Genomic DNA, 72,089 nt, shown 5'->3' with positions numbered 1-72,089 from the left:
AGATCCAATTTCCTTAAAAGGATCTAGATTTTTATAGTCATGTGGGACTGTAAACCACAATGTTACTATCATTGTTCATACCGCCGTATAGAAATCACTGATGTACAAAGTGTGAAGAATAAAGAAGTGATTCTAGTAAAGTAATATTCAAGTTCTATATTGCTTGAGGACAAGAAATGCTCAAGTGTGGGAATATTTGATAATACTAAAAACGAACATATATTTCATAGCATTATCCTTCAAGAAAGACAAGCTTTTAGTTGCTATTGTTCTATTTACAAGTGATATTCGTTTAAATAATAAAAGGTGAAGACAAAAGACAGATTCGACGATTTAAAGACGCAAACGACCAAAACGCTAAAAAGTACAAAGTACAATCGAAGTGGTTCAATTTATTGACGAGAAACGTCTAAAAGTTACAAAAGTACGAGCCGCAAAACGAAAAGTACAAGATATTAAATTGTACGCAAGGACGTTCGAAAATCCAGAACCGGGACATGAACCAACTATCAACGCGTAACTCAACAGAGCTAAAATTACAAGTCAACGATGCACAAGAATATAATATAATATATAATTAATTATATAAAATTATATATATTATATTATATATATTAAATAATCGAGCAGCCCACATTTTAAAAGTAATGTGAGCTGGTACAGTTGGCCATTCGTTCGCATGGCCAGGAAGAAGGAAATTCATGCGATCGCATGAAGGCCTGTAGCTGGCCAAGTCCTATAAATTGCAATGATTTCGGACGAGTTTTACACAATATAATTCAATCTCTCTCACTCTCAATATATATTTATATTTTAATTTTAATTTTAATTTTAATTTTAAGTTAATAATAATAAGGTTGTAGTGGCGAATGTTTTAAGTTTGTAAGTCGAAATTCTGTCCGTGTAACACTACACGATTAATACTCATTGTAAGTTATGTTCAACCTTTTTAAATTAATGTCTTGTAGCTAAGTTATTATTATGCTTATTTAAATCGAAGTAATCGTGATGTTGGGCTAAATATTAAAGATTGGGTAATTGGGCTTTATACCATAATTGGGGTTTGGACAAAAGACCGACACTTGTGGAAATTGGACTATGGACTATTAATGGGCTTTATATTTTTTTAACTAAATGATAGTTCGTTAATTTAATATAGAGATTTACCATTTGATGTATCTATAAATAACCATATACACTCGATCGGACACGATGGGAGGGATATTTATAAATACTAATAATCGTTCATTTAACCGGACACGGGAATGGATTAATAGTCAATGGACTCATTAAAACAGGGGTGGATTACATACAAGGACACTTGGTGTAGTCAGTGTTGTAAATCTCCCGAGATCTCTCCGAGATCTCCTCCGAGATCTCGTTTTTAAAAGGCAACCGAGACGAGATGTTCATCTCCCGAGATTTCTCGGTCAACGGGGTCAAACTTAGTCAAAGTCACGATTTCTCGAATTTTCTTGCTAATTTGTAAGATTTTCTTGTAAAATTCGTAATTTCTAAGATTTTCTCGCTCATTTCTCGAATATTTTTGTAAAATCTCATAAAAACGTATATAAATATACATATATTTATGTTTTTATGTATATTTTTATTAAAATAACTATAAAGTCAACGTAAGTCAACGTCCGAGATCTCCCCGAGATTATTCCGAGATGCCGAGATCTCCCTAAAAAGTCCAAACGGGATCTCCCCGAGATCCGAATTCTCCAACCTTGGGTGTAGTTGATAATAAAGTATTAAAACCGTGGATTACACACAGTCGATAACCTGGTGTAATCATTAACAATGTATTAAAACCTTATTACAGTTTAAGTCCCCAATTAGTTAGAATATTTGACTTCGGGTATAAGGATAATTTGACGAGGACACTCGCACTTTATATTTATGACTGATGGACTGTTATGGACAAAAACCGTATGGACATATTGAATAATCCAGGACAAAAGACAATTAACCCATGGTAATAAATTAAAATCAACACGTCAAACATCATGATTACAGAAGTTTAAATAAGCATAATTCCTTTATTTTATATCTTATCGCACTTTTAATTATCGTACTTTTTAATTATCGCAATTTCAATTATCGTACTTTTTATTATCACAATTTTATTTACTGTCATTTTATTTATCGCACTTTAAATTATCGCACTTTTATTATCGTTATTTACTTTACGCTTTAAATTAAGTTATTTTTATATTTAATATTTTACATTAGGTTTTAATTGTGACTTAAGACATAAAATCGACAAACCGGTAATTAAATGGTAAAAATCCCCTTTTATAATAATAATAATATTACTTATATATATATATATATATATATATATATATATATATATATATATATATATATATATATATATATATACAAATATAGAGTTTAAAAATATAGCGTTAAACTTGGCTAGCTCCCTGCAGAACGAACCGGACTTACTAAAAACTACACTACTGTACGATTAGGTACACTGCCTATAGTGTTGTAGCAAGGTTTAGGTATATCCACTTTATAAATAAATAAATAACTTGGGTAAAATTGTATCGTATTTAATAGTATTTCGTAGTAAAAATATAACTATTTCATATACACCTTGCATAACATCAAGTACCATAAGGGCACGTGACTCTTGATCCTCGGGTGCTATTGGAATTTGAAAGTATCCAGAGAAACCGTCAAGAAAACAATAGTAACTATTCCCAGCTAACCTTTCCAACATTTGATCAATGAAAGGTAAGGGAAAGTGATCTTTTCTGGTGGCGTCATCTAATTTTCTATAATCAATACAAACTCGCCATCCTGTTACAGTCCTAGTAGGAATAAGCTCATCTTTTTCATTTGTGATGACAGTCATGCCACCCTTCTTAGGTACGCATTGAACTGGGCTTACCCATGGACTATCAGAGATTGGATAAATTAAACCTGCATCGAGCAGTTTAATAATTTCTTTCTTAACAACATCTTGCATATTAGGATTTAGTCTTCGTTGGCGTTGCACATATGTTTTATGACCTTCTTCCATAAGGATTTTATGTGTGTAATACGAAGGACTTATTCCTTTAATGTCATGAATCTTCCATGCAATAGCTGGTTTATGAGCTTTTAGCACAGAAATGAGTCGAGATTTTTCATTTTCAGTAAGAGAAGATGATATTATTACAGGTAATTTAGATTCACCATGTAAATAAGCGTATTCCAAATGGTTTGGAAGTGGATTTAACTCTATATCGGTGGTTCTTTTATCGATGATTTGTATCGATATCTGTCTTCCTCTTTTAGCATTTGAAGTTCTTCTGTTGTTGGTTCGTATTCATTAGCCATGAGTGCGGCTAACATTTCAGCTTCATCAATTGGTTCAGTTCCTTCTCCTAAAGAACATTCTCCTGTTCCTTGTAATTCTGGAAATTCTTATAACAATTCTGCATGTGAATCTATGGTTTGAATATAATAACATGTATCATCTGCAGATTGCGGTTGTTGCATGGCTCTATCAACGGAAAAGGTAACACTTTCATCCTCTATACTTAGGGTCAGTTTCTTACCGAACACGTCTATTATTGCTTTAGTTGTGTTTGAGAATGGTCTTCCTAATATGAGAGGAACTCGAGAATCTTCTTCCATGTCCAGAATAACAAAATCTACTGGAAATACTAAAGTACCAACTTTAACTAGCATGTTCTCCATTATCCCTCTAGGATATTTTACTGATCGATCGGCTAGTTGAATGCTTATTCGTGTTGGTTTCAATTCTACGAGGTCTAGTTTAGCGTATAGTGAATACGGCATTAAATTTATACTAGCACCTAAGTCTGCCAATGCTTCTATTGAATTAAGACTACCCAGAAAACATGGAATTGTGAAACTTCCTGGATCTGAGAGTTTTTCTGGTAGTTTATTCAACAACACTGCAGAACAATTAGCATTCATTGTAACAGCTGAGAGTTATTCCATTTTCTTTCTATTTGTGATTAGATCTTTTAGGAATTTAGCATATCTTGACATTCCTGAAATCACATCAATGAAAGGAAGATTTACATTTATTTGTTTAAACATATCCAAGAATTTAGATTGCTCGGCTTCAAGTCTTTCTTTTCTCATTTTACTCGGGTAAGGAAGCGGTGGTTGGTATGGTTTAACATAAGGTTTTGCCTTAACTGTGTTATCTTCATTAACCTTTTCAATTACCGATTCTGTTTCCTTCTCTTGATTAGGCTGTGATGCATGTGTAGTAGGAATAGCGTCATCAGAAATTACAGGTATTTCAGGCGGTTTGAGTGTAATACCACTTCTTGTGGTAATGGCTTTAGCTATTTCATTTCGGGGGTTAGCATTTGTATCGCTAGGTAGACTCCCCGGTTTTCTTTCTCCAATTAACCTGGCTAGGTTACTTACTTTTTGTTCCAGATTTTGGATAGAAGCTTGTTGATTTCTAATTGCTTGAGCATTTTGTTCATTCGTTTGTTTCTGAGATGTGAAAAATTGCGTTTGAGATTCAACTAGCTTTGACATCATATCTTCTAAATTTGGCTTTTTATCATCGGTTTGTGGTGGTTTATTTGGAAAAATAAGTCTTTGCTGGTTGTAAGTATAATTAGATACTTGTTGATTGCTAGGACCTTGTTGGTTGTTGTATGGAACATTTCGGTTATAATTCTGATTTTGCTTGTAGTTTAGTCTTGGCGGTTGATAATTATTTTGATAATTATTTCCAGGCCTTTGGTTCATATATGAAACATTCTCTCTTTGTTCCATTGTTTGTTCAATACTGAGACAAACTTTTGTCAAATGTGGTCCTCCACACTGCTCACAACTAATTCGTATTGCGTGAATATCTTTGTTCATCTTTTCCATTCGTCTCTCGAAAGCATCTAACTTTGCAAAAATGGAATCAAAGTCATGGCTAGAATCGGCTCTAGCCGCTTTAGATGATCTAACGATGTCTTTTTCTTAATGCCACTCATGTGAGTAGGAGGCTGTGTTATCAATAATTTTGTAAGCTTCAGTTGCGGTTTTCTTCATAATGGAACCACCAGCTGCTATGTCGATGTCTTTTCGTGTAGTAATGTCGCATCCTTGGTATAATATTTGTACTATTTGATAAGTGTCTAAACCATGTTGAGGACATCCTCTCAACAACTTTCCGAATCTTGTCCACGCCTCATATAAAGTTTCATTTGGCTTCTGTGTGAACGTAACAATTTCTCCTTGAAGTCTTACGGCTTTAGATGCCGGAAAGAATCTTTTAAGAAATTTCTCAACTAAAACATCTCATGTATCAATCGCCCCTATAGGTAACAATTTTAACCAATCTTTGGATTCTCCCTTTAAAGTCCAGGGAAATAACATGAGATAGATCTGTTCATCCTCAACTTCTCTGATTTTAAATAGAGTACATATCCTATTAAAGGTTCGAAGATGTTCGTTTGGATCTTCTTTTGGTGTACCACTAAATTGGCATTGATTAGTTTCCATGTGTAGGATTTGTCCTTTGATTTCATAATCTGGCGCATTAACGTCTGGTTGAGTAATTGCATGACCTTGGCCAGTGCGTGTAGCTCTCATTCGATCTTCCATACTTAGAGGTTCTTGATATTCCATGATTGAATTTGTTGAATCTGAATCACTAGAGGATTCTGATTTAATTGTTTCTTCCTTGACAATCTCTGGTTGAGTAATTTGTGGTTCAGGAGGAATGATTAGTGGTTCAGGATCTCTGAATTGTCCTTGAATATCCTCTGGATTCTCAATTGTGAGGTCGGGTTCAAAAAATGGATTTTCGGAAATTTGAATTGGAGTACTTGGTCGACTAGATGATGATTCTAAAGAAAAATCAACGGCGACAATATTGGCTAGATGTCTTGATCGAGTTACAGGTGGTGAACGTATGAAAGGTGGTGAACGTTTTGCTCGGTGCATTCACTGAATATCCTATTAGTTATAAAGATAAAAATTATATAAGTTATCAAATTAATAGAATTTTATGATTTTGCCCACGTTTCAAATAGCCAATAGATGCAGCAGGTAGCCAGGACCCTTTAAATCGGAAGCCCACAACTCGCCACTAACAAATCTAACTATTACTACGAATCAGAAAATTTTGGATGTCTATCAATTTAACCACTTAAAATAATTTTCATTTTTTTTGTCAGGATTTAAAGAAAATAAAGAAAATTGTGTGTCCTAAAAACTAGAGCGTCGAAATGAGAAAGAAAAAGAGTGCGTCGAAAAATAAAGGGTCGAAAAATAATAATAAGAAAGTAAAGCGTCGAAACTTAAAAGTCTAGAAACTAAATATTAAAAGTTGAGTCTAATGGTATTAAAGCTTAAAAGGAATTCTATATCCAAAACGGCAATAACTTAATTAGGCACTAAAATCTATTTAAAACTAAAGCGATAAGTGACGTCGTAAAATTCTAAAGCGCCTAAATCTTAATCTAAAGAAAATGCACATAAGGGATTTTACGGCAAAGCTTAAGAATCTAGAAATATAAAATTACTACGGAAAAATACTAAGTTTAAACTTAATTACGAACGAAAATTATAAACTACGTATTAAATAAAAGATACAAAAAAATGATAAAATTACTTATTTTTATAAAAATATTATTTTTATATTGTTATTTTATAAAAGTACTAATTTTATATAATTAATAATAATATTAACACTTAATATTACCAAATATAAATTAAAACTAAACTTAAAAACTAATTAATTAAATAAAACCCTAATTAGGTTAATAATAAAAATAATAATTAATTTAAACCTTAACCGTATTAATTGCTGTACGAGGATGGCCTGTCAAAGCTTCTCATGCGGTCGCATGAGTTTTATGCACCTGGGCCATGCGATCACATGGATATGAATACCAGGCCTGTTTGTTGGGCTGCTACAGTGATCGGCCTGATTTCTATTTTAATTATATTTTTTTCTGATTTTTAATTTATAAAAATAAAATAATTTAAATAAAACTTATAAATTAAAAAAATAATTTACTTATTAGTTTTTATAATTTTTAACAATAAAAATATAAACTTTTTTTTAATTTAACTAAACTTTAAAAATATAGATATATATTTTTTCTTTTTCTTATTTTTATATTTTTGTTTTTAATATTTAAAACTTATGTAAATATATTTTTACAAAAATAGCTTAAAACTAAATTTTTTTATTATAGCGTTTTATTACGTCTCCGGTAGCGGCGCCAAAAATACTTGATGTGTGCGAGGTGTAGTACGAAAGAGATTTTATTTTACTACGAAATACTATTAAATACGCTAAAATTTTACACAAATTATTTATTTATTTATTGAATGGATATACCTAAACCTTGCTACAACACTTATAGACAGTGTACCTAATCGTAGAGTAGTGTAGTTTTTAGTAAGTCCGGTTCGTTCCACAGGGAGTCAGCTAAGTTTAACGCTATATTTATTTTAAACTACATTTGTATAAATATATATACACATAAGTAGTAGTAGTAGTATTATTATTATTTTTATTATTATTATTATTATAAAGGGGGTTTTTACCGTTTAGTGACCGTTTTGTCGATTTTATGTCTTAAGTCACAATTAAAACCTAATGTAAAATATTAAATATAAATATAACTTAATTTAAAGCATAAAGTAAAGGACGATAAATAAAAGTGCGATAAATAAAAGTACTATAATTAAAAGTGCAGTAATTTGAAGTACGATAAATAAAATGACGATAAATAAAAGTGCGATGAGTTATAAATTAAGAGAATTATGCTTATTTAAACTTCCGTAATCATGATGTTTGACGTGTTGATTTTAATTTATTACCATGGGTTAATTGTCCTTTGTCCTGGATTATTCGATACGTCCATATGGTTTTTGTCCATAATAGTCCATCGGTCATAAATATAAAGTGCGAGTGTCCTCGTCAAATTACCCTTATACCCGAAGTCAAATATTCTATATAATTGGGGACTTAAACTATAATAAGGTCTTAATACTTTGTTAATGATTACACCAGGTTATCGACTGCGTGTAACCCAAGGTTTTAATACGTTGTTAACAATTACACTAAGTATCCTTGTATGTAATCTACCCCTGTTTTAATGAGTCCATTGACTATTAATCCATCCCCGTATCCGGTTAAATGAACGATTATTAGTATTTATAAATATCCCACCCATCGTATCCGATCGAGTGTATGTGGTTATTTATAGATACATAAAATTGTAAATCTCTATATTAAATTAACGAACTATCATTCAGTTAAACAAATATAAAGCCCATTAATAGCCCATAGTCCAATTTCCACAAGTGTCGGTCTTTTGTCCAAACCCCAATTATGGTCCAAAGCCCAATAACCCAGTCTTTATAGTTAGTCCAACATTACGATTACTTCGGCTTAAATAAACATAATAATAACTTAGCTACGAGACATTAGTTTAAAAAGGTTGAACATAACTTACAATGAGTATTAATCGCGTAGTGTTACACGGACAGAATTTCGACTTATAAACTTAAAACATTCGCCACTATAACCTTATTATTATTAACTTAATATTAAAATTATAATTATAAAATAAATATAAATATATTTGAGAGAGTGATCAGAGAGATGTATGATGAAGGTGTATCAAACTCGTCCGAAAAATGTTGAATTTATAGATGTGGCCAGACTTTAAGGCTCATGCGATCGCATGGGCTTCCTTTGCATCTGCCATGCCATAGCATGGACAGGCTGTCCAGACTCAATCATTTATTAAAAACGTGGGCTGCTCGATTTATTTAATATATAATATATTATATATAATTTTATATAATTATATATATATATATATATATATATATATATATATATATTATATTATATTCTTGTGCATAGTTGACTTGTAATTTTAGGTCCTTTGAGTCACGCGTTGATAGTTGGCTCAGGTCCCGGTTCCGGATTTTCGAACGTCCTTTCGTACGATTTAATATCTTGTACTTTGCGTTTCGCGGATCGTACTCTTGTAACTTTTAGACGTTTCTCAGCAATAATTTGAACCACTTGGATTGTACTTTGTACTTTTTAGCTTTTTGGTCGTTTGCGTCTTCAAATTGTCGAATCTGTCTTTTGTCTTCACCTTTTATTATTTAAACGATAATCACTTGGAAATAGAACAATTGCAACTAAAAGCTTGTCTTTCTTGAAGGATAATGCTATGAAATATGTGTTCGTTTTAAGCATTATCAGTCAATATCACCCGAAAGTTACTTTTATCCTTTCTTAGAAACCAGAAACTGCATAAAAATGGAAAACCATATTACTCACGTTTCTATGCAAAAGTCGTGCGTAAAAGAATGAGAAGGACCAATCATCTTAACAACTGAAGGAGCCCCAGTAATCATGTTGCACATGATCAAAATAATCATTACTTTTTGACTATTTCAATGCCTCCCGACAAATGATCCGAACTCTCACCCGAGTAAGTTCATCGGTCTAGTTACTCTTATAAGCAGATGTAAACCAGTTTACATGTTTTAAAACTTCATCTTATTCAGTATTCTTTGTCTACGCATGCCTTAACATGGTTTGATTGACTTGAATCCAATTCAGTCCATACATAGCAACAAGGTTCTTAACCAAGTTCTATGGTCAATTTTTAAAAACTCGCTTAAGGAATGACATAGTTAACTTCCATCAAGAAGATAACGAGTCACTATGCTTAGCTTAAAATAGGTTTAATATGATGCTTAGAAAGTGTCCAAATCATTCGTTAAATTGGACAGATAAAATCTGTACGCTTTACAATGGTTTGTTTAAAGAAGATAAGTCCATTCTCAACATGGCCTCGCAAGGAAATTTCATGTCACGAACAAGAAATGAAGCATGAGATCTTCTAGAAACAATTGAAACTCATCACGAAGACTAGAGAACTAAAGATGCTAAGGAAGACAACGCTTCAAATTGACTGTAAAGGTACTAGAATCCAGGTTAGAAGAACTTAACCTTGCACTTCAATATTTTTCAACCCCTAGAGATCAAGAACCACCAATACCAAAACCCGGTCTAAGGTATCCTTACCCTAGATGGGCCATTAAACCAAAAAATAACTTAGATAATAATATAATCTTTTCGTTACACAAACCCCATCCGTACCCTCGGATAGTTTTAGTAGATTTTATGACCAAACATAACATTATAAATCTTCAAGTCATAGAATGCCAAATTAAATTTGACATTCTAATAAAAACTTTTGATGAACTGATAATGATTTTTAAGCTTAATCTGGATAAGTTAACAGCTAAACTTGAAACCGAGTATCCAGAGTTTGACGCCCCAGTTATAACTAGAGGCGGAAAAGAAACAACTGTTAATATTGCCAACCAAACAAAACAAAATACTTTTAGACCAAATGTTTCTGATACAGAACCCGTGTAAATTTACCTCACAGTTAATCCACCGAATTTTGTACTGCCTGTAGTTCTGGAAATCATTTTACGAGCTCGAATCCTTTTTCAGGTCAGCTTAGGAAAGAAAAGCAAGAATTACAATTCACAAAATACTGAGATATTATCAAGAACTTACAATTGAATGTACATCTAGTTGATGACTTGGTCAAAATGCCAAAGTTCGCTAAAATATTTAAAGATTTACGTTCGAACAAAACTATGTTAAGGGAGATAGTTAACCTACCTCTACATGAAGAATGCTCTTTAATTTTTCAAAATGGTATTCTCCCTAAGCTAGGAGATACAAGAAGGTTTACTGTACCTTGCTACTTGCAAGACGTCTAAAAATCAGCAATGCTTTGGTCGATTTGGGAGCCAGCGTAATCTTAATGCCCTACTAACTTTTCAAAAACTTAGGATTAAAAGATCTAAAACCTACAAGAATTACTATCTAAATCGTGGACGAATCATTTAATATCCCTCGTGAAATTGCTGAAGATGTCCTAATCAAGTGGATAACTTTGCATTCCCTGTTGATTTTGTCATCATGGATATTAAGGAGGACACCAAAGGGCCACTCATCCTTGGTAGACCTTTCCTGAATACTCTCAAGGTTGTGATCTATGTTCATGAAAAATCTTTAAAACTTTTAGTTGGAGCTGAGGAAGTTACAGTCAATATCGATCAACTCATGAACTAACATTGAGAAGAAGATCTCGGTCTAGTGGACTCTTTTCAAGACACATTTGATGAACATATGGAAGAAACGATGGCCATATGCAGCCAGAACCCATTTTCTACAGAATCACCTCATGTGCATTCTAAGGATAATCTCGACACATACTCTACCATGGTTTACCCAGATCAACATCTTCCTCAAATTCCCAAAAAAAAATACCCTGAAGGCACGATATATGCATAACACCACTAGGACAAGGCATTCTACTACCTTTGTTAAGGAGAAGACCGCATGAAGAAAATGATTTCATCCCGTTTTTTTAAGAACTGCAATTATCTGAGGATTGCGAGATTCAGGAAAATGGAATAAAACCATCTTTTGAAATGAAAGAAGAAGTTTCAGAAGATTAGTTTATTAGAGGACAATTTCAATAATGAAGGAAATGATAGCATCAGTCACCGCACTTCGAGCAGAAGAAGAATCATATTTTCAAAGTGAATACGACTTGTTAGATGAATAAGGAGATAGCAAAAATGAAGCCGTCAAAATTCGCAAGAACTAGAACTCAAGGAGCTCCCCAAACACCTAGAGTATGCATTCTCAGAAGGAGAAAGTAACTGCCGGTAATCATCTCTAAAGAACTCACTCCATATGAGAAGGGGGAACTAATTAAGGTGTTAATGTCACATAAGAAAGCAATTTCCTGGAAGATCTCTAATATTAAAGGGATCAGTCCAAACTATTGCACTTATAAGATCTTCATGGTAGATAACTTATAATTGTTAGTTCAGAGATAAAGAATGGTGAATCCCAAGATTCAAGAAGTTGTCAAGAAAGAAGTTACCAAACTTCTAGATGCCGGTCTAATCTATCCAACTTCCGACTCACAATGAGTCGCCCTGTACAAATAGTACATACAAAAGTGGGATGACCGTTTTCACCAAAGATAATAATGAACTGATACCAACTCGGGAAGTCACCGATTGGAGGGTATGTATATACTATCTTAAATTGAACGATGCAACCCAGAAAGATCATTTTCCTCTCCCATTCATTTATCAAATGTTAGAAAGATTGTAAGGAAACGAATTCTACTATTTCCTCGAAGGTTTTTCTAACTATTCTCAAATTCCTCTCGATACAAAGGACCAAGAGAAAACTACATTCAATTGTCTTTATGGAACATTCGCCTACAGACATATGCCAATTGTGTCACGCACCAGCTACATTTCAGTGGTGTATGGTAGTGATTTTCCACGACATGATCGAATGTTATATGAAGGTCTTCATGGATGAATTCTCGCTCTTTGGAGGTACCTTTGCTTCGTGCCTTTCTAATCTTGAAAAGATGCTCACCCGATGTGAGAAATCAAACCTACTTTTAAACTTGGAAAAATGTCACTTCATAATCAAAGAAGGTATAGTTTTAGGGCATAGGATTACCAAAAATGGAATAGAAATCGAAAAAGCTAAAGTAGAAAACATAGCAAATCTTCCGCCACTGTCATACCCCCCCCCCCCCCCCCCCCGCCTAACCCTTTATGACGTGGCATGACTTCATGGTCTCAGTCCAGTCTTCTATCAGACTGTGCGGAAGCTAGCAACTAACTGGAGAATAAACATGCTAAAGTGTCAACACACAAATTGGCGAGTTCATAGGTTTTATACAACATATATAGTTTACAAAAGTTTTACATTCTCAAACAGTTTGAAATAGTTTAAAACAGTAACGTAAATCTTTAGTTTTCGAGTCCATAAATAGTTCGATAATAAAACAGATCAGAAGGTCTCAAGTTCATAAATAGTTTAGAAGTAAAATGATCTCAAGCTTTCAAGTACGAAAATAAGTTCGTAGTTCGTAACATATCAAGTTAATAACCAGTTCCAAAGTTTATAAGATTTCATAGTTATCAAGATCATAAACGGTTTTCATATGGTTTTTATGGATCTCAAGATTTCAGTTCAAAGCAGTTTCAAAGCGTATATGTTTCTTGAGCACTCGGTAATAACGCTTAACACCACATGTAGTATCCTACATGATTTTCCTTTACCCTATATTAGACTATACACTATGTTAAATGTATTTTGTGTCGAAGTAACTTGCACCATAGTTAAAGGTAAGGTGAGGTTGTCAAACCTAACAGATCCGCTCTAGTGTTTCGAGCTTACAAGTCGCTATAATTAATACTACCGAGTTAAGGGCTTTTTAGCATAAAACTCACATATAACAAACTTCGAAATACATAAAGGGTTATTTAATAATAAGAATATTTATAAAACAAACTTTAAAAATAAAGTGTAATAAAACAGTAAGCATGTATTCTCACCCCAAATATAGTTATAAAATAAGTAGAAAAAGGTGTTGATGCATTTTCTGTAAGTCCCTAGACATCTAGCTTACGTTTGTGATTAGTACTTCAGTTTATGGGCTACCATGATCGCTCGTTATTATCCTATATGTGTTTATATGTGGTTACTGGTACTGCATGTATGTGATAAGGATGTCTGACATTATTAGACTCTGTCAGACGTACGAGTGAAGTCTTACTCGTACGACTGACAAGCTCATACGCACGGTTGAGCTGAGCTGAGTCATAAATCTAATCAGAGTATACATACACGAGTGAGTGATCACCCGCACGGCTGAGACAGATCACTCGTACGAGTGACAGCTGACTCGCGCGGGTGACTCAACAGCAGGGGTATTTAAGTGTTATGTTCTTCATTTTAGGTCAAGCCTCTCATTACACACATATCACTCAGATCTGGTAGCCTTATCCGATTCTCTCTCAACCCAAATCACTCTAGAGGTGAATAATAGCTCTAGGCATTAATCTAATCACATAATCCTTGTTGTGGTTTGACTAATTTAATCCTAAAAAGCTTCACATATTCACTAGAATGGTTTGATTCACTAATTCTGCCTTTGTGTGAATTAAACCAGTTGATTCACTAGAATGGTTTGATTCACTAATTCTTAGTGTGACGCCCCCGCGGTAAATAATGCGCCTATCCGGATAATCCAATATACTCTAAGATCTGTCGTACCAACTAGATTGAAGATTGTCAACACATTGGTAGAAGCCAAAGGCTGACAGGGTTATTCAAAATGCCGTGAGAACCATCCTGTTCAATTTGAATGAAGTACACGGAAAGAGATAACGGAAAGTTACACGTAATGAATTTACAACCTAATAAAAACGCACAATCATAAGTGATGAAAGAATCAAGGATCAATGAACTTAGCGTAATCTCAAAAATCACTGTTTTATAGTGTTCAAGAAATTAATGCCAACATGATTGTCGAAGTGTCCGGAATGAATATGTTCATGTTTAATGAGGATTGATATCAGTAATTGCATGATAATAGACATAGACTGGATAATTAGGAATGAACAACAGAAGTTGATTCAATATGTCAGTTCTGATCCATTTTTAAATTGTTAATCATCTTGCTCACAAAAAGAATGTGGATTTATATGTTTGTTTATCTGTTTATTAAATAGCTTGCATTAAAAACTGTAAAACAACAAAAAGATGTTGGTTTTGCATGTTATTGCACTTCATGGTAGAATGTCTTTAATTTGCATATTTTTAGTTGCATGACATCATATTTCAGAAAATTTATAAAGATTTCTTTCGTTCTTTTGTTTTCTGATTATCCTTTGAATGTACAATAACATCTGAAAGAACCTTGTCAAGATCAAGATATTTTTGGCCACCAAATCCACAAGATAGAAATTTGTAGAGCTAGTGATTATTTGAAGGTTTTTAATGATTTAAGGTATTAGTGAACTTAAGATGACATTACACTGTAGGACTTACTCATGAGAAACAGAATGTTTAGAGTAATAACCTCGTTCTGGTTAGGATTTTTGATCAACCTACGTATTAATGATCATTTCTTGATGGATTAGTGATTTTTGACTCAAATTAAAAGTGCTAGTTAGCTCTAAGATTGCCAAATGAGTCAAAATCCTAAGTTTGTGAAAATTTGAATTTTTGAAATTGCCTAAGTGGCTCACTCGCATGACTGATGTGTGAACCGTACGAGTGACCACACGTGTGAGGTTAACCGTATGGATGACCCTGTTCTAGAATTTTCCTAAGACATCTGGGTTACACGCACGAGTGACTGTGAGATGCGCGGTTTTTGATCATGAGAGTATAAATAGGGAGGTGACGAACACAGTGTTCACTTTCACACTCAAACTCACTTTTGCTCTCAAAATTCGATCATCGCCATTCATGATTTCCACCATAGGTCTTGCTAGGCTACATTAACCGATCACAGCTCCACTTACCTGGTATGATTTCGTCAATTTTTGAGTGTTTAATTCGGGTTTATGTGTATCGAAACCCGAGGGGTGTAAAAGTCGAATTTTATGCAATTGAAGCTTGTTTTGATTGATATCTGCTATTGTTTTGTGTTAATCGGAACCTAATGTTGCTATTGTGATATAAATCGGCCCCTAAAACGATTAATCATGTAATCTCATCGATTTAAATATAGCATTTAATATTGATTTCATCAGACATGCATGAGTGACATCACTCGCACGCGTGAGACATGACTCGCACGAGTCAGTACGCGGTTGATGATCAACCATGTGATCCTTTGAGCTCACTCATTCGATTTGATTTGGTTGCTCACTTGCTTGACTGAGCTGACACGTGTGATTAACCGCACGAGTCACCACACGGTTGACTCACTCTCTTATAAATGTTGCCTCACCCGTGTACCTTGTCTGAAACCATATTACTGCTCAAACGTGTCAACAGTGGCACGAGTGAATACGTTACTCGCACGGTTGATAACTCAGCCACACGTGTGACAATCTCACTCGCACGGTTTGTCCTGTTTAATGAGTTTATGACACTTTGATGCAAATGCTTTGATGATTCATGATAATTGATTTATATCTCTAACATTTCTGTTAATGTTTCAGTTTGTTAAGATATCACAAATGGCTGAACAACAAGTCAATGTTCCAGTTGTTAATCTAGAAGGACAGGGGGAGCAACAAACAAATCCTCAAGTGAATCCCGTTAACCCACCTGCTCAACCAGAAATTATCCTCGAGAAGGGAGAGCTTAACAATCAAGTCGCTCTCTATGACACTACTCTCGAGAGGGGTGATCATTTTACAGAGATTGTAGCTTTCCTTCAGCGTTCAAGGATATATACAGTTATTTCTACTCCATGCACGGCATACACAGCCATCAGAGAGAATTTTGGAGAAATGCTATACTTGATGTATCGGAAGATGAGACTAAGATAGTCAGTACTGTTCAAGGGCATGAGATCATTGTTTCTAAGACTGTGATAAGAAGGATTTTGGGCTTCAATGACGAGAATTGCTCCCATATGACAATCGATCGTGAGGGAATTCATGGATGCTTTAAAAGATGTGCTTATTTTGGTTATATTGCTGGCAAATCTGAACTGATGAAGACGCTTCTACCTCCACAGTTTCGATATCTTGCTAATGTGATCATGCATTGTTTGAGTGGACGTAAAGCTGGTTTCGATAAGCTGAACGAGAAAGTGCAAAGTATGTTTGTGGCACTTGTTCTAAAAGCTCCGTATGATTTCTCGGTATTCGTCTTCTATTACTTTAAAGCGAATCTTTTCAGTTCTACTCAGAGATATCATATTTATGCCCGTTTTCTTCAAATGATTATTAATGATGCTGCACCTGATCTACCGAAGCTTTAAGAGGATATTATTCACCTTAAGCCAATGAATCCGATAACTTTCCGAAGAATGGAGGAAACAAGAAATGAGGGTTTGAAACCTGATTTTAACAGAAAGCTTGTATGCCATCTGATTAAGGAGAATTATCAATATCCGGCTGGTAACGCGTGGAGAAATGATGATTCAGACTCTAACTACGAAGTTACAGATGAGGAAGGTGGAGATGATAATCAGAGAGCTACTGGTGAAGCTCAAAGAGGAGGTAATGTTAATGATGAAGTTATTGAAGGTGATGATGAAGCGACGGAGGAAGACGTTAGTTTGATTCAGAGGAAGAGCAAAGGGAAGGAAGCGATGACTTCTGAACAACCCAAGAAGAAGGAGAAGAGAACTAAACACAATTATGACTCATCTCAAAGGTCATCTCATGGAGGTTCGAAACAACAAGCTCAGAGACAACCATCCAGTTTCATGAAGGATGCAAGAGCCGCTGTTACCTCACCGAGACCTGCCACCACAACACCTCAGGTCACATCATCCGAATTCAAGACACAGCAAAATCTACTGTTGTCTTTGATCACGAAAATAACCAATCTAGAGAATTAAGCCATTGAGGAGAAAAAGATCAGTGAAGCTAAGATTGAGTCGTTGGTGGAGGAAAACAAGAGGTTATCAAATAGATTGGACCATCAGAAGGGTAGAACGGAGAAGTTGAAGAAGAAGGTGTTGGCGATTAAGAGTGAGAATAAGGAGAAATTGAAGGAGATGAACAATAAGATCGAACAGCTTACCTCTGGTAAAACAAAGTTGATTAAGGAAAGAGTAGAAGAATATTCCTCTGATTTGGGTGGTGACGACGAAAAAGACGATGAAGAAGATGCTGAAACTGGAGGACCCTCTTTTGAGATTCCGTTAGTGATACCTATTCGAAGCTTTAATGAATATGGTGAGGCCTTTACTGCTGAATATTATATGAATTATTCAAATGTTTTTAATGATGCAGAAAAGGGGGACGTTCCACCAAGTGATTCTCCGATGGAACAGCTTGCTGCTCTGGCATACGATAGTGAAAATGATATAGAGGATGCAGAGATAGTTGAAGCTGAGAACAAGGCTCCACAAGAAGAGTCATTTGCCAGTATCCCTCCTGAATCAATCCAAAATATCAACTTAAGTGATTTTGATAATTTGTTTGCGGATGAGAAGTGTGAAGATTCTGTTGGTAAAGATAATGTGAAAGAAGATGTGATAGTTGAATCTGAAGATGAATTGGTAACAGAATCTGATGAAGAAGAAGAAGAAGAAGTTGAGATTGTTATGCCTTCACTTAAGCCATACTCAAATCCGTCACTCAACACTTTAAGTGACTTTTTCAATTTGAGTAGTGAGGTGAAAACAAAGAGATTGAATGATTTAGAAGAAGCAAGGAAGGTATACAAGGAGAAAATCAAGGAAGTTGATGAGTTAATGGAAAGGAATAAGAAAATCCGATATGAGAAACTGCTCGTTGAGAAAAAAAGAAAAGAGACTGAGCTGAAGAAGAAGAAACTCCTAGCCGAGCAAGCTAAAGCCGAGGTATGGAATGAGATTAATGAATGGTTCAAACATGATAGGGTTAAAGTTAACAGAAACGTTGAAGAAGACAAGATTCATCAGAGTTGGTGGAAACAGAACGTCGTTAACCCTGATCAGATGAATAAGCCAGAACTCGAGCCGAAGTTTGTTAGTTTCTATAAAAGGGGAAAGAGAACCAAGAAGTATTCCAAGGGTAAAATTTTAAACTAGGGTTACTTCAAGGAGATCAATTGTTTTGCGATCAAGAGGGAATGAGGAGTTGATTACATGGCACGTCCTAGTCACTTCAAAACTCTACCTTACTTCGAGATCATGCAACTTGCTAAGCTGAAGATGTTGAACGGTGAAGATAGTGACCTTTCCAAGTGGTTTCAGAGAAAACTCAGATATGAGTATAAGACAGGGAAATGGGATATCTTTAAGTCAACAGCCGCCAGGTTTTCCATGCACCCGACAAAGAGAAATTCTAAAGGTGGGCCTGTACGGGTTGTTAAGTTTCATCCAGCTAAGTACATGAAGCAATCACCATTGATGCCCTTACCCAAGGATATATGCAAAAACTTCAGATGGTGGTTCTATGACGAATTGTCGGAAGAAGCAGTGATTTTGACTGTAATTGAAAAGGAAGATGGAAGAATATAGTTCCACAACGTGAGGATTCTAGATCCTATGTGGCTGAGGAACTTATCGAGATTTGATGTGGAGACCCTTCACCGCCATCACATTACGTTTAGAGATGATCGAAAGGAGGAAGCTATGAGATATCAACGTGTGATCGATGTATACTATGCATACCTTAACAAAGAAAGTGATGATCAAAGCTCAAACCAAGTTCAAGCCAGCTGATCTATGTCAGATACTGTATTGTTAGTTTGTATTTTGTTTTTGATGATGTATTTATGCGAGAGAGAGAATCTGGGTATGTATTTGATGTTAAACTAATGTTACTATTGGACTTATTTGTATTTCATGAATGTTTACTTTATTGTAATCGATGTTCTAGGTCCTAGGGGGAGTTATTGATTCATTTTCCGTAAGTCCCTAGACATCTAGCTTACGTTTGTGATTAGTACTTCAGTTTATGGGCTACCATGATCGCTCGGTATTATCCTATATGTGTTTATATGTGGTTACAGGTACTGCAGAAATGCTATAAGGATGTATGACATTATTAGACTCTGTCAGACGTACGAGTGAAGTCTCACTCGTACGGCTGACAAGCTCATACGCACGTTTGAGCTGAGCTGAGTCACAAATCTAATCTGAGTATACATGTACGGGTGAGTGATCACCCGCACGGCTGAGACAGATCACTCGTACGAGTGAAAGCTGACTTGTGAGGTTGACCCAATAGCAGGGATATTTAAGTGTTATGTTCTTCATTTTAGGTCAAGCCTCTCATTACACACACATCACTCAGATCTGCTAGCCTTATCTGATTCTCTCTCAACCCAAATCACTCCAGAGGCGAATAATAGCTCTAGGCATTAATCTAATCAAATAATCCTTGTTGTGGTTTGACTAATTTAATCCTAAAAAGCTTCACATATTCACTTGAATGGTTTGATTCACTAATTCCGCCTTTGTGTGAATTAAACATGTTGATTTCGAAGTTCCTAGTCATGTTTCATCAAAAGGGGCTATGAAACTCACTTATAACAAAGTTTATAAAATAATAAAGCGTAGTAATACATAAAGCATGATTCTCAGCCCAAAAGTGTTGAAAAGGAAACTATGAAACTCACAAGTGAAGCAATGCGGTGCGAGGTTATACCATATTTAATATAGTGTTTTAGTTAAGTTTATATTCAGTTTCGATAAGTTTTACATGTTCGTTTGGTTCTCAGTTTCATTTGTTACTTTGATTCATTGTTAAGTGTTAACAGCTTTAAAACAGTTTTACCATTGTTAAGTGTTTCTCCCAAAATACACATCTAATTAAGATGAGATTACCACCTATGGAAAGGTTATTGTGTCTAGTTTTCAAAAATGTAAGTTTGGCTCTCAGATTCAAAATAAAATTTGGTAAAAATTGTATTCTCTTACAGGTGCTATAAACTGTCTAGATTTACATCATAAGCTTCCATTCATTTTAAAAATAGAAAGTCACCTTTGTTTGACTTAGGACTTTTATAGAGTATTTATAAGACACAAATGAACACAAGTTTTAAGGGGTTTAACTCCAGGTCTTTAATAACTTAGTGTTTAGAGATGATGTTTTAGACCAAATCTGACTACAACAGAATCATAGGTTAACTTTGAACAAACTTTTCTCCATGAATACTACATGGATTTTGGTTATTCAAATAGGGAATTACTCCTCTATGTGTGCCAGTTTAAGAACACAGAGATATATTTTCAGATTCATAGTAGTTTTTGACTTATACAAAACAATTGAGACATAGGTCAGATTCAAAGAAATCTAGACATGTAGTGAGTAAATAAAAATGAAAAATACCTTTTTCTTTAGAGAAAATTATGAAAACTTTACAGGAAGCTTAGAACATATATATGGACATATGGTTAATTTTTTAAGTTCAAATTCAAAGTTAAAATATGTTTTTAGTTCGTGACTCCAAAACAGTTATCTGGGACAGATTTGGATTAAGTGTTGTTTATCATGTTTGACCCACTTTTACATGTGTTTAAGTTACCAAAACTTAATCATTTATTAGTTTTATGTATTATAAGATAATTTTAAGTTATTTACCTTCAAATGATGATAACTTTCTGGGAAAATAAGATGGAGGTGATGAAGATTAGAGAGAAATTTGCAAGTGATATGAATGTGTGTATGTGTGTCGATTTTATGGTGATCAAATGAGGGACCTTATTGAGATTTTGTAGAGGAAATATGCAAATTTTATTGAGCTTTTATCAAGCTTATTAGAGAAGCTTGCATGAGATGATGATGATGGGTTGGAGGTGGCAAGAGGAGGAAGAAAGGAGAGATGACTCATGCATTCTTCATTAATGGCCATGCAATTCTTAATGATGGTGTTTATGCATGGGAAGGCAATCAAGATATTTTGCATGGTCTTTGTGATTGTTGTGAGTGCATGGTTTTATGATGATGATGATGATGGCGATTTGGTGATGATGGTGGATATTTTGGTTAGTTTTTGCCTACAAGTTTACATGTACTAGTGCAAGTACCTAAGGTGTGGTTTTGAGGTATTAATTGTATGGTTAAGGCTTTGAAAGTATGCTTGTGTTAGGTCTTAATCAAGATAGACTAATGTTGGCTAGATGGAAGAAATGGTTAAGTACAAGTTAATTAAGTCTAGGTGTAAGAGTGATCAAGTGTAGAAATATTTTAACTTATGATCTAATGTCAAAGTAAATTAGTTATAAGTCTTTTAATCTAAGTATTCAATTAATAAGTTTACTTATTATTAATTATATATAAGGGTATAGATTACAAGTCTATTATGGTAATAAGCTAAGGTTTCAGGACATTGTGAATGGTTGTGATAACTTATGATTTTTCAAGTCCTAATTATGAGATCGTAGACAAGCGTTAACATGAAAATACTTTCAAAAGTCATGTGAATTAAGCTGAAATTTCTATATCAGAAAAGTTAGGTTAGATAACCTAGTTGGAAAAGTCCGGGATGTGACAGCCACCTACTACAGTGAAAGCCGTACGGAGTTTCCTCAGACACGCCGGATTCCCTGACGCTTCATCAAGGAATTTTCAAGGGTTACCAGACGTATAACCCACCTCATTGGGATGTGACAGTCTCCACACGTTAAAAAAATTTTGTCCCGAAATTTGGGTAGTAATTGACTCGAGTGTTGAAATGGTGAGAGAGTTTTGGTTCTTTATACATACTCTTTAAGAAAAGAATGACTCTAAAATCTTAATGATCTATCAATAACCTTTGATTTGGATATTTCTATGGATTCTCTGGTGAATTAGGGTTGTCCTCTTGACAATTTCTTATAATGAATGATTAGGTTTGAAGAGATACTTCTTCTAGTTCAGTATTCGAAAGATATCAGGAGTGCCTTTAATTTCATATGGAAGTCATCAATGACGAGTTATTGGATTTTCTCATCCCAGTGTTCATTAATGATGAGAATCTAATCACGATTGAGGGGGAATGATGAATCCTAATAAGGTTTCGATACCTAAAATCAGTACTCTAGAAACTTCCTCAATCTTTATCGATTTCTTAATACTCTATTTTAGATCCTATCACAGATCAGATATACGCGGATCCTATCAAGATTTCTGTGTGAATTATCGTAGTATAATCACGTTGACTAGGCGTCATTATACTGTAACAATTCATACTTTCATATTTTCCTGAACTGATGGTGTAAATTTTCGTATAAGTTATTACAATATAATTCCGTTAGTCAAACGTCATTATATTATAATAATTTACACATTCATTTCACCGTCCCTTCTTAACCGATGATATTCATGTCCTATATTCAATTCCCTTATAGCCCGAAGACAAGAATGTCTTTCTTATCTTACTCGTATTTTATGAGTTGGAATGAGTTTAGTTATCAGGCTTTCCACTAGAACGATACTCTGAGTAAATCACTTAATTTGCGTGGCTGGTCACGCGATTCGTAATTTGTCACAAGGTTCTCTGATTAGTGATTTCTCAACTTGCTTCCCTCATGAGTTGATTTTTCGCACATATATTATAGCGGAATACCCCTTCCTTGGGTACTATTGAGTTTTGGATATTGAATTATGTTCAGTCTTGTGTCACGATCCTTTTTGGGTTACTAACATTCTATCTTTTGCAAGAGAGATTCATACATCCTTCTTGATGCATGTGATCCCCACATTGCTATAGGCCTAGTTAATGGTAAATTGCTGAAGATAGATAAGGTCATGCGTGATTGTACTTTGAACATATCTGATAGTTTGTTTAAAGTTAACCTGACGTCCGTTGAGTTAGAAAGTTTTAATGTCATTATTGGAATGGATTGGTTGTCGAGAAATTGAGCGGACATGGTCAATGCGGAGAAATTAATTCATATACCTCTCGAGAATGGTGAGATGTTGGTGGTCACCGGCAAAAAGGTGCTGACTATGAGGAATGATCCACTTTTATTCAAATAGTGTCATGACCACTCGTAGTATTTGATAGTTTAGGGATGAAATCCATGGTAATTCTCTCACATTGCCATTCTAGGATCTCGTTTTGCTACAATAATCCATACGGTGTCTGATACTCAGCCTTGACTTATGAATAAGTCAAGCACTTTCTTCTTTAAGTGGCGACCTCAGCCTTCCTACTTGGACACTAATAAAATTCATTTAGATTATGGTACATCTTACCTGACCTTGTATGGATTGAATATCTCGTCTTGTGCGTTTCGTTTAATACAAGCTTTCCTTGGATGATTTCGAATCTCGCATTCGTATTTGTATAGAAGTTAAAACAAGCGTCTTTGCATTAATGCACAACTTAAGTCTTATCATGGAGTGTCACAGCAAATCACGAAGTCTTCGTTGCCTTCTGAAAGTGATATTGTAGGTGCAGTGGTTAACTTAGGTTTTGGCAATTAGAATGCTGACTCATTCTAGAGACCATCCAAATTTCTTGCCCTTGTAAGTCAAAGTGGTCAATGTTCGTGCTATCTTGAAGAAAATCTAAGTAAACCTTCTGAAATATTTAGCAATACCCAAACATTGACGAACATGAGTTGAGTTTTTAGGCCCTTCTTGATTCTTAATGTCCTCAATATTTGTACGATCAACATGGATACCTTCTCTATTAACCATGCGATCCAAAAATTGAATTAAATCAAGCCAAAAACCACACTTCAAAAATTTTGCGCACAATTGCTCCTTCTCTAGTTGCTACACAATTATTCTCAAATATTGGTTGTACTCGTCCTTAGCTTTGGAGTAGATCAAAATATCATCAATGAACACAATGAGGAATTTGTCCAAATATGGTTCGCACACCTGGTTCATAAGGTTTATGAACACTATAGGCGTGGTTAAACTAAATGGCATTCCTAGAGTTTTGTAATGACCGTATATAGTCATGAATGCAAATCTCGATTATGTCATCCTCTTTTATCCTCAATTGGTGAGATTTCGATCTCGGATAATCTTGGAGTGTAAGCTTGATCTTGGGATCTCGGTACGTGTCTCATAGAAAATTATGCGGGTTATAAGGGAAAGAAATAGAATGAGGTGATAGTTTCCTGAGCCTTGGGCGACATTGGTGTAGTGTTTCTCTATCTTGGATTAGGGTTTTCCCTCTTGCCATCTTCAACTGTCGAGGGTGCTACAATTGCGGTTTCTAAATCCTTGGCGTTCATGTGCCGACAGAAAATGATAGGTGGAGGTGGAAGATAAGCGTCGCAAGATGTGATATGAAGTGAATCTTGGTCATCCGAACCATCTTTCGCGATGAATATATCTGATGACGTTTAATAGGGTGACTAAGGTAGATTCCACATGATAGGACTTTCTTTAGTCAAGTGTTGGATGAGAGAGGATGTGGCTTCTTTAATCAGTACTTATCGGATTCCTCCTCCGAGGAACAATACTTGTTAATTTATGATTTGAGATCCTTGCTTCAATATGTATCTCGTGTTTGATTACATGGAATAGTATATTATTGATGGAATCCGGTTGAGTGGTAGTAATGGTTAGATGGGGTTGTTTTTCCAAAGAGTTGTTCATAACTATGAATAAATCAAACTATTATTCAATAGTGGGTAATTTATCATAGCACTCTTTATACGATCTTAAACTTTGATTGACAAGATATGCGGATATCTATTGACAGCCTCCAAAATTTTTAGATGTCTTCTATGACAAATGGTGCTTCCTATAACCATGTGAGTAGCATGGTGATGTTGCAAGCGGGGAATGGGATTAATCTATATTGCGCTGGAAGGTTCATTTACCTCATAACGGGGGTTGATGTCCTTAGATTTCCATTAATCAAGGATGTCACTCATATCAATTCCACTTACGTGCATCTGATTGACAATGATCGATGGAAAGTATTGGATTAGGGTTGAGTCATAATGGATATGAATTTTCATCCTTGGAATACTAATAGTTTAAAATACTGAATGTATAAGTATCACAGGTGGTCGGTGAATACTTGTCCTTGCGGACTGATAACAGGTGTTGGGGAGGTAGGGTAATCGATAAACAATAGTGGAGTATAAGTAGTAGATGAGGATAAATATGAATCCTCGGGATCTCTCTCCGAGTCTACTTCAATGGACTCCTTCTGATAAGACAACTGACTACACTAGAATCGAGCGAAGTGTCGGATTGTACGATAATGAGCGAGTCGACATACTTGTCGTCAACATCCATAGAAATGATTGGTACGAAAGAGGTCATCTAAGATTTATCAGTTTCTTAAGGTCGGTATCAATATCTTAATATCAGATAATGTGAATTAATAGTTCGAATAGGAACGTAAACTAATCCTGCCATAGTCTAGACTCATTAATGTATCCTAACAAATCTGTCAGACTCACTAATGCAGATCCTAGATCCCTATGACATGGGCTCTGACACCATTCTGTCATACCCCCGCCTGACCCTTTATGACATGGCATGACTTCATGGTCTCAGTCCAGTCTTCTATCAGACTGCGCGGAAGCTAGCAACTAACCTGAGAATAAACGTGCTAAAGTGTCAACCCATAGATTAGCGAGTTCATAGGTTTTATAAAACATATGTAGTTTACAAAAGTTTAACAGTCTCAAACAGTTTGAAATAGTTTAAAACAGTAACGTAAATCTTTAGTTTTCGAGTCCATAAATAGTTCGATAGTAAAACATATCACAAGGTCTCAAGTTCATAAATAGTTTAGAAGTAAAATGATCTCATGCTTTCAAGTACGAAAATAAGTTCGTAGTTCGTAACATATCAAGTTTATAAACAGTTCCACGGTTTATAAGATTTCATAGTTATCAATGAAAGGACACGTCCTAATCCACCTGGACAAAGTCATCAATATTTGGTCCCATTGCGATGATCGACTCCAAGTCATGTCCTTAAAATGAGCAAATGCACAGCGGAAGACTTGATTCGTACCTGAGAATAAACATGCTTTAAAGTGTCAACCAAAAGGTTGGTGAGTTCATAGGTTTATCATAACAATCATTTCAATATTTTAATAGACCACAAGATTTCATAATCATAAACATAATACACTCGCAAGTGTATGTAAAGCATTCTAAGTGGTTGAGCACTTGGTAACCATACTTAACATTTAATCAACGTCGCATATTCCCTTTATTATAAAATCTCACTACACCGTACCAAGTGTCGTCTACAAAACGAAGTACTGTGCAACCGTTGAATACTGGTCGTCCAGTCCGGTTGGAGTTGTCAGGCCCGATAGATCTATCAACAGGATTCGCGTTTACAATACCTATGTAAATAGTAGTTACCAAGCTACAGGGAAGTATGCCAGTGGTACAACTCAACGTAGAATATATTTTGAAGTACTTGTGTCTATTTCGTAAACATTTATAAAAAGCAACGCATGTATTCTCAGCCCAAAAATATATATATTGCAAAAGCAATTAAAAAGGGAGCAAATGAAACTCACCATACTGTATTTTGTAGTAAAAATACATATGACGCCATTGAATAAGTATAGAGTTGGTCTCGGATTCAAGATCCTATATCATTTATATATATCAATACATATACTTGTAATCGAACAATTATATATATTATTAGTGATTTAGTTGTTATTTTAAATCATGTGTTTCATTGATAACTTAATTCATTATATTTACTTTATATACCTTAAATAAATATATACTATAAAAATATTACCATAGTTGTATTAAATATAGTTTTCTTATACTTGTTAAATATATATATATATATATATATATATATATATATATATATATATATATATATATATATATATATATTTTATAACACTTGCTTGTTTTGGTAAAATGATAATATAATTTAAAATTATATTTTGCTATAGTAATAATATTAATAATAATACTAATAATATTTGTAGTAGTAGTAATAATAATAATAATAATAATAATAATAATAATAATAATAATAATAATAATAATAATAATAATAAAAATAATAATAATAATAATAATAATATAGTGAAAATAATAAATAGAGTAAAATTACTACCTCAAAGAAGTAGTCCTTAAAAATAATACCCAAGTACGGTTTGACCTCGTGACGTCCTGCTAACCAGACATCGCCCCTAACCAATCCTCTGATCTATCATTTATGTTTTAATTTCTACACTGATTTTTCTATAATTCGTTTCAGTTTTCCTTTTTCATCTTCATCACAAACAACGTTATCATCATCAACCGGTTTATTAGTATTTACCATCGTTAATTATTATTATCTTCCCATTAAATTAACGCAGCCCTCTTGTTCTTTGATTAATCTCGGCCCAAACTAAATCAAGTAGTCCATTATTAATTTGTGTCCCAACACATTAATTATTTGGAGCCTAATGCAGCGAATTTTTAATAAACCGAAAATATAATTGGCTTGCTTGGTCTTTCACATAATTCTCGACAGAAAAAGGATACAATACCACGTCATTTTTTTCCCGTTATTTGTATAATAATATCTGGATGACCTACTCCCACTTAGTAATGCTAAAGCAACACGAGCACTTATATTGTTTTTTTTTTTTTTTTGAAAGAGGACATGAGTTAATGGGGGAGGTGGGGTTGTATAATTTATATGTGTCGGTTAACAAAAATATAAGTAGCATGTCAAGGTTACTCCTCATCATTCTTTGTTATTTAATAGAAACCGAACCGGAAGAACAACTGCAGCAGGAATATTTGAAGGGTGTTTGGGATGGTGGTTAAAAGGTGACGATGTTGGTTTGGTTTTTGAACCGAAACAGGAACACCATTGTAACGGGTTTTTGTGATTCCATTGGTGACGGAATAATGGTGGTGAGTGGCCGATTAGATGGTGGCCCAAGGTTAAAATTTTAGAGAGAGATGGAGAAACGAGGGAGTGAGAGATGGTGTCTATGGTGATGATTAAGGCAGCGGTGGTGATGAAGATTGTAGGTGTATGGTGTTTGTTTGTTGGTGCATCATGGCTGCAAAACAGGACCACAACCACAACAACTTCATGGTGGTGGGTGACGGATTAAGGTGAGCGAATATTTGCAAAGTGGTTAGTGGTGGTTATACACGAAGGTGGTGGCAGTTGTCAACCGAAAACAGTAGCAACAAAAAAGTGATAGTTGGTGTTGGGTTTTGTGGTGATGAGCGAAGATAGAAAGAGAATAGCATTAGCATCGTTCGGTTTTTAGTAGAAGGTTTATGATGATGTTTGGTGATGTGGTTGTAGGTGGTGTGGATATATAGTAACATATCCGTAATAGTAAACGGGTGTTGGTTTGGGTTCTGGTGAAAAACATAGGCAATTAGAATTTGAAACGAGTTGCCGGTTGATAGTTATATGGAGGTGACAATCAATGATGGATTTATGAAGAAAGAGAAACCGAAAGTAGCAAGACAATAGGTTCGGTTGTGGTTTGTGTAATCGAAAGTGGTTATCGATGGTTCTTGATTTTGGGTAATGGGTTATGAATATCAAGGGAGAGTTTATGTTGTGAATATTATCTTCCTCTGTAGGTGTCACATGTTTTCTTTATCTATATAAAATGTTAGTTGGGTAAGGAAGTCAAAAAGGAAACAGAGACATGAAAGCAAACAAAAGATAGTGGATTTTGTTTAGCTACTTTCATAATGCGTACCAGATGTATATAGTTACAAATTCAATTACGGATCATATCAATATCAATATATAGAGTAATATAATCATAATTTGTAATCATGTGGAAAAGAAGGAATAGGACAGCAGTCGGATCAATTAACTTGTTTGGTGTCGACTTATATAATAGTAATAAAAAACAAAATAATATGATATTTATTATATAAAAGAATCGTGTAGCGAATGATTGAATAAGGTGAAGAAACAAAACATCCTAGTCCCGGGGTATGTTATAAGTCATCAGTCCTCTAATATATGTATGTGTATATTCTCGTGTAGAAGAAAAATCAATTGTTAGAGACTATCATTGGAGCCCCACACTCTTGACTAGCCAACACCTTTATTGTTTACAATAAAACTTGTGAATATTCCTTGTACATAATCTACCGACATAATTGATATTGGATATTTCTGATGGCCCAACATGTAGGGATAAATGGTTTGAGATCATAATTCCAATTGTAATCCAATTAACAATGATCCAGTAGCTATTTAACATAACCAGTTGAATTGATATATATATATATATATATATATATATATATATATATATATATATATATATATATATATATATATATATATATTCTTATTTACAAATAATTGTTCGTGACTCGTCGGGAATAATCGAAAGTCAGTTGCATATATGAAACAGTTCAAAAATTTTGAGACTCAGTCTATCAGACTTTGCTTATCGTGTCAAAGATATAATATCGTATCGGGAGTTTGGTTCAAAATTAGTCGAAATTTTCCGGGTCGTGACAGTACCTACCCGTTAAGAAAATTTCGTCCCGAAATTTGAGTGAGGTGGTCATGGCTAACAATAAAAGTGTTTTCATGACGAATATGAGTTGATAAATAGAGTTTTATCATCATTGAGTAACATGGATAAAACAATTCGATTACTTGAAGCGTATGAATGAAGCTATCGCAAAAGAGTGAATATGAGGAAAATACAGGTTCGTCTTAATTTTTGACGTAGTCACAGTTGATTCTCGAAATTTAAGGAATTTAAAAAAATCTTCTATTCAGAAATAAAATAAAATAGCACGATTTATTAGCAAACCGTTGTAATTTTGGAAGAACAAGAATATCACGGAAATATTTTTCGGATATGTTTAGAGGTTAAATAGAATGAAATAGTTGTGTAACATGGCACATGATGAGGGTGTGATCTGTGAACCTTTATCACGTTCCATTAGAAACTCAGCATGACTTACTGTAATATAACCACGTTGGCCAAGCACATTATATTATACTAACTCATGCTTCAATTCCCTACACTTCTCCAGAATTCATTCGTATTTATACTTAGATTTTATAGAAGTTTCCAATATAATGGAATACAGATAGCACAAAGAGGTATATAATTTCGGACAAGAATATTTATGAAAATATCTTCAGAAGTATCGAAGATATTTATGATGATATTTTGGAATTTCTAAGTTCGAAGGTTGATGAAGAAATTTTTTTCGCAAGATCAGGACTTAGGAGCAAGATATTCTCTAAAGATTTCGGCGGATCCAGAATTACCTGGATTCTTTGAATATAAGGTTTGGTCCTTGTATTTGTCCTTGGTCTCCTTCATGGTGTGCTCAATCCGATTTTTAGTACTAAATTTTCTATCGAGCGTTCTTAACACTTCCTTCTTTATCATCAACTTTTGACCATTAAGACCATCTACAACATACTGCTTCGTCAGCATTTTCAAAGTTAACGGATCTGGGTCATCGGTTTTCAAACCAAGGTTGTTTCAGGAGAATTGTGTTTTTAAGTGATTAAACGCTGATGGTAATATGATGGAATATAAAAGGTTCCCCGGTAACAATAAAAGAGCACGCAGATATATCAAGATTATATTAAAGTTGTTTCGAACGAAAAGTTGAAGTTGTCTTGATGGAGCTGTGACAAAATTGGCTATTTTGAAAAAGAACTGCAAAGTTATTTTGGGTAATAATAACATTAAAGGAATTAGCACAGCTACGTGTTAAACGTTTACTCAGTTTTAAAGATGCATAACTATATGCATCAATCTTTTCCGCCGTAGATGATTTGTGGTTGGTTCATCCTCTAGATTGAGGTGTTTTCAAGAATTTATGAAGGATTTGAACGCAGATTGTAATCGTCAAGATACAAGTGAGGTTTAAGATGAAATCAAGTGGCAAACTTGAAGAATTGTTTAGTTTCATATGTTATAATCAATATTTTAATTCATTTTAATTATCCAATGTTATTTGTCCACAGTCGATAGTCCACATTTAATAGTCCAATAATTCATATATAGTTTAATATATAATATTCAAATTAATTAATACGTATCGTGACCCGTGTACATGTCTCAGACTCGATCATAACTCAAATTATATATATTATTGTAGAATCAACCTCAACCCTGTATAGAGAACTCGACCATTACTGCATATAGAGTGTCTATGGTTATTCCAAATAATTTATATAAATGCATCGATATGATATGTCAAAACCTTGTATACATGTCCCGATATTTAAAGTGCGTAAAAAATAAATAACAGAAATTTAAATGACGATAAATAAAATTGCGAGAATGTAAATTGCGATAATTAAAATGCAATAAATAAAATGTAATCAGTTAGCTAGGAACAGTTAGCGTGGATTCTTAATAGAATTTTTCATAGTTAATTTATTTGTTTCTAACAAATTTTATTTTGTCCAATGTTTTCTTCATTATGCCACTTGTTGGATTCTGGTAATTCAAAATCCAAATATGAAATTGAATGAAAATGGTTATTCTGCGGTGAACGGATACGTATATCGGTGAATGTAAGTAGGATAGTGAACGACTGTTGAATCAGCTTTGAAGAATGTACAGTGTAACTTATTAATGTGAAATCTGAATATTCCTCAGGTATTACCTACCCGTTAAAATATTTTCACCATTAACAGTTGGTACAAAAGAATTTTTAATTACAATCTTTATGGAAATATACTTACATATATATTTCCTCAGATGTAATCATGAATTTAATGAGTTAATATGATATTAAACTCATTTGATTTACCGTCAGAACTAGAATACATAATCTCTAAAACATTAGAGATTACATAATCGTCATGTAGAATAAAGGTAATTGATATAGAACGATATGTAGAACAAAGATAGTCGGTGTGGAACGATACGTAGAACGAAAATTATGCTCGAGGTACAGAATGAGATGTTGAGGCTTGTGTTGTTGATGGTACAGCTATTGATACTGGTGGTACTGTTAGTGCTGGTGATGTTGTTGAAGCTGGTAAGTTTTGCACCATATTCTCCAAAGCTACTACTCGAGCACGAAGTTCGTTGACTTCTTCTACTAACCCTGGCTGGTTATCAGTGTGAGGTGGAGGTTGGATATCTTCTCTAGTTCCGTTAATGGTAGCCTCCAGATGAAAAATTCTCGTAAAGAGAGTATAAACAGTGTTGCGAACAGGTTCACCGGTGAGCGGGTCGAGTACTCCGATATTAGGCGGTAGATTCGGCTCATGATATGGAGTACCTTCTTCCCTTCTCCATAGGGTGAGTATGTCACGAACCCACAACTATTTTCTCCAATAATCACGGTAGTTGATCGGGTGTTGCGCTCCAGTCACGCTGTCTTCGGAGCTGGAGGAACTTGGTCTATTCGAAGAGGCCATCTTACGCGATCGCAGAAAGTTATGAAATGATTCTTGATATGAATTGAGGGCTGAATATTGGATGATATCCTAATTACATAAACTATTTGTATATAGTACATAAGATTTTGTAGATTACGGAGGGAATTAAGTAAACGTGTCAGACAAGATTTAATGTGATGGGATGTGAATTTGTCTGTACACCGTCTATGCAATAATTGCAATAAGACGCGTCGAGACTGAAAATGACAAGTAGATATTTTTCAACAAATGGTGGTAAGCAAACACTTTTAACATGCAGACCAGGTTCAAGTCTAGACTCATTAACATAACCTAACAACTACTAGGTCGAAGTCCAGACTCATTAATGCATCCTAACAACTACTAGTTAGACACACTAATGCAAGACCTGGTTCGCTACGACCACCACTCTGATACCAACTGAAATGACCGTTGGGGACAACCACCATCCCACCCAGTGCCTTCCCAGCTAACCGCCTGGTGACCACTGAGTGTACCTCAGATACTGATTTTAGGGCCTGCCTCTCGGCTACTGCCAACCCTCGTAAGGGATCGCAAGGAGTAAGAGCCAATGCTTCGTCACAGGTAACACTGTGAGAACCTCCTTTGCGACTAACCAGCCACAAATGGACGGCGTTATACCAGATCTGATACCAACTGAAAGGACCCGTCCTAATCCACCTGGACAAAGTCATCAACATTTGGTCCCATTGCGATGATCGACTCCAAGTCATGTCCTTAAAATGAGCAAATGCACAGCGGAAGACTTAATTCGTACCTGAGAATAAACATGCTTTAAAGTGTCAACCAAAAGGTTGGTGAGTTCATAGGTTTATCATAACAATCATTTCAATATTTTAATAGACCACAAGATTTCATAATCATAAACATAATACACTCGCAAGTGTATGTAAAGCATTCTAAGTGGTTGAGCACTTGGTAACCATACTTAACATTTAATCAACATCGCATATTCCCTTTATTATAAAATCTCACTACACCGTACCAAGTGTAGTCTACAAAATGAAGTACTGTGCAACCGTTGAATACTGGTCATCCAGTCCGGTTGGGGTTGTCAGGCCCGATAGATCTATCAACAGGATTCGCGTTTACAATACCTATGTAAATAGTAGTTACCAAGCTACAGGGAAGTATGCCAGTGGTACAACTCAACGTAGAATATATTTTTAAGTACTTGTTTCTATTTCGTAAACATTTATAAAAGCAGTGCATGTATTCTCAGCCTAAAAATATATATATTGCAAAAGCAATTAAAAAGGGAGCAAATGAAACTCACCATACTGTATTTTGTAGTAAAAATACATATGACGCCATTGAATAAGTATAGAGTTGGTCTCGGATTCAAGATCCTATATCATTTATACATATCAATACATATACTTGTAATCGAACAATTATATATATTATTAGTGATTTAGTTGTTATTTTAAATCATGTGTTTCATTGATAACTTAATTCATTATATTTACTTTATATACCTTAAATAAATATATACTATAAAAATATTACCATAGTTGTATTAAATATAGTTTTCTTATACTTGTTAAATATATATATATATATATATATATATATATATATATATATATATATATATATATATATATATATATATATATATATATATATATATATATAATATATATATATATATATATATATATATATATATATATATTTATAACACTTGCTTGTTTTGGTAAAATGATAATATAATTTAAAATTATATTTTGTTATAGTAATAATATTAATAATAATACTAATAATATTTGTAGTAGTAATAATAATAATAATAATAATAATATTAATAATAATAATAATAATAATAATAATAATAATAATAATAATAATAATAATAATAATAATAATAATAATAATAATAATAATATAGTGAAAATAATAAATAGAGTAAAATTACTACCTCAAAGAAGTAGTCCTTAAAAATAATACCCAAGTACGGTTTGACCTCGTGACGTCCTACTAACCCGACATCGCCCCTAACCAATCCTCTGATCTATCATTTATGTTTTAATTTCTACACTGATTTTTCTATAATTCGTTTCAGTTTTCCTTTTTCATCTTCATCACAAACAACGTTATCATCATCAACCGGTTTATTAGTATTTACCATCGTTGATTATTATTATCTTCCCATTAAATTATCGCAGCCCTCTTATTCTTTGATTAATCTCGGCCCAAACTAAATCAAGTAGTCCATTATTAATTTGTGTCCCAACACATTAATTATTTGGAGCCTAATGCAGCGAATTTTTAATAAACCGAAAATGTAATTGGCTTGCTTGGTCTTTCACATAATTCTCGACAGAAAAAGGATACAATACCACGTCATTTTTTTCCGTTATTTGTATAATAATATCTGGATGACCTACTCCCACTTAGTAATGCTAAAGCAACACGAGCACTTATATATTTTTTTTTTTTTGAAAGAGGACATGAGTTAATGGGGGAGGTGGGGTTGTATAATTTATATGTGTCTGTTAACAGAAATATAAGTAGCATGTCAAGGTTACTCCTCATCATTCTTTGTTATTTAATAGAAACCGAACCGGAAGAAAAACTGCAGCAGGAATATTTGAAGGGTGTTTGGGATGGTGGTTAAAAGGTGACGATGTTGGTTTGGTTTTTGAACCGAAACAGGAACACCATTGTAACGGGTTTTTGTGATTCCATTGGTGACGGAATAATGGTGGTGAGTAGCCGATTAGATGGTGGCTCAAGGTTAAAATTTTAGAGAGAGATGGAGAAACGAGGGAGTGAGAGATGGTGTCTATGGTGATGATTAAGGCAGCGGTGGTGATGAAGATTGTAGGTGTATGGTGTTTGTTTGTTGGTGCATCATGGCTGCAAAACAGGAACACAACCACAACAACTTCATGGTGGTGGGTGATGGATTAAGGTGAGCGAATATTTGCAAAGTGGTTAGTGGTGGTTATACACGAAGGTGGTGGCAGTTGTCAACCGAAAACAGTAGCAATAGAAAAGTGATAGTTGGTGTTGGGTTTTGTGGTGATGAGCGAAGATAGAAAGAGAATAGCATTAGCATGGTTCGGTTTTTAGTAGAAGGTTTATGATGATGTTTGGTGATGTGGTTGTAGGTGGTGTGGATATATAGTAACATATCTGTAATAGTAAACGGGTGTGGGTTTGGGTTCTGGTGAAAAACATAGGCAATTAGAATTTGAAACGAGTTGCCGGTTGATAGTTATATAGAGGTGACAATCAATGATGGATTTATGAAGAAAGAGAAACCGAAAGTAGCAAGACAATAGGTTCGGTTGTGGTTTGTGTAATCGAAAGTGGTTATCGATGGTTCTTGATTTTGGGTAATGGGTTATGAATATCAAGGGAGAGTTTATGTTGTGAATATTATCTTCCTCTGTAGGTGTCACATGTTTTCTTTATCTATATAAAATGTTAGTTGGGTAAGGAAGTCAAAAAGGAAACAGATACATGAAAGCAAACAAAAGATAGTGGGTTTTGTTTAGCTACTTTCATAATGCGTACCAGATGTATATAGTTACAAATTCAATTACGGATCATATCAATATCAATATATAGAGTAATATAATCATAATTTGTAATCATGTGGAAAAGAAGGAATAGGACAGCAGTCAGATCAATTAACTTGTTTGGTGTCGACTTATATAATAGTAATAATAAACAAAATAATATGATATTTATTATATAAAAGAATCGTGTAGCGAATGATTGAATAAGGTGAAGAAACAAAACATCCTAGTCCCGGGGTATGTTATAAGTCATCAGTCCTCTAATATATGTATGTGTATATTCTCGTGTAGAAGAAAAATCAATTGTTAGAGACTATCATTGGAGCCCCACACTCTTGACTAGCCAACACCTTTATTGTTTACAATAAAACTTGTGAATATTCCTTGTACATAATCTACCGACATAATTGATATTGGATATTTCTGATGGCCCAACATGTAGGGATAAATGGTTTGAGATCATAATTCCAATTGTAATCCAATTAACAATGATCCAGTAGCTATTTAACATAACCAGTTGAATTGATATATATATATATATATATATATATATATATATATATATATATATATATATATATATATATATATATATATATATATATATATATATATATATATATATATTCTTATTTACAAATAATTGTTCGTGACTCGTCGGGAATAATCGAAAGTCAGTTGCATATATGAAACAGTTCAAAAATTTTGAGACTCAGTCTATCAGACTTTGCTTATCTTGTCAAAGATATAATATCGTATCGGGAGTTTGGTTCAAAATTAGTCGAAATTTTCCGGGTCGTGACAATCAAGATCATAAACAGTTTTCATATGGTTTTTATGGATCTCAAGATTTTAGTTCAAAGCAGTTTCAAAGAGTATATGTTTCTTGAGCACTCGGTAATAACGTTTCCTTTACCCTATATTGGACTATACACTATGCTAATTGTATTTTGTGTCGAAGTAACTAGCACCGTAGTTAAAGGTAAGGTGAGGTTATCAAACCTAACGGATCCGCTCTAGTGATTCGTGCTTACAAGTCACTGTATTAATACTACCGAGTTAAGGGCTTTTTAGCATAAAACTCAAATATAACAAAGTTCAAAATACATAAAGTGTTATTTAATAATAAGAATATTTATAAAACAAACTTTATAAATAAAGCGTAGTAAAACAGTAACCATGTATCCTCACCCCAAACATATTTATAAAATAAGTAGAAAAAGGGGCTATAAAACTCACTTATAACAAAGTTTATAAAATAATAAAGCGACATAATACATAAAGCATGATTATCAGCCCAAAAGTGTTGAAAAAGGGAACTATGAAACTCACAAGTGAAGCAATCCGGTGCGAGACTTGGAAGTGAGAGTTAGACAGTTTTCGGTGATTCGGGCTCGGAACCTAAATATGAATTAAGGTCAGAGGCCATACCATATTTAATATAGTGTTTTAATTAAGTTTATATTCAGTTTCGATAAGTTTTACATGTTCGTTTGGTTCCCGGTTTCATTTGTTACTTAGATTCATAGTTAAGTGTTAACAGCTTAAAAACAGTTTTACCATCACTTTAACCCAAGTGTTTCTTCCAAAATCCACATCCAATTAAGATGAGATTACCACCTATGGAAAGGTTATCTAGTTTTCAAAAATGTAAGTTTGGTTCTCAGATTCAAAATAAAAGTTGGTCAAAATTGTATTCTCTTACAGGTGCTCTAAACTGTCCAGATTTACATCATAAGCTTCCATTCATGTTTAAAAATAGCAAATCACCTTTGTTTGACTTAGGAATTTTATAGAGTATTTATAAGACACAAATGAACACACATTTTAAAGGGTTTAACTCCAGGTCTTTAAATACTTAGTGTTTAGAGATGATGATTTAGACCAAAATCTTACTACAACAGAATCATCTGTTAACTTTGAACAAACTTTTCTCCATGAATACTATATGGATTTTGGTGATTCAAATGGGGAGTTACTCCTCTATGTGTGCCATTTTAAGAACACAAAGATATATTTTTAGATTCATCGTAGTTTTTGACTTATACAAAATAATTGAGACATAGGTCAGATTCAAAGAAATCTAGACATGTAGTGAGTAAATAAAAATGAAAAACACATTTTTCTTTAGAGAAAATTATGAAAATTTTACAGGAAGCTTAGAACATATATATGGACATATGGTTAATTTTTTAAGTTCAAATTCAAAGTCGAAGTATATTTTTAATTCGTGACTCCAAAACAGTTTTCTGGGACAGATTTGAATTAAGTGTTGTTTATCATGTTTGACCCACTTTTGCATGTGTTTAAGTTACCAAATCTTAATCATTTATTAGTTTTATGTAATATAAGATAAGTTTAAGTTATTTACCTTTAAATGATGATAACTTTCTAGAAATATAAGATGGAGGTGATGAAGATCTTGAAGATGAAGATATGAAGATTAGAGAGAAATTTGCAAGTGATATGAATGTGTGTATGTGTGTTGATTTTATGGTGATCAAATGAGGGACCTTCTTGAGCTTTTGTAGAGGAAATATGCAGATTTTATTAAGCTTTTATCAAGCTTATTAGAGAAGCTTTCATGAGATGATGATGATGGGGTGGAGGTGGCAAGAGGAGGAAGAAAGGAGAGATGACTCATGCATTCTTCATTAATGGCCATGCAATTCTTAATGATGGTGTTTATGCATGGGAAGGCAATCAAGATATTTTGCATGGTCTTTGTGAGTGTCGTGAGTGAATGGTTTTATGATGATGATGATGATATGGATGATGATGATGATGATGATGGCGATTTTGTGATGATGGTGGATATTTTGGTTAGTTTTTGCCTACAAGTTTACATGTACTAGTGCAAGTACCTAAGGTGTGGTTTTGAGGTACTAATTGTATGGTTAAGGCTTTGAATGTATGCTTGTGTTAGGTCTTAATCAAGATAGACTAATGTTGGCTAGATGGAAGAAATTACAAGTTAATCAAGTCTAGGTGTAAGAGTGATCAAGTGTAGAAATATTTTAACTTATGATCTAATGTCAAAGTAAATTATTTATAAGTATTTTAATATAAGTATTTAATTAATAAGTTTACTTATTATTAATTATATATAAGGGTATAGATTACAAGTCTATTATGGTAACAAGCTAAGGTTTCAGGACATTGTGAATGGTTGTGATAACTTATGATTTTTCAGGTCCTAATTATGAGATCTTAGACAAGCTTTAACATGAAACTACTTTCAAAAGTCATGTGAATTAAGCCGAAATTTCTATCTCAGAAAAGTTAGGTTAGATAACCTAGTTGGAAAAGTCCGGGATGTGACAGCCACCTACTACAGTGAAAGCCGTACGGAGTTTCCTCGGACACGCCGGATTCCCTAGCGCTTCATCGGGGAATTTTCAAGGGTTACCAGACCTATAACCCACCTCATTGGTAAAGAAGTTCCGTCTTCATCGAAGAATGCGTACCAGTGATGTGTGTAAAAGTGTGTGTGCAAAGTTCTTAGCTTATTCTCAACTTTTAAATTTATATTATTTTATTTACTTTTTAGTTTTAACACCTGACGAGCAACAAAACCCGATCAAGGTAGTATAGTAATTAATAAGTTAGGTTATCGTCCCAAGAGACGCGGAGCTTTAAGAGTTGCTATTTATATTTAGTCTATCTCTTAGGAAAGAAATAGAAGTATTTATTATTATTATTATTATAGGTTATTATTAAGTTTTGATATGACTATCTTAGGAAATATATAATATTAGAGTTGGATTTAATTCAAATATATTAAAAGAGTGGTTATTCGGATATTTTAGTCATAACAGATAACTTATATTGATAATCAACAAAATAACAATTATAGACCGATTGTTATCCTTTAAAAAGTTAAACTTAATTATCATGATTTTTTTTTAAAATAGTAATTTTTTTAAACAGACTTGCAAAAATGGAAATTTTAGCAAAATCATTTCGAAAATAGTAAAACCGAACTTCCAAAATTCGGTTTTGGTTAAACCCGAAGTTTGGAAGTTTGATTTTGATACTTTATCCATTTACACAGTGACTTGGCAGACATGTGTACAAGCTTAGCTACCCGTGCCCTAAACCGAAGTTTGAAACTTCGGTTTTGGAGGCTTTTCAGCAAAACCGAAGTTTGAAACTTCGGTTTTGGGCCCTGCCATATTTTGTTCACTTCTAAGCCGAATCTTGCTTTTGCAGGTCGAAATCTATGCTTTTATACATCTATTTATACCAGTTGAAACTTCATTATCAATTACAACATCACATACAACACAACCACATTTCAAACACCTTAAACTGAGTTTTAATTTTCACTGAAATCAGCAGTTGAAAACTAAAAAAAAAAAACACAAAATCACATTCTAAAAAAATGGTCAATGATGAGAATGATGAATGGGAATACCTACTTGATATTAATGATTCCGATGTCACTCAATCTGTATCAGTTTCAAAACCTACTCAAACCATATTGGTGCCCACTGAGTCACCACCATTCCCCCGACCTTTAGAGTCCCCCCAACTTAACCGTCAAAAACAAAAGCAACCTATTTCACCACAACGACATGTTCTTCGCGGTTCCAGGTCCAACAAAAAGAACAAATTATCCTACTGAATCCCTGGACCCGCTGGTGTTTTCCAAGATACGTCTGAACTTCGAAATAATGAGAATAACGTTGTGGATGACATGTCTACGCAAGATTTTGTAAGGGAAATAATCAACAAACCTGAAGCGGATGATTCGTTTACACTGGATTCGTGGCTACGCGCAATGGAGTTTGCATATCTGTACGGAGGTAAACAACAAAATTGTATACTTATTCTTGAAACTGTAAGCCAGCAGTTTATGTGTATTGTTGTAACTGTAGGTAGATCTGATATAGCAAGCATTTTGAGACAACGTAGATTTTTACCAGCTGATCAAGTTGTTGGTGTTGTTAAGACTTGTGCGAAAAAATTGTGTCGGTGATCTGTCTATAATGCTCAAAGTGAGTTTACATCACTAACTTATGTATATTTTCATAATTGTATTGCGTTGACTAAAACAGGTTAATGTAACTATATTCATTTATGTTTAATAGGACACTACGGGTACTATTCGAGGAACGGTATCTAGCAAGGTCATCGATGGTGTACATGGGAAGTATGAAGGTGTAAAAGGCATATGTGAGGGAGATGTTCTGGTGCTACAAAACAGTTCTATCTTTTGCCCTAGTGTGAAGGTTAAAATCCTTAACATTACACGCAAGGCGTTAATTAAGGTGTTCTTTAAAGACGGTGGATCTACGTAGAGAATTATGTTGTTGTTGTTGTTGTTGTTGTTATTGTTGTTGTTGTTGCTATTTAAAATAAACTATTGTTATTGTTGTTTTAAATAATCTATTGTTATATGTTGTTATTGTTATTTAAAATAAACTAGTTGTTAGTTTTTTTTAAAAATGATACTAAATGTAAATCACAAACGCAACGAATATATTAAAACAAGCTCAAAAGATAAACATTACAACCAATATAATTAAATACAACTAATCAATGACCTTGACATCCCCCACGTATATATCGTAGGTGATGACCGGTTCCACACCTTGTTGGTTGTGTTTGCCTTTGACTCCTTCGCGGTACTTGTTGCCGGTTTTCATCATCGCCCATGGTTAAATCCTCGACAGGCTCATCCTCAAGTGGGTAATCAAAAACACTCACGTCAAGAGGGCTTCGAGAGGACGAGCCACCTACATATGTTCGGTTAGGGGTCCGAGAGGAAGATCCATGATATGTTTCTTGAGGGGTCCAAGAGGATGATCCAAGATGCGTGTTCAACGGGGTATTGTATATGTTTGGAGGGCTATTGAAGACGTTCTGATGGGTATTGTAGACGTTTTGATGGGTAGTGTATGTGTTTCGAGGGGTACTGTATTTGTCTTGAGGGTTAGGATAGGTTTGGTGAGGATCATGATAATGCGCCTGATCACCGTAATCATAAGCCGGGAACTCGAAGTTTTGTAACGGATAGTATTCAAATGGAGCACCTGGCTGTTGGTGAAGCGCGTATGAAAGTAGGTGATGTGGCATGTCATAAAATGCTTGCGGGTTAGGTTGACTGTTTGGTTGCATTTGTGCAAATGCCATATCATGCATCCTCTAAAGCCCTTCCTCCTGTATATAGTTAAAAGTAAACCAATATTATCGATCGTGAGGTTATTGTTTATAAATAATTAAAATATCACACAATTGTATCATACATAGACATTAGTAGTCCCTGCCCAATTAGGATATGTGTTGGTGCCCTCGTCGATTCCTTGATCTGTAATATGCACAACAGTACGAGCCTTGTACCAGTCATAGTAATCCCTATTCACACCCCCACCATCTCTACCAACAAATAAACGGTTGGCTCGGTCATTCCATTGTGCGATGTTCGTGACGTTGGGGGCAATAGTCCTTATATCAGCACTTCTTTTCATGCAAAGGTTTGTTTTGTGCAAATAATGATGCGTCTGAGCGGGAAGCAAGTGTTTAACACCTGAAATTGGCTGACCCCATCCAAACTGCCTACAGACCCGATCTGGTAGATGTGTCTCAATAGTAGCCCAGAATATAATAGCGCCACGGTATGACCATAAAGGTCTGTCAGCTGCGCACTGCTGGGGTAGTCGGGCGAATAACAAATCATCATAAGGTTTCCATATAAACTGCATCAACATATTAGAATACATAATAAATGTTTTGACTTTAACATAGCTTATATAGTTTCACACCAAATAAATGTTACCTGTCTAGGCGTTAATGCCGAAAGTAGGGAGCAAACCGTAGACAATACATGTGCTGGCGTATTTTTGTTCGTCCGTTTACCATGCCACCTACATATGAATAACACATAAAATTAAATATAGTTACAATAACTATAGGTTTAAAGTTACAATGATCTATTACCTAGAACCATAGGGTGCTCGAATCAATGGAATCTCGTTCGGTGGCATGTTCGCTGGAATCCTTCGTACATCATTTTTGAGAATTGGCGCGAGGGATGGAATTCGTTTATACACCCACAATTGTACTAAAATTAGCGAACCATTAATGGTCTTGGCTTCATAGTTTGTGGCCGCTTTACACAAATTTCTATAAAGATGTGCGAGAACCGCACTACCCCAACTAATACGATTAGCTGGACTCAAGTCCAGGATGGTATGCAAGAAACTCAAAGGGACATCATACGCATTAGAATCAGAAAATAGAACGCAACCCATCATAGCTAAAATATATACTCTAGCCCGCTATTGGTGAGACTCGACAGTGTCTCCAGCATCTTCTACCAACTCCGTCATTAAAACGGAAATTAATATCCTCCCTTTATGTATACCCCTATCACCAATAGCCTGAGGGGCGATCCCTAAGTAGGTAACGACAAACGGTATCCAATCGCTATCATTTATTTCATACCAAATACCGGAGAATACATCCCCGTCTATTGGAAAACCAAATAAAACCTGAACGTCTTGCAACGTTACAGTTGCTTCTCCTACAAATATTAATATGGATTATATATAGTATTCGGATATATATATATATATATATATATATATATATATATATATATATATATATATATATATATATATTCAAATATATAAATATAAATATATATATATATATATATATATATATATATATATATATATATATATATATATATATATATATATATTTATATATTCGAATATATATATATATATATATATATATATATATATATATATATTTATTCGAATATATAAATAAATAAATAAATATATATATATATATATATATATATATATATATATATATATATATATATATATATTCAAAAATACTATTTTAATAAGAAATATCTAATATCTAATAATCTATATTTATATATACATATATCTATATTTATATATATTATATACTTGACTAAATTAATGATATATATTACGAATATATAATAATATATATTGAAATAAATAATTAATATATATATAAGGTAATGATTTTGTACCAATCGGTAAATGAAACGTATGCGTCTCCGGGCGCCATCTTTCAATCATAGCAGTAACAAGTGACCAATCCAGTCTTTGTTTACCCAATTTACAAACTAAACCTAAACCCACATTATCGAGATACACCTGCATCCGCTCATCAATTGTTTCATTTGGTAGCCGTGAAATATGCTGCCAAAAGCTCAGCTCAGCTCTTCTTGGTTTGATCAACTTCTCCTCGTCAAACTTCTTTGTAAATAGTGCATACGATCTATGATTCCTTTTCGCTTGTAAAAACAATAAAGAACTATCAATCGGCTCCGATCTAGCACGTACTTGGTTCGTTTGAGCCATTTTTTTTTTTGTTAAAAATCAAAGGGTTTTCGAAATTTTTTTTATAGCTGTGGATGTGTTTTGTGTGTGAGAACCGAAGTATCAGACTTCGGATTTATACAGATACCAAAACTGAAGTTTGAAACTTCGGTTTTCACGTGGCCTTTTTTCATTCGCCAGTTTTTATTTTTACGGATTAAAGGTATTTATGGGGGATAAAATTACAGTATATAGGGTAGCTGGAAGTTAAAGCAAAACTGAAGTTCCAAACTTCGGTTTTGACACGTCCCCAATCCAGTCATCAATTCAACAGACCAAACGAATAAAGTACCAAAACCGAACTTTTAAACTTCGGGTTTGACCAAAACTGAACTTTGAAAGTTCGGTTTTACCATTTTCGAAATGATTTTGATAAAATTTCCATTTTTACAAGTCTGTTTAAAAAAAATTACTATTTTAAAAAAAAAATCTAATTATCACGTAAAGATCACATATTAGGACTTAAACACATATTAACTAGGTCGTTGTACAAAGTTAATATCCTAACTTATAGCATTCATATAATCAGATGATAAACATTATCCAAATCTTGTGGTGAGAATAAAGACAACATGTAACAACCCAAACCAGACCACCATCGAACCCGCGGAAAATATCAAAAAAAAAAAAATTGTTTGTTCAGCTAATGGCGCGGCGCGCCAGAAGGCCGCGCGGCGTGCTGATCTGGTCTGTCCAAAAAGCCTTGAAATGCGAAAAAGATTGGCCACTTCCCGACATAATTAGACAAAATGCTTTTAACAACATATTCAAATATGTAAGACTAACACTATTCAAATATAAAATAAGTTTTACAAAGCGGGGCCCATATTGACCGTTTTACGAGTTTAATACTAAATATGAGTTTCGACCATCAAAAAGTTGAAGTACCAAACTACACTACGAGCATGGTGTTTGGGATTAAACTACCCAAATCTCGGTCAAACTCCAAAAGCTAATATCCCAAAAGCGTTCTCTAACAACGACGAGATCTTTAATCCAAGATGATGCCATTACCCTTGTCCACAACCGAACCTATAAAAAGGTAAACAACGAGAGGGTAAGCAAAGCTTAGTGAATGCAATAATTACACATACACATATATAACTCATCTATTTGCAATCACATTCACCAAATACCTCATACGAACTTGTAACTCAATTAGCATGCCATCGTACCCAAAACACTTAACAAGTCGTACATGAACACAAAACCGTAAATGCTATGGTGCTACCGGCTCGTGGTTCACACCATACGCAATTGAGTCATACTCTTTTATAGTGCTACCGGCTCGTGGTTCACACTCGATGCTACCGGCTCGTGGTTCACATCTAATTTTATAGTGCTACTGGCTCGTGGTTCACACTCGATGCTACCGGCTCGTGGTTCACATCTAGTTTATAGTGCTACCGGCTCGTGGTTCACACTCGATGCTACCGGCTCGTGGTTTACATCTTATCGCACACATGTTATGGCACTACCGGCTCGATGGTTCATACTATAACACCCACAAATAAACGCGTCATATACACATACGTATAATTACTCCACTCAACTCAAAATCTCTTGTGAAAGATAATCAAGCTCGAAAATCTTCAATGTAACGTACCTATTACATTACACATAAATCAATCACAAACTCAAGTTGGTCAACCAATTAAAACTCCACTCTAGTGTTATCTTGACCCATGGTGCAATTTCGACCCATTTACACCCTTAACCCTAATATTTGGGTTAACATCCCTAAAACCCTAATCATTAGCCAAGTTAGGTTTAAAACGCATTTCAACACAAGGTTTATGCATTACACAACAACATTAACTAACTTAGGTCCATTTTGACCCATTTGACCAATTTAAGGTCAACACACCCATTTCGGGTCATCCACTAACCCACTTAACACCCATTTACATATGTATAAGTGTGCTAGTAATTTCACTAACCAATTTAGGCTCATAAACATAAATTGATACTCTGGTAACCCTAGTTAGTCATCTTTGAGTCTACATGACCTAAATTTACCCTAAACCCCCAAATCACTAGCAAAATGGGTTTTATATGCAACACTAACCCAAACCCTAACCCTTAATACAATTAAAGTAAGAAATTGGGTTTTATAACTTACCAACACAATCACCACGTAGCTAGAGACTAGATGAACAACTTTAGAACTCGGACTAAGACCCGATTCAACCTCCTTCTTCCTTTAATGGAGCTCTCTCACTCTAGAACTTCCTCTCTCTCTAGGATTTAATGGAAAGTGATAAGGTAGATGGAAATGGAGTAAATGAGGCTCCAAAACTGATCTAGAGCCTTTAATTCGGGCCTCCATGTATAATTACCAAAAAGCCCTCAAAATATCTAATTTAAAAAGAGAAGGGAATCTGTCACAAGCTACTGGCGCGGCGCGCATATCCCCCAGATCAGAATCTGTCCCCTTTTTAAGATGTACAACAAAAACCCCACTTCAACTATCTTAATTACACTTATGTACACAACAAATAAACGGGTCTTACAACTCTCCCTCACTTGAATCGGAGCGTGTCCTCGCGATCCAAGCCGCATGACAAGAAGGAAGATAAACCAACACGAACTCTTCGGGCTCCCAAGTAAACTCGGAACCTTTACTACGACGCCATTGGACTTTAAAAGTCCTAACCTCTTTATGTCTCAACCTTTTGACCTTCTCATCGAGTATGGCAATCGGCTCCTCAATATACTCTAACTTATTGTTTAGCTCAATCTCGTCTAATGGTACCCAAGATGAATCATCCGCAAGACACTTACGGAGATGGGAGACATGGAAAGTATTATGAATCCCCGCAAGCTCTTCGGGTAATTCCAAACGATACGCGACTTCACCAACACGAGCTAAAACCTTAAATGGCCCAATAAACCGAGGAGCTAACTTTCCCCATTTTCGAAATCGAATAATACCTTTCCATGGCGAAACCTTAAGCATCACCATGTCACCTTCTTGAAATTCGATCGTTCGTCTACGTTTATCGGCATACAACTTTTGTCTATCTTGAGCCTTCTTCAAGTGATCCCGAATAATATCAATCTTGTTATTCGTCTCCAAAACCAAATCGGTACTCCCGATCTCTCTTTGACCAATTTCACCCCAAAAAATCAGAGTTAGGCACCTCCGCCCATAAAGCATCTCGTAAGGTGGCATCCCGATACTAGTATGATAACTATCATTGTACGAGAATTCCACCAAAGGTAAGTGCTCGTTCCAACTACCACCAAAATCAATAATACATGCCCGTAACATATCCTCTAAATTTTGATTCGTACGTTCGGTTTGACCGTCCGTTTGAGGATGATACGCCCTTCTCAATTTCAATTGTGTACCCATATCTTCATGAAAATTTTCCCAAAACCGAGATGTAAAACGAGTATCTCGATCCGAAATAATCGATATAGGAACTCCGTGTAGAGAGATGACTTCCTTGATAAACAACTTAGCCAAGGTCTCCGACGATATCGCTTCCCGAATGGGAACAAACAAAGCACTTTTCGTCAATAGATCAACTATAACCCAAATCGAATCAAATTGGGTTCTCGCCGTTTTAGGTAACTTTGTGATGAAATCCATGGTAATGTGCTCCCATTTCCATTTCAGGATTTCCAACGGTTGTAACTTACCATACGGCTTTTGGTGCTCGGCCTTAACTTGCAAACGCGTGACGCATTGCTCAACATACTTCACAACATCACGTTTCATGCCCGGCCACCAATAATCTTTTCTTAAATCTAGATACATTTTCGTCGCGCCCGGATGAATGGAATACTTTGACTTATGTGCTTCATCGAGTAGCACTTGTCGATAATCACCCATCTTAGGCACCCATACTCCTCCTTAAAAAGACAACAAACCATACGAGCCCATAGTAATGAACTCCGATTGCCCCATGATTCGTTCTGCATGTATGTTGTGAACCTAAGCCTCTATTTGAATCACACCAAGTTTTTCAAGAAAATCGTTAGTAATAATCATACGTAACAATCCCAATCGTAACGCCGGGTGATGACTCTTTCGACTTAATGCATCCGCGACCACATTCGCCTTGCCCGGATGATAAAGTATCTCACAATCATAATCTTTCACCACATCCATCCACCTACGTTGCCGATAATTCAAATCTCGTTGATTAAAGAGATGTTTCAAACTCTTATGATCCGAATAAATCGTACTCTTGACACCATACAAGTAGTGGCGCCAAATTTTTAACGCATGCACAACCGCCGCCAACTCAAGATCATGAGTCGGATATCTCGTTTCGTGTTCCTTTAGTTGTCGAGAGGCATAAGCGATGACTTTACCTCTTTGCATTAGAACACACCCGAGCCCATTTAACGAAGCATCACAATAAACCGTTATGTTTTCCATTCCTTCCGGCAACACTAACACCGGAGCTTGACACAATTTCTCTTTTAGCAATTGAAAAGCAATTTCTTGCTCGTTCTCCCAAGTAAATCTCGCGTTCTTCCTCGTCAATTTCGTCAACGAAGAAGCTATCTTAGAAAAGTCTTGGATAAACCGACGATAATATCCAGCCAATCCGAGAAAACTTCGGATTTTCGTAGGCGTAGTCGGTCGTTCCCAACTCTTCACCGTCTCTATCTTCCTCGGATCTACTTGAATACCATCTTTGTTTACAATGTGGCCAAGGAATTGAACCTCCCTTAGCCAAAATTCACATTTGGAGAACTTAGCATACAACTTCTCCTTTCGTAACGTCTTCAATACTTCGCACAAATGACGCTCATGTTCGTTCATATTTTTCTAGTAGACTAGTATGTCGTCAATGAACACAATCACCGACTTGTCCAACATAGGTTGGCACACTCGGTTCATAAGATCCATGAATGCCGCCGGTGCATTCGTAAGACCAAAAGGCATTACCACAAACTCAAAATGCCCATAACGCGTTCGATAAGCCGTTTTCTCGATATCTTCCTCACGGACCCGCATTTGGTGATAGCCATATCGTAGGTCGATTTTAGAGAAATACATTGCACCTTGGAGTTGGTCAAACAAATCATCAATCCGAGATAATGGATAACGATTCTTGATTGTCACTTTATTTAACTCCCGATAATCGATGCACATCCGCATACTACCATCCTTCTTCTTTACGAATAAAATCGGAGCGCCCCATGGAGAAGCACTCGGTTGTATAAAACCCTTCTAGAGCAACTCTTGGGTTTGATTTAACAACTCTTGAATTTCCGTCGGCGCTAAACAATAAGGAGTTTTAGCAATGAGGGTAGCCCCCGGAACCAACTCAATGCGAAATTCAACTTGTCTTTCCGCCAGAACACCCGGTAACTCTTCCGGAAAAACGTCTTCGAATTCACTAACCACCGGAATTTCACGAATGGGTGGTGGCTCATCACGAGTATCAACAACATGGGCAAGAAAAGCCATGCCACCACTATCGAGGAGACGACGTGCCCGTGCAAAAGTGCATATCGGCACAAGTCTTCTACGCTTATCACCGTGAATAATTAACTCTCCCCCACTTGGGGCCTTTACATGAATAAATTTTTCATGGCATGCAATATCGGCTCTATTATGATCGAGCCAATCCATACCAACAACGATATCGAAATCGCCCAAAGTCATCGGGATAAGATCAATCTTAAAGTTTTCGGCACCAAAAATGACATCACAATTTTTACACACATCAACCACTAGCTCCGTCTTGCCGTCCGCTATTTCGACTTCTATCGGACGACTTAACTTTGCTAACGGTCTATTAAGTCTAGGCACAAATCTTGGAGATACAAACGACAACTTTGCACTGCTATCAAATAGGATCCTTGCCGAATTAGAGTTAACCATAAAAGTACCTGAAACAACTTCGTTGGATTGCTTGGCCTCATCATTGGTCATCAAGTAATTGCGACCCCTAGCCGTACCCGACGCTCTCTCCAACTTCTTCACATGATCATTATTCAAATCGGGACATTCCGGCCTCTTGTGTCCCTCTTTACCACAGTTAAAACAAGTAAGCTTGGTCGTCGCCTTGGTACAATCACGGGCGATGTGCCCTCTTTGATTACAATTATAACACGTGGGTCCAAAACCTCCGGAAGCACCCTTCTTCACACTATTAATGCTTTCGGAGCCTTTCTTGTTCTTTTTATTTGAAAAGTTTGAATAGCTCGAACCTTCAAACTTTCTCTTCGAAAAAGTGAAATCGCTTTTCCTTGGAACCTCCGGCTCAAAACCCCTAGCCAATTTGTATAAATCTTCAAATGACTTAGCCATTCCCCGGCTAATCTTAACCATCAACTCATCACTTAAAGTACGGTAGAAATCTAGCATCAACTTGTGATCGTCACCAACGTACTCCGAACAAAAACGAGTCTTTGCCAAGAAGGTAGACTTGAGAGTAACCAAGTCCATTGAACCTTGTCGCAAATGGTGCAACTCGTCCCGGATTTTATCAAGATCGGAAGAAGTTTGGTATTCTTGGAAAAATTCCTTCTTAAACTCCTCCCATGTCAAGCACATGCATTGCTCTTCACCATATAATTTGATTTTATCGTCACACCACAACTTGCCCTCTTCGCGCAACATGCTAGACCCATACCTCGTCTTCTTCTCAGGAGGACACTCCGCGGTACGGAACGCTCCCTCAATATCAGAAATCCAACAAGTGCTTTTCAATGGATCCCTCACCCCATTAAATATCGGAGGTTGAGTGTCCTTGAAATTTTTGTAGTGGAAATCCCGCCTTCCACCCCCACCATTACCTTCACCCCCTTCGCCTCGAGGATAAATGTTTTTAGCCTCTAAAGCCTCCTCTATTGCGGCTTTCATTCGATCATTTATCATTTCGGTCACCTGTCCATAGACCGACTCTTGGAAGACCTTTCGGACATCGTCAAGAAAATCCTTCTTTAGCCTTTTAAAGATGGCCTCAACCTTGGCCGTGAGTTCAACGTCCTCACTCGTACTTCCGTCATTGGTGTAGTGTCCATTTCTCATCTTCATTCTATAAAACGAAGTAAATTAAGCAACAAAACGAAAGGACTTAACACATATGTATATACATATACACCACACTACCCCATCTTGCTCAACAATCGTCATGCATCGCTTTTTTGACACGATTTGAACCTGTAACAATGGTAGCTAATCATTGTTACGCGAGCACATTGCATTAACTCACTAGTACCACGTCTATCTCGCTTGACGATTTCAAATACCAGACAAAACAATAGCGCATGATTAGTTCACATAAACCTATGCACTAACCAAAACCCGATTCGACTCAAAGTCCTACAAGTCCCGCATAATGCGCACACAAAAAGTCTAAGTCTAGGCGCCTATCTCAAGTCACCTAAATCCCTTAGACCATGCTCTGATACCACTTGTAACAACCCAAACCAGACCACCATCGAACCCGCGGAAAATATCAAAAAAAAAAAAAATGTTTTTTCAGCTAATGGCGCGGCGTGCCAGAAGGCCGCACGGCGCGCCGATCTGGTCTGTCCAAAAAGCCTTGAAATGCGAAAAAGATTGGCCACTTCCCGACATAATTAGACAAAACGCTTTTAACAACATATTCAAATATGTAAGACTAACACTATTCAAACATAAAATAAGTTTTACAAAGCGGGGCCCACATTGGCCATTTTACGAGTTTAATACTAAATATGAGTTTCGAACATCAAAAAGTTTAAGTACCAAACTACACTACGAGCATGGTGTTTGGGATTAAACTACCCAAGTCTCGGTCAAACTCCAAAAGCTAATATCCCAAAAGCGTTCTCTAACAACGACGGGATCTTTAATCCAAGATGATGCCCTTACCCTTGTCCACAACCGAACCTATAAAAAGGTAAACAACGAGAGGGTAAGCAAAGCTTAGTGAATGCAATAATTACACATACATATATATAACTCATCTATTTGCAATCACATTTACCAAATACCTCATACGAACTTGTAACTCAATTAGCATGCCATCTAACCCAAAACACTTAACAAGTCGTACATTAACACAAAACCGCATTAGCATATACTCAACACAATGTGTGTGTGTGTGTATATATATATATATATATATATATATATATATATATATATATATATATATATATATATAACAATATGCTAAAATAATCGACAATCTCAATATGGTTAACCATAAACGCTATGGTGCTACCGGCTCGTGGTTCACACCATACGCAATTGAGTCATACTCTTTTATAGTGCTACCGGCTCGTGGTTCACACTCGATGCTACCGGCTCGTGGTTCACATCTTATTTTATAGTGCTACCGGCTCGTGGTTCACACTCGATGCTACCGGCTGGTGGTTCACATCTAGTTTATAGTGCTACCGGCTCGTGGTTCACACTCGATGCTACTGGCTCGTGGTTCACATCTTATCGCACACATGTTATGGCACTACCGGCTCGATGGTTCATACCATAACACCCACAAATAAACGCGTCATATACACATACGTATAATTACTCCACTCACCTCAAAATCTCTTGTGAAAGATAATCAAGCTCGGAAATATTCAATGTAACGTACCTATTACATTACACATAAATCAATCACAAACTCAAGTTGGTCAACCAATTAAAACTCCACTCTAGTGTTATCTTGACCCATGGTGCAATTTCGACCCATTTACACCCTTAACCCTAATATTTGGGTTAACATCCCCAAAACCCTAATCATTAGCCAAGTTAGGTTTAAAATGCATTTCAACACAAGTTTTATGCATTACACAACAACATTAACTAACTTAGGTCCATTTCGACCCATTTGACCAATTTAAGGTCAACACACCCATTTTGGGTCATCCACTAACCCACTTAACATCCATTTACATATGTATAAGTGTGCTAGTAATTTCACTAACCAATTTAGGCTCATAAACATAAATTGATACTTTGGAAACCCTAGTTAGTCATCTTTGAGTCTACATGACCCAAATTTACCCTAAACCCCCAAATCACTAGCAAAATGGGTTTTATGTGCAACACTAACCCAAACCCTAACCCTTAATACAATTAAAGTAAGAAATTGGGTTTTATAACTTACCAACACAATCACCATGTAGCTAGCGACTAGATGAACAACTTTAGAACTCGCACTAAGACCCGATTCAACCTCCTTCTTCCTTTAATGGAGCTCTCTCACTCTAGAACTTCCTCTCTCTCTAGGATTTAATGGAAAGTGATAAGGTAGATGGAAATGGAGTAAATGAGGCTCCAAAACTGATCTAGAGCCTTTAATTCGGGCCCCCATGTATAATTACCAAAAAGCCCTCAAAATATCTAATTTAAAAAGAGAAGGGAATCTGTCACAGGCTACTGTCGCGGCGCGCCATATACTTGCGCGGCGCGCAGATCCCCCAGATCAGAATCCGTCCCCTTTTTAAGATGTACAACAAAAACCCCACTTCAAGTATCTTAATTACACTTATGTACACATGATAATGCTAAAAACGAACATATATTTCATAGCATTATTCCTCAAGAAAGACAAGCTTTTAGTTGCAATTGTTCTATTTACAAGTGATATTCGTTTAAATAATAAAAGGTAAAGACAAAAGACAGATTCGATGAATTGAAGACGCAAACGACCAAAAAGCTCAAAAATACAAAATACAATCAAAGAGGTTCCAATTATTGATAAGAAACGTCTCGAAATTACAAGAGTACAAGATTCAAAACGCAAAGTACAAGATATTAAATTATACGCAAGGACGTTCGAAAATCCAGAACCGGGACCAGAGTCAACTCTCAATGCTCGACGCAACGGACTAAAAATTACAAGTCAACGGAGTACAAGAATATAATATAATATATATATAATTATATATATTATATTATATAATAAATAAATAAGCAGCCCACGTTTTTGTAGACTTTTGAGTCTCCCCAGCTGGCCATGCGATCGCATGGCCTTAAAGGGCAAAGCTCATGCGATCGCATGGGCCTCTTTTCCAGCCCACATGCCTATAAAAATCGAGCTTTGGTGCAACAAATATCAATCCATCAATCTCTCTATCTATATGTAAATGTATATATATATTTATATTTTAATTTTAATTTCTAATAATAAGGGTATGTTAGCGCATATTGTAAGGGTGTAAGTCAAAATTCTGTCCGTGTAACGCTACGCTATTTTTAATCATTGTAAGTTATGTTCAACCTTTTTACATTAATGTCTCATAGCTAAATTATTATTATGCTTATTTAATCCGAAGTAATCATGATGTTGGGCTAAAAATACTAAAATTGGGTAATTGGGCTTTGTACCATAATTGAGGTTTGGACAAAAGAATGACACTTGTGAAAATTAGACTATGGGCTATTAATGGGCTTTATATTTGTTTAACTAAATGATAGTTTGTTAATTTTAATATAAAGATTTACAATTAGACGTCCCTATAAATAACCATATACACTCGATCGGACACGATGGGCGGGGTATTTATATGTACGAATAATCGTTCATTTAACCGGATACAGAAATGGATTAATAGTCTATGGAATTATTAAAACAGGGGTAAAATTATGTACAAGGACACTTGGCATAATTGATAACAAAGTATTAAAACCTTGGGTTACACGCAGTCGATATCCTGGTTTAATTATTAAACAAAGTAATAAAATCTTGTTACAGTTTAAGTCCCCAATTAGTTGGAATATTTGACTTCGGGTATAAGGATAATTTGACGAGGATACTCGCACTTTATATTTATGACTAATGGACTGTTATGGACAAAAACCAGGCGGACATATTAAATAATCCAGGACAAAGGACAATTAACCCATGGGCATAAAACTAAAATCAACACGTCAAACATCATGATTACGGAATTTTAAATAAGCATAATTCTTTTATTTCATATTTAATTTCCTTTATTTTATATTTAATTGCACTTTTAATTATTGCACTTTTATTTATTGTTTTTGTATTTAATTGCACTTTTAATTATCGTACTTATTAATTATCACAATTTTATTTTATCGCACTTTTATTTATCGCAATTTCCTTATCGTTATTTACTTTATGCTTTAAATTAAGTCTTGTATTTATTTTTAATATTTTACATTAGGTTTTAACTGCGACTAAGTTTTAAAATCGACAAATCGGTCATTAAACGGTAAAAACCCCCCTTTATAATAATAATATTACTTATTTATATATTTGTATTTTTATAAATTAAAACTAATATAGCATTAAGCTTTGTTTAAGAGATTCCCTGTGGACGAACCGGACTTACTAAAAACTACACTACTGTACGATTAGGTACACTGCCTATAAGTGTTGTAGCAAGGTTTAAGTATATCCATTCTATATATAAATAAATATCTTGTGTAAAATTGTATCGTATTTAATAGTATTTTCTTGTAAAAATTAATAGTATTTTATACCCCTTAGCTTTAACATCAAGTATTTTTGGCGCCGCTGCCGGGGATTCGAAATCTAGCTTAAAAGCCGGAAGCGCAACGCTAAATAAAAAAAAATATTTTTATTTTTAGTTTACTTTTATAAAAAATACGCTTTTGTAAAAGTACGTTTTAAATATTCAAAAATATAAAAAGAAAAACAAAAATATAAATATTTTTAAGAGTTTGTTAAATATATAAGTTTTATAAAGTTTCTTTATTTTTATTATAGTTTGTAAAAATATAAATTTTATTTCAATATTTTGTAATTATATAAATATTTAAAACAGAATTTAAAACAAAAAAAAAATAATAATAAACTCTCGGGCCTGCTACTGTAGCAGCCCGTAACCTGGCCCAAAATCCAAGCTCATGCGATCGCATGAGCCCGAAGGCATATTTTCATGCGATCGCATGAGATCGTCTGACACGCCACAGTTTACACTAATTCAGCATTTATTACGGGTATTATTTATTATTATTAATTTAAAACCCTAATTAGGTTTTAATATTTAATTAGTTAGTTTAGATTTTAATTAATTTATGTATTTAGGTTAATTAGTTTAAATAATTTATAAAATTAATACTTTTATAAAATAAATAATATAAAAATAATATTTTTATAAAAATTGTACTTTTTACAACTTTTAGTATATTTTTATATTTTGTCCCTTTTTAATTATTTTAGTGTAATATTTGTATTTTATCACTCGTACTTAGTTTTAAACTTAGTTTTTGCCATAGTTATTTTTATTTCTAGATTTTTAGGCTTTGCCGTAAAATCCCTTAAGTGCTTTCTCTTTAGACTAAGATTTAGGTGCTTTAGAATTTTGCGACGCCATTTTTATATTTTAGTGCCTTTTTAAGATATTGCCATTTGGGATATAGTTTTTCTTGTAAGCTTTAATATTTTTAGACGCAACTTTTAATTCTTAGTTTTTAGTTCTTTTTTAAGTTTCAACGCGCTACTTTCTTATTTTTATTTTTCGACGCCTTTTACCTATGTATCAATTATCACTCCAATTAATAATCTCAATTTGCAATTTTAATTTTAAGTTACTAATAATAATAAGGTTGGGTTAGTCGAATGTTTTAAAGTTTTATAGTCACTCTTTTTCTTTCTTATTTTTCGACGCCTTTTATTTTTCAACCTTTTTTCTTTTTCGACCTTTTCCGGCGCGCTCTTTTTCTTTCTTATTTCTCGCCATTCTAGTTTTTAGGACTTAGAATTTTTCTACTTCTTCTCTAAATTTCTTTAAATTACGAAAATTTATTTTAAGTGGTTAAATTGATAGACATCAAAATTTTCTGGTTCGTAGTAATAGTTGGATTTGTACGTGGACCGGGTTATTGGAGCCAAACAGTACTCAATTATATTGAGACCAAACGAATCCTGCCCCTCTGCTGCATCTTTTGGCTATTCGAAACGTGCGCAAAATCAGAAAAGTCTATTAATTGGATAACTTATATAATTTTTCTTTCCTTTTAAAAACTAATAGGATATTCAGTGAATGCACCGAGCAAAACGTTCACCACCTTTTGTACGTTCACCACCTGTAAATCGATCAAGACATCTAGCTAATATTTTCGCCATTGATTTTTCTTTAGAATCGTCATCCAGTTGACCAAGTACTCCAATTTAAATTTCCGATAATCCATTTTTTGAACCCGACCTCACAATTGAGAATCCGGAGAATATTCAGGGACGATTCATAGATCCTGAAACATTAATTTTTCCTCCGGAACCACCAATCATTCAAACAGAGATTGTTGAGGAACGAACCATTAAATCAGAATCCTCTAGTGATTCAGATTCAACAAATTCAATCATGGAGAATCTGGAACCTTTAAGTATGGAAGACCGAATGCGAGCTAAACGCACTGGCCAAGGTCACGCAATTACTTATCCTGACATTAATGCGCCAGATTATGAAATCAAAGGACAAATTCTACACATGGTGACTAATCAATGCCAATTTAGTGGTGCGCCGAAGGAAGATCCAAATGAACATCTTCGTACCTTTAATAGGATCTGCACACTATTTAAAATAAGAGAAGTTGAGGATGAACAGATATATCTCATGTTATTTCCCAGGACTTTAAAGGGAGAAGCCAAAGATTGATTGGAATCGTTACCTGAAGGGGCGATTGATACATGGGACGTTTTAGTTGAAAATTTTCTTAAACAATTCTTTCCGGCATCTAAAGCAGTAAGACTTCAAGGAGAAATTGTTACATTCACACAAAAACCAAAAGAAACTCTATATGAGGCGTGGACTAGATTTGGAAAGTTATTAAGAGGATGTCCGCAACATGGTTTAGACACTTGTCAAATAGTACAAATATTCTACCAAGGATGCGACATCACTATAAGGAAAGACATCGATATAGCAGCTGGTGGTTCCATTATGAAGAAAACTGAAACTGATGCTTACAAAATTATTGATAACACTGCTTCCCACTCACATGAGTGGCACCAAGAAAAAGATATCATTAGATCATCTAAAGCAGCTAGAGCCGATTCTAGCCATGACTTAGATTCCATTTCTGCAAAGATAGATGCTGTCGAGAGACGAATGGAAAAGATGACTAAAGATATCCACTCAATACGAATTAGTTGTGAGCAGTGTGGAGGAACACATTTGACAAAAGATTGTCTCAGTATTGAACTAACAATGGAACAAAGAGAGAATGTTTCATACATAAACCAAAGGCCTGGAAATAATTATCAGAATAATTATCAACCGCCAAGACCAATTTACAATCAAAACCAGAATTATAATCGAAATGTTCCATACACCAAACAACAAGGTCCTAGTAATCAACAAGTATCCAATAATACTTACAACCAGCAAAGACCTAATTTTCAAAACAAACCACCACAAACCGATGATAAAAAGCCAAATTTAGAAGATATGATGACGAAGCTAGTTGAAACTCAAACACAGTTTTTCACATCTCAAAAACAAACCAATGAACAAAATGCTCAAGATTTAGAAATCAACAAGCTTCTATTCAAAATTTGGAACAAGAAGTAAGTAACCTAGTAAGGTTAATAGGTGAAAGAAAACCGGGAAGTTTACCTATTGATACAAATGCAAACCCCCGGAATGAAACAGCTAAAGTCATTACCACAAGAAGTGGTACAACACTTAAACCATCTGAAATACCTGTAATTTCTGATGAAGCTATTCCTACTCCACAAGAACCACAACCTGAACAAGATAAGGAAAAAGAACCGATAGTTGAAAAGGTTAATGAAGATAACACAGTTAAAGCTAAACCTTATGTTAAACCATACCAACCACCACTTCCTTACCCGAGTAAAATGAAGAAAGAGAAACTTGAAGCCGAGCAATCCAAATTCTTGGATATGTTTAAACAGATAAATGTAAATCTTCCTTTCATTGATGTGATTTCAGGAATGCCTAGATATGCTAAATTTCTAAAAGATCTAATCTCGAATAGAAAGAAAATGGAAGAACTCTCGGCTGTTACTATGAATGCTAATTGTTCAGCAGTGCTGTTGAATAAGATACCAGAAAAATTATCTGATCCAGGAAGTTTCACAATTCCATGTTTTCTGGGTAGTCTTAGTTCAATAGAAGCATTGGCAGACTTAGGTGCTAGTATAAATCTAATGCCGTATTCACTATACGCTAAACTAGACCTTGGAGAATTGAAACCAACAAGAATAAGCATACAACTAGCCGATAGATCAATAAAATATCCTAGAGGGGTAATGGAAAACATGCTAGTTAAAGTTAGTACTTTAGTATTTCCAGTAGATTTTGTTGTTCTGGACATGGAAGAAGATTCTCAAGTTCCTCTCATATTAGGAAGACCATTCTTAAACACGTCTAAAGCAATGATAGACGTGTTTGGTAAGAAACTGACCCTAAGTATAGAGGATGAGAGTGTTACCTTTTCAGTTGATAGAGCAATGCAACAACCACAATCTGCAGATGATACATGTTATTATATTCAAAGTATAGATTCACATGCATAATTGTTAGAAGAATTTCCAGAATTACAAGGAACAGGAGAATGTTCTTTGGGAGAAGCAACTGAACCAATTGATGAAACTGAAATGGTAGCTACACTAATAGCTAATGGATATGAACCAACAACAGAAGAAATTCAAATGCTAAAAGAAGAAGACAGATATCGATATAAATCATCGATAGAAGAACCTCCGACATTAGAGTTAAAGCCATTTCCAAACCATTTGGAATACGCTTATTTACATGGTGAATCTGAATTACCTGTAATAATATCGTCTTCTCTTACTGAAAATGAAAAATCTCATCTCATTTCTGTGTTGAAAGCTCATAAACCAGCAATTGCATGGAAGATTCATGATATTAAAGGAATAAGTCCTTCGTATTGCACACATAAAATTCTTATGGAAGAAGGTCATAAAACGTATGTGCAATGCCAACGAAGACTAAATCCTAATATGCAAGATGTTATTAAAAAAGAAATTATTAAACTGCTTGATGCAGGTTTAATTTATCCAATTTCTGATAGTCCATGGGTAAGCCAAGTTCAATGCGTACCTAAGAAGGGTGGCATGACTGTCATCACAAATGAGAAAAATGAGCTTATTCCTACTAGGACTGTAACAGGATGGTGTGTATGTATTGATTATAGAAAATTAAATGACGCCACCAGAAAAGATCACTTTCCCTTACCTTTCATTGATCAAATGTTGAAAAGATTAGCCGAAAATAGTTACTATTGTTTTCTTGATGGATTTTCCGGATATTTTCAAATTCCAATAGCACCCGAGGACCAAGAGAAAACCACATTCACGTGCCCTTATGGTACTTTTGCTTACAAATGCATGCCATTTGGACTTTATAACGCCCCTGCAACCTTTCAAAGGTGCATGATGGCGATTTTTCACGAAATGATAGAAGAATGCATGGAAGTTTTCATGGATGACTTTTCAGTCTTCGGTGATACTTTTGAAACATGTCTAGGTAATCTAGAACGAATGCTTATTAGATGCAAACAATCAAATCTAGTTCTTAATTGGGAGAAATGCCATTTCATGGTTAAAGAAGGCATCGTTCTTGGACATAAAATTTCAAAGGAAGGAATTGAAGTGGATAGAGCTAAAGTAGATGTAATTGCTAAACTTCCACATCCCACCAATGTTAGAGGAGTTAGGAGTTTTCTAGGGCATGCCGGTTTTTACCGACGTTTCATTAAAGATTTTTCTAAAATTTCCACTCCTATGAATAAACTCCTAGAAAAGGATGCTCCATTCATCTTTTCAGAGGAATGTATCAAATCTTTTAATATTCTTAAAGAGAAACTCACTAATGTGTAACGACCCGGATTTTTCCGATCGTTTTATACTTATGAGATTAATATTTACATAAAATAAACCTTACCAACATGATAAGCAATCCAAACTGTTGAGACTTATGTTTTTGAAAAGAGTTTCACACAACGTTTGACCGTCCAATTTGACCAATGATAACACGAACTATATAACACACGATAATTATACGATTATGTATATGTACATATCTATACATATTTAACATGATTTAAGGATGGTTTAACATTTCATTGTGAACTAACAACAATGAGTTATAAGTATACTTTGAGACCACTAACTTAAGTTTTCAAAACGATAACTATATGTAACATTCTTTGACATATATACTTACAATATATAATGTGTTGGTGATCTATGTCACCAATATGATTTAAGTGTAATGGGATTAATTTGTAACCAAAATAATCTTGATAAATATCGAACAAGTTTGGGGAAGTGTGGAGTGCACACTTATTTGAACTTGTCTTGATTATGACGGGGGTTCGGGGGCAGCGCCCCCGATAAGCGGGGTCCAAGGGGTGGCAACCCCTGGCGGGGTCCAACATTGCTTTATTAAAAATGTCTTAAAATTTTATTTTGGCCCAGTTTGACCCAAAAATAAAAGCCCAGTTTTGAGCCTCTTTTACAGTTATAAACCCGTCCATATTTGAATTCTCGTTCCGATTCCTCAAAATTTCTACAAGTATATCTAGGGTATATGCAACCGTATCATACCCAGCTTCTATACGTATTTACTATTGGTATATACCAACAATAAACTTCAATGATCAGCCACTAGACATGATGTTACATGTGGGAACCAGCCATTTAACCTCATGTGTGACTTTTGTGCAAGAAAACAAACTAAATCTCCTATATATCCATCCCATAATCATGCTATTTTGCACACACACACATACAATTTCATTTCCAATTTTCTTTCAAGTTAATTCACTCCCTAATCTCTTCATTTACCTACTCAAGAACGTATCAATATAGTCATCCGATTTCAAGGAGATTACTTCCAATCTTTCAATCCCACTCCACCACTCTTTTGATTCCAAGATTTTTCTTACCTTTTCCAGTAGCTTTGTCCAAGTAACTTGAGGTAGTAACCTTATTCATAACCTTATTCAATTCATATTTATATAGCTATCTTATTTTGTGTTATAAAATTTTAACAACAAGAACATAGTTTGAGTGATTTCAAACTTGTTCGCAAACTAAATAGATCCTTCTAATTTGATTTTTAAAAACACTTCAAGACCTGTAATATATCATATTATGACAAAATCAGATTAATCATATCTTGGCTAATTAACATAATATTTAATATATATTTACTTATGATTTGATTTTATATATTTCAGGACCACCCGTAAACAACACGAGAAGATTAACCATAAGACCTCATGATTGTACGCAACACGTCATTTGACAACACGGTACTTTATATACGCAACACGTCATTTGACAACATGGTACCATGGGTCAAGATTAATTCTGATCAATACGAATACGATGGGGTCTTTATTTTATTTAAGCAACTAATTGTGGACCACTAACATCGGACTGCTAACTACGGACTAAGAAAATATTAAAAGTATTAAAAGTATATATATATATATATATATACATGTAATGATTACTTGAAAAGAAAATATGTTGATATATTATATATATGGTTAGGTTCGTGATATCTATCGGAGACCAAGTCGAGTTAAATACCTTCAAGACAAAAGTGAGTATATAGTCCCACTTTTAAACTCTAAATATTTCGGGATGAGAATACATGCATTTTATGATTTACGTTATGGACACAAGTGATTAAAAATATATATTCTACGTTGAGTTGTACCACTAGCATACTTCCCTGTAACTTGGTAACTACTATTTACATGAGGTATTGTAAACGCGAATCCTGTTGATAGATCTATCGGGCCTGACAACCCCAACCGGACTGGACGACCAGTATTCAACGGTTGCACAGTACTTCGTTTCGGTGACTACACTTGGTACGGTGTAGTAAGATTTCATAATAAAGGGAATATGCGACGTTGATTAAATGTTAAGTATGGTTATCAAGTGCTCAACAACTTAGAATATTTTTATTAAAACGTTTATATATGAAATCTTGTGGTCTATATTCATAATGCTGCCGGCATTAAACCTATATCTCACCAACTTTATGTTGACGTTTTAAGCATGTTTATTCTCAGGTGATAACTAAAAGCTTCCGCCGCAACATGTTGAATTTAAGCAAGATCTTGAGTATGCATATTTGTGTCAAAAATAAAACTGCATATCGGAGGATTTGTAATGTAAAATATGTTGGAGGTCGTATTGTTATTATCACATGTAAAGTTTGTAAGTCTAAGATTATCGCTAAACGATAATCATTATTAAGTTGTTTAAACCTTGTATTTGTAATAAAAGCTATGGTTTGTATTGTAAAAACGAATGCAGTTTTTGAAAAATGTCGCATATAGAGGTCAATACCTCGCGATGAAATCATATGTTATTGTATTCGTCCTTATGGTTAAGGTCGGGTTATGACACCTAGGGTGGTCCTTGTTGCCTAATGGGAACCTGAGACGACCCGACCCAATCCATAGGGACGAATACAATAACATATGATAACATTGCGAGGTACTTGACCTCTATATGATACATTTTACAAACGTTGCATTTATTCTTAAAAGACAAACTATCATTACATCAATATTTGACATTTTCGTCTAACATTTCATAATATCCAAATGACCTAATCTGTCATTTACTTATTTATATTCTCTATTGAACTCCAATGACTCGAATGCAACGTCTTTGTATCATGGCTTAAAAGGTCCCAAGTAGTATCCTTAACATGAGCTAATGCACAGCGGAAGACTTAATTCATACCTGAGAATAACATGCTTTAAAACGTCAACATAAAGTTGGTGAGATATATAGGTTTGATGCTAGCAGCGTTATAACAATGGAACACAAGATTTCATATATAAACATTTTAATAAAAATATTCTAAGTGGTTGAGCACTTGGTAACCATACTTAACATTTAATCACGTCGCATATTCCCTTTATTATGAAATCTTACTACACTGTACCAAGGTGTAGTCACGAAACGAAGTACTGTGCAACCGTTGAATACTGGTCGTCCAGTCCGGTTGGGGTTGTCAGGCCCGATAGATCTATCAACAGGATTCGCGTTTACAATACCACTGTAAATATTAGTTACCAAGCTACAGGGAAGTATGCCAGTGGTACAACTCAACGTAGAATATATTTTTCAGTTACTTGTGTCCATAGCATAAAACATAAAATACATGTATTCTCATCCCGAAATATTTAGAGTTTAAAAGTGGGACTATATACTCACTTTTGTCTTGAAGATATGTAATTTCGACTTGGTCTCCGATTGATATCACGAACCTATCCATATATAATATATCAATACCTTTTCTTTTTAAACAATCGTCACATATATATACTTATAATACTTTTAATACTTTTAATAATTCCTTAGTCCGTAGTTAGCAGTCCGATGTTAGTAATTCAATTTTAATGGTTCATATTTAGTTGTTTAATAAACCCCCAATGAAATAAATAAAACCCCCATCGTATATGTATTGGTCGAGATTAATCTTGACCCATGGTACCGGTGTTGTCAAATGACGTGTTGCGTACATAAAGTACCGGTGTTGTCAAATGACGTGTTGCGTACAATCATGGGATCTTATGATTAATCTTCTCGTATTGTTTACGGGTGATCCTGAACCATATAAAATTGAATTATGAGTACATATATATAAAATATCATGTTATTTTAGAAAGATGTGATTTTATTTAATTTTTCCCAATTAATCCCGAAGTTAAACAAGTCTTGGATAACCAATTTTGTTTCGGTCATAGTTTCTTCGTTACAAATCCGTTTTCGTTGATTCAACTTGCCATCTCCTTGGATCGAGTCCCTCTTTAAGACTATGAACTGAAAATACCTTGGTTTGTATTCAAAATCACACGGCATAGGTGAAACTTTAGTGAAACTTATGAAGTTAAACATTTTCCTTTATTTAAACAACCTTAAATGATTATTTTTCTAAAAATACTTATACTTTGAATTAAATCATGAAATTTTTATGTGTTATCATATTCATAGTAAAAATCATTTTTCCAGAACATAAACCTCCAACTCAAAGTTTAAGATAGTTTTTAATTATCCAACCCAAAACAGTCCCCGGTGGCACTCCGACGTCGTAAAAACAGTTTTTAAGATATTCTTTGAAAAACCAAATTATACCTTGTTAAATTAGCATATATTTAAGTTATATTACAGGTCTTGAAGTATTTTAAAAGTTAAGTTAGAAGGATCTATTTAGTTTACAAACAAGTTTGAAAACATTCAAACTATGTTCTTGTTGTTAAACTTTTATACCACAAAATAAGATAGCTATATATATATGAATCGAATAAGGTTATGAACATAGATACTACCTCAAGTTCCTTGGACAAGGTTGCTGTAAAAGAGGAGTAAGAAGCTAGAATCAAAAGGGTGATGGAAGTGGATGAAAGATTGGAAGCAACTTAAGACATAAACTTGAATTGAAAGTTGTATTTTTGTAGTGTTTTTGTTGATCTTTTTATGGTGGTGTTTAAGGTGATTCTTGAGAGGATTTTTGCTGTAGTTCTTAGAGAGACATGAGGCTAGTAAGTGTGTGTGTTTAGCTAGAGAAATGATGTTCCAAAAATTGAAAATGGATGCATGTATTTATGGTGGTGTAAAAGGTGTATAAATTTGTAATTTTGTGAGAAGATCTTTTAATCATGTGAAATTGTCATACTAAATAACAAAAGTAGTTACCTTATACATAAGGCATGAACAAGGGCTGGTTGGTGGTGATTTGATGTGTATATACCAATAGTAAATACGTATAGAAGCTAGGTATGATACGAGTACATATACTCTAGATATACGTATAGAAATCTTGTGAAAAATGGAATGAGGATTCAAATATAGCTATCTTTTGTGAATATACTTATATTGTTTTATGTATTTAAGTCTTTAAAAGTGATTAAATACATTATATATACGATATATGTATAAACATTATAGGTCGTAAGTATTTATGTCAAATAACGTTACGTATAGTTATCGTTTTGAAAGCTTAAGTTAGTAGTTTCAAAATATACTTATAACTTATTGTTATTAATACAAAATGAGATATTTAAACATCCTTAAATCATGTTAAATATGTATATATACATATATATACACAAACGTATAATTAACATATATTGTATAGTTCGTGATATCATCGGTCAAACTAGACGGTTAAACGTTATGTAAAACTCTTTTCAAAATCATAAATCTCAACAATTTAGATTGCTTATCATGTTGGTAAGTTTTAATTTATGTAAATATTAATCTTATAAGTGTAAAACGATCGGAAAAATCCGGGTCGTTACAGTACCCACCCGTTAAAGAAATTTCGTCCCGAAATTTGGTAGAGGTTGTCATAAATAACAATAGGAATGTTTTCATGACAAATATGAGGTAATAATGAAATTTTATCATTATTGAAAGATTTAGATAAAACGATTTGGTTATGTGAGACGCACGAGCGAAGCTATCACAAAATAGTGAAATGAGTAAATATAGAATTGTTGTAATCGATGACGTGATTATGATCGATTTCCGGGATTTAAGGGTTTTAAAGAAAATCTTATGTAATAAGATTTAGTTTTGCGGTGATCAGGATCTTCTTTGATTTAACGCGGCAATCTGTTTTGATTTCTTTGTCGAATATTTCACTATAAATTTACCTCCTTCCCTTTCTTTCTTCCCACATCTTCTATTCTTTCTCTTTAGTTCCTACTTTAAGACATTCGCTAATATGCTCCATCCCATTCTAACCCTTGTTATATTTCTAACTTTCATATCTTTCTTTCTTCTTTTTCATCTATCACCAGAAGAATCTATTCTCTTTTATCCTTTCCTTGGAATTATAATGTTTTTAATTCTCCCGTGCCTTTACGTTGCAATACGTATTGATATGCACGGTTTGTAGTTTCGGGGTTGTTGTTAGGTTTTATACCTTCCCTTATATTTCGATGTTCCTACTCCCGTCCCTTAAAATCATTGTCATCCACAGTTAATGCTCTCTCTTATTTGCTGTGGTTTATGTTCCTATTTCTATTCTGAAGTTTTGTCCCTTCATTTCTTCTTCCCGTCCTCGAGCCAAGCGAACAATGGTCCGAAATTCGTAGGTAGGAAATTTGGAATGAACCTTGCTATTGGTTTTAGAATGAAATTGTAATGGCACGATCTTGATTCGTTAAATTACTCGAATATTCCGAAAAAAAAAATAGAACTATCAAGGTGATACGTTCTAATATGTTTGAAGACTTGATAGAATGTAAGAGCCGTGTAACATGGCACATGATGACGGTACTGTGAATCATCACATTCCATTAGAAACTTAACATGACTTACTGTAATATAATGAAGTTGATCAAGTTTCATTATATTATACTAGTTCATGCATCAGTTCCCAACACTGCTTCAGAACATTCCTATTTTAAACTTGAAGGATTTAGAAACTAACACAGCTTCCTTTATATTGTAACGCAGATATTACAGAGAGATAAATGATTTCAGATAAGGATAGTGGTGAAAATATCTTCAGAAATATTGAGGATATTTATAATGAAAGATATGATAATATCTTGGAATTTCTAATGTCGAAGGATGATGATGAAGATTGACCCGTAAGGGTTTAGATTCAGAAGCAAGGTGTTTGCTACAGAATCGTCATAATTCTTTATGTACAAGTTTAGTCCTTGTAACTTGTTCAGAGTCTCCTTCATGGTTTGTTCAATCCGGTTTTCAGTACCAATTTTCTATCGAGCGTTCCTAACACTTCCTTCTTTTATCATCAACATTTGGTCATTAAGACCTTCTACAACATGCTGCTTCGTCAGTATTTTCAAAGTTATCGGATCTGGGTCATTGGTTATCAAACCAAGATGGTTTAAGGAGGATTGTATTTTTAGATGATTAAACGCTGATGGTAATATGATGAAATATAAAAGGTTCTCCGGTAACGATGGCGAAAGAACAACGTATATATATATCGAGATTGTAATAAGAGTAGTCTTACTGAGATATCGAAGTGGAGCTGTGACAAAATTAGTTAATTGAAAAGGAATCGCGTGATTGTTTTTGCTAATGGATGATAAGGAATTCGATGCGGATACGTTTTAACTATAACTTCGAGTTCAAAAATTTTTAGGTGCATAACTGTATGCATAAATCTTTATTCCGTAGACGAGGTGCGGCTGGTTGAACTTCTCGATCGAGATGTTTTCAAGAATCATGAAAAGTTGTGAATGCGAATTGTAATCGTCAAGATACAAATGAGGTTTAAAATAGAATCAAGTGGCAAACTTGAAGGATTGTTTAGTTTCATATGTAATAATCATCATTTTAACTCATTTTTAATTGTCCAAAGTTAGCAGTCTAATATTCCGATTGTCCAATGGTTCAATAAATTCATATATGAACTAAATATATAATATTCGAATTACTTAATACGTATCGTGACCCGTGTACTGGTCTCGGTGTCGATCACAACTCAAAGTATATATATATTTTGGAATCAACTCCGACCCTGTATAGCCAACTCCCACCTTCACATATAGAGTGTCTATGGTTGTTCCGAAATATATATATAGATGGATCAATATGATAAGTCGAAACCTTGTATACGTGTCCCGTTATTTAAAATGCGTAAAATAAATAAATATATATCATGACCCATTATACAACGTGTTGTCTCATAATTAATCCGACGTGTTGTTGTACATGTGTCCCGACGGTATGTAAAGTACAGAAATTAAAATTGCAAGAATGTAAATTGCGATAAATTAAATATTAATCAGTTAGCTGGGAACAGTTAGCCGGAACAGTTAGCGTGTAATCCTATCACAATTTCAATTAATTAATTCATCTGTTTCTAACAATTTTTATTTTGCCAATGTTTCTTCATTATGCCACTTGTTGGATTCGGATAGGTAAAAATCCAAATATGAAATTTAAATGGAAATGGTTAATCTGGGGTGAACGGATACGTATATCGGTAATTGTAAGTAGGATAATAAATGATCGTTGAATCAGATTCGAAGAATGTACAATGTAACTTGTTAATGTGAATTCTAAATATTCCTTGGGTACTACCCACCCGTTAAAATATTTTCATCATTAATAGTTTGTACGAAGGAATTTTTAATTACTATCTTTATGAAAATATACTTGCATATATATTTTCTTCAGAGATAATCATAGATTTAATGAGTCAATAAGATATTAAACTCATTTGATTTATCGTTAATTCTAGATTACATAATCTCTAAGACTTTAGAAATTACATAATCGTCATACGATACGTAAAGCGAAGATAATCGATGTAGAACGATATATAGAACGAAGATCATACTCGAAGTACAGATATTGAGTCGTGTGATGTTGATATTCGAGATACAGATTGTGATGTTGAGATTGTGATTGGGGTGATAAAGGTACTGTCGGCGTTGACGATGGTAGTACGGATTATGCTGCTGGTGCTGCTGTTGGTGTTTGTAACCTTCGCACCATATTCTCCAAAACCACTACCCGAGCACGGAGTTCGTTGACTTCTTCTATTATACCGGGATGATTGACGGTTGGAACGAGCGAATGAACAAGATTTGAAATATGGGATAGTATGTAATCATGACGAGATACTCTAGAAATGAGCGAGAAAATGGTGTTTCGAATGGGTTCGCCGGTAAGTGCTTCAGGTTCATCGTTAAGAGGGCAATTTGGTGGATGAAATGGATCACCTTCTTCTTGCCTCCAGAAATTTAGTATATTACGAACCCATCCCCAGTTCATCCAGAATAGATGATGGGAAATTGGTTGATCCATTCCGGTGACGCTGTTCTCGGAGCTCGAATGGAAATCCATGTCGGCGTAGCTATCGAAGTAGGAGGAATTCGAACTGGATGAAAAATTCATCTTGTATAGTTGGAGAAATGAATTTTTTTTTGGTTTGGAATAGATTATAGGAGTTGGGTTTGGTACTCTTCAATACATAATTTTCATATGTATATATAATACCGAAATCCCGTGAATTACGGAGAATCTTTGAAATTCGTCGGGCAATGTTTATAGTAATAGATACGCTAGGATATGAATTTTGTCTATACACTATCGATGCACCAAATGCAGTAAGACGTGTCTAGACTTAAGAATACTAAGCAGGCAATTCTTAAGGATGATAAGCAGATGATTTTCGACTAGATATGATAAGCAAAACTTTTGACATGTAGACACGGTCAAAGTCCAGACTCACTAATGCATCCTAACAACTACCAGTTAGACACACTAATGCAAGGCCTGGTTCGCTAAGACCAACGCTCTGATACCACATGAGACGACCCGACCCAATCCATAGGGACGAATACAATAACATATGATAACATTGCGAGGTACTTGACCTCTATATGATACATTTTACAAACGTTGCATTTATTCTTAAAAGACAAACTATCATTACATCAATATTTGACATTTTCGTCTAACATTTCATAATATCCAAATGACCTAATCTGTCATTTACTTATTTATATTCTCTATTGAACTCCAATGACTCGAATGCAACGTCTTTGTATCATGGCTTAAAAGGTCCCAAGTAGTATCCTTAACATGAGCTAATGCACAGCGGAAGACTTAATTCATACCTGAGAATAACATGCTTTAAAACGTCAACATAAAGTTGGTGAGATATATAGGTTTGATGCTAGCAGCGTTATAACAATGGAACACAAGATTTCATATATAAACATTTTAATAAAAATATTCTAAGTGGTTGAGCACTTGGTAACCATACTTAACATTTAATCACGTCGCATATTCCCTTTATTATGAAATCTTACTACACCGTACCAAGGTGTAGTCACGAAACGAAGTACTGTGCAACCGTTGAATACTGGTCGTCCAGTCCGGTTGGGGTTGTCAGGCCCGATAGATCTATCAACAGGATTCGCGTTTACAATACCACTGTAAATATTAGTTACCAAGCTACAGGGAAGTATGCCAGTGGTACAACTCAACGTAGAATATATTTTTCAGTTACTTGTGTCCATAGCGTAAAACATAAAATACATGTATTCTCATCCCGAAATATTTAGAGTTTAAAAGTGGGACTATATACTCACTTTTGTCTTGAAGATATGTAATTTCGACTTGGTCTCCGATTGATATCACGAACCTATCCATATATAATATATCAATACCTTTTCTTTTTAAACAATCGTCACATATATATACTTATAATACTTTTAATACTTTTAATAATTCCTTAGTCCGTAGTTAGCAGTCCGATGTTAGTAATTCAATTTTAATGGTTCATATTTAGTTGTTTAATAAACCCCCAATGAAATAAATAAAACCCCCATCGTATATGTATTGGTCGAGATTAATCTTGACCCATGGTACCGGTGTTGTCAAATGACGTGTTGCGTACATAAAGTACCGGTGTTGTCAAATGACGTGTT

The 72,089-nt window shown here is 34.6% G+C and overlaps 2 protein-coding genes and 1 non-coding gene across 3 annotated transcripts; 1 reads left to right on the top strand and 2 right to left on the bottom strand.

Moving 5' to 3' along the window:
- The first annotated feature begins 5,122 nt into the window (after positions 1-5,122).
- LOC139851137 (small nucleolar RNA R71) lies at positions 5,123-5,229 on the top strand. Its single transcript, XR_011760497.1, has one exon. It is a non-coding gene; the product is annotated as a small nucleolar RNA R71 (small nucleolar RNA).
- A 37,360-nt stretch (positions 5,230-42,589) lies between these two features.
- Positions 42,590-43,600, bottom strand: LOC139848988 (serine/threonine-protein phosphatase 7 long form homolog). Its single transcript, XM_071838666.1, has 3 exons — positions 43,287-43,600; positions 43,126-43,213; positions 42,590-43,045 (listed from the first exon to the last, which is right to left on the bottom strand). Exons 1-3 carry the CDS (start codon positions 43,598-43,600, stop codon positions 42,590-42,592), a joined length of 858 nt encoding a protein of 285 aa, XP_071694767.1.
- A 27-nt stretch (positions 43,601-43,627) lies between these two features.
- On the bottom strand, positions 43,628-44,707 carry LOC139848986 (protein MAIN-LIKE 1-like). The gene is made up of 2 exons (XM_071838665.1): positions 44,374-44,707; positions 43,628-43,872 (listed from the first exon to the last, which is right to left on the bottom strand). Exons 1-2 carry the CDS (start codon positions 44,705-44,707, stop codon positions 43,628-43,630), a joined length of 579 nt encoding a protein of 192 aa, XP_071694766.1.
- Positions 44,708-72,089: the final 27,382 nt, after the last annotated feature.

The sequence above is a fragment of the Rutidosis leptorrhynchoides genome, chromosome 5, assembly GCF_046630445.1.
Source record: "Rutidosis leptorrhynchoides isolate AG116_Rl617_1_P2 chromosome 5, CSIRO_AGI_Rlap_v1, whole genome shotgun sequence".
In the NCBI taxonomy this organism is placed as follows: Eukaryota; Viridiplantae; Streptophyta; class Magnoliopsida; order Asterales; family Asteraceae; genus Rutidosis; species Rutidosis leptorrhynchoides.
This window is presented reverse-complemented; position numbering and strand designations above follow the sequence as displayed.

What these genes read in the sequence shown, in the direction of transcription:
- LOC139848988 (XM_071838666.1), bottom strand. Translation starts at nt 43,600, where the DNA reads ATGGGTTGCGTTCTATTTTCTGATTCTAATGCGTATGATGTCCCTTTG. An exon ending in CGAGCACCCTATGGTTCTAG is followed by an intron (nt 43,214 to 43,286) that starts GTAATAGATCAT and finishes ATTCATATGTAG; the next exon opens with GTGGCATGGTAAACGGACGA. An exon ending in CGGCATTAACGCCTAGACAG is followed by an intron (nt 43,046 to 43,125) that starts GTAACATTTATT and finishes ATGTTGATGCAG; the next exon opens with TTTATATGGAAACCTTATGA.
- LOC139848986 (XM_071838665.1), bottom strand. Translation starts at nt 44,707, where the DNA reads ATGGCTCAAACGAACCAAGTACGTGCTAGATCGGAGCCGATTGATAGT. An exon ending in TACGTTTCATTTACCGATTG is followed by an intron (nt 43,873 to 44,373) that starts GTACAAAATCAT and finishes TAATATTTGTAG; the next exon opens with GAGAAGCAACTGTAACGTTG.